The sequence below is a fragment of the Bombina bombina genome, chromosome 10 (genome assembly GCF_027579735.1).
Source record: "Bombina bombina isolate aBomBom1 chromosome 10, aBomBom1.pri, whole genome shotgun sequence".
NCBI classification, from domain to species: domain Eukaryota; kingdom Metazoa; phylum Chordata; class Amphibia; order Anura; family Bombinatoridae; genus Bombina; species Bombina bombina.
This window is the reverse complement of record NC_069508.1, coordinates 96,541,296-96,613,384: the sequence shown is the minus strand read 5'-3', so window position 1 is coordinate 96,613,384 and position 72,089 is coordinate 96,541,296.

Below are 72,089 nucleotides of genomic sequence, written 5' to 3'. Positions count from 1 at the left end.
AGAGAGAAGATCGTTAGTAACCTTGGTAAGGGCAGTCTCAGTTGAGTGTTTGGGGCGGAATCCAGATTTCAGGGGGTCAAGCAAGGAGTTGGTGGACAGGAAGTGGGTTAGGTGATTGTAAACTAGTTTTTCAAGGAGTTTTAATGTTAGTGGAAGCAGTGATAAATAACTTAAGTTATTTATTCGCCATCTGTTGGCCAGATCTTCAATTTTACTATTAATTTCCTTCATCATATTCTTTTGCTGGTTATAGTGATGTGATTGATCCATAATCTCTCTGGTAGATTGTTTTTTTTTATCCAATGATTCAACTTGATTGCCTATACCTGTGATGTCCTTTTTTAATTTAGAGACCTCATCTTTAATTGTTTTAGAGAGTCAATATCCGCCTTGGATGGGAGTTCACTCACTCTATTCAGAATCTGTGTTAGTTGATCTTGCTACTTGGTGGAAATTTTAGCACCAGCGGAGATATTAATAACAGAGGGGTCTGTAATCCTTGAATCACGCCCTGGGCTATTACAATACTGAAGCTGGGAGAGCATTTTGAGATTTAGGTGTTTTGTCATGTTCTGTGTTTTTTCTCTGAGACATCATTTTGATGTTAGTTGTATCAGCTTGCTTAAAGTGTCAGTAAACCTAAAAAATAATGTTACATAATTCTGCACATAGAGCAGAATTATATAACATTATTTTAGTGCTATCGATATAAAACCTGTTTTTCCCTTTTCATTTTTTTAAAATATGCCTGTTTTACAGACCCCCTCTCTGCTGTCTGCTGAGCGGGTCTGTTTTTTTTACACAGCCCATCGGGCCAGCTGTATAGTCACAGCCCGGCCCGACCACCCCATAACATTAAGTGCAGCTCGCTCCTGCTGTCAGACAGAGCAGGAGCGAGCTGCACTTAATGTTATGGCACGGTCGGGCCGAGCTGTGACTATACAGCTGGCCCGATGCGCTGTGCAAAAAAACCAGACCCGCTCAGCAGAGAGCGGGTCTGTAGAACGGGCATATTTTAAAAAAAATTAAAAGGGAAAAACAGGTTTTATATCGATAGCACTAAAATAATGTTATATAATTCTGCACTATGTGCAGAATTATATAACATTATTTTTTAGGTTTACTGTCCCTTTAAGCTATAGAAACTTTATTCACTTGTAAGATATTATATTTGTCCAGTTCTCATCTTTAGCCACAAGATGGAGCTCTTGTGTCAGTTTTGTATTTTTTAGTAAAAGGCATATATTGACAGTATGCATATAGAAGATTTGTACAGACTTGCAGTTTCAGTGACCACAGTTTATCAAAAAGTGAGGAACAATAATCAAAAAGATTGTTTTTATATTTTTATGTAAATATGATTTTCTTTCTCCTTAGATACCTTGTCAAAAATATTTTATTTATAATATAGGTCTTCTTGGGGAGCAGTGTTTAAGCATGAAACTGATTAATATTGAATAGCCATAGAACACTGGTATGTGAACTGTGTCAAAAAAGTATGCTTCTATGCAATGTTTACAATTATCATTTGGACTTTAGTGCTAATAGTACAAAAAATTAATGATAATAAAAACTAATGATAATAAAATCTAACTTTTATTGTATATTTATTAAAAGAGACAGCTTCAATTTTTTGGTGATCTGCTGCCCTCACATAGTTAAAAACACATCTCCTTAGTGTTTATTATATCAGTAATTCATTAGGTGGTATAAAAATAAGATCTATGAGGTTTCGATCTTGTTTTAAATTTAAGGTATTGTTTATTGATACACTTAGCCTTATTTCTGTCTTGTTGGTAAATTCAACCTTTTATTTCTTATTATAGATTTAAACCAAATAAAGCTTACTTCAAAAACAATATTTTGTGTGCTTGTATAATGTTCAATTTATAATCCAGACTTGATTATTATCAATAGATAGAGCAGTTTTATTATTTAATAGAGGTTTTCTTTTGTACTTCTGTGATAGTTATTAGAATTTGCGGTTAAAGACAAAAAAAGTTGAAAAAAAAAATAAAAAAAAAAAAATTTGAAAAGTTACCTGAATACAGGCACACTTCCAATTTAACTAAACAGTAACAAAAGGCATTACAAGAAATACAAACATGGCAAGATACAATTATTAAAACATCTGACAAGGGAGGAAATATAGTCCTTTGGGACAGGGAGATGTATTTGGAAGAAGCCAAGAAACAATTGGAAAATGAACAATGCTACAAGAAATTATTTGGGAATCCTACCCAAATGTATCTAGAAAGATACAATAAAATGATTGATACAACATATAAAGATCAAATCATTAATAAAACAGAAAAACAATGTCTAACACAACCATATCCCACTACGGCTACATTTTATCTTATTCCTAAGATACATAAAGATATTCACAAACCTCCTGGCCGTCCAATCATTTCTGGTAATAATAATCTTACAGAAAAGCCAAGTCAATATATAGATCAAAGACTTAGAGAATATCTGTATACCTTACCCTCCTACGTAAAAGACACTATGGAGGTAATTCAAAAACGTGAAAATCTACAATTATCTTCCAATTCAATTCTTTTTAACCGCAGATGTAGAATCTCTCTACACCAACATCAAACACAATTTGGGAGAACAAGCAATTTCATATTTCCTCACAACAAATTAAACAGACAATCAAGATCATAATCAGTTCATAAAACAACTATTACATTTCATCTTGCATCACAATTATCTTACTTTCAAGGACCACTTCTATTTACAAACCTAAGGTACTGCTATGGGTACTGCGTGTGCACCCACATATGCAAATCTATTTTTGGGATGGTGGGGGAACCATACTGTTTTATCTGACACCAATGATACAGATATGCAACACATCCCATTATGGATTTGCTATATAGATGACATCCTCTTTATCTGGGAAGGCTCTGTTGACAAGCTCCAACAATTTATGGGTACTCTCAACAATATCAACTTAAATCTAAGACTAACTTATGAATACAGCTATCAAAAAGTCAATTTCTTAGACTTGGAGATAAAAATAGACCCACAAGGACAAGTAAGCACAATGCTATATAGGAAAGCTACAGCCACAAATACCTTACTACATCATAGTAGTGCACATGCCCCCAGTACCCTAGGAGCCATTCCAAAAGGTGAATTTATATGGCTCAGAAGAAACTGTTCGGACATATCAGTATATAAACAGGAAGCCAAAAAAGTCAGCAACAGACTTCAAGATAGAGGATATAGTAAGCAATCAATTAAAATGGCTAACACACAGGTGATCAAAATGGACTGCCAAATTCTACTAAGACCATGTGTTAAAAAATTTGACAATAAACCTCGTTTAATTACAACTTTCAATCCACAAGTTAAACAGGTCACTAAAATAATCAATAACAACTGGCATATTCTATTGAATGATCCCCTACTAGCCAGTCAAATTGGAGAAAGGGTATCTGTTGGATACAAAAGACCAAAAAATTTGAAAGACACTTTAGTCAAAAGTCACTACATCCATAGACCGGAAAAGGCAAGCAAATCAACAGGTATGTTCCCATGTGGAACATGCAGTACATGTTCCAAAGTGTGGAAAATAAAAGAAATTCAGGACAAATATGGAAAAAAACATATTTTTTCAGGTCATTTTTCATGTACCTCAATAGGTGTGATTTATGTTTTACAATGTCCATGTAAACTTTTTTATGTCAGAATGACAACACGACAAGTAAGAACAAGAATCATGGAGCATAGTAGGAATATTCGCAATGCAAAGAAAGACCTAGAAAAGGGTAAGACTATAACAAGTATGGCAAAACATTTCTCTCTCAAACATAATAGCAATGACCAACTATTAAAGTTTGCAGTGTTACAACAGACTACCTTGGGTATAAGAGGGGGGAATATAGAACAGACCCTTTTGAAAATGGAATGCAAATGGATACACCTATTACAGAGTGTGAAACCATACAGACTAAATGACAATAACAATTACAATGTATACTTATGAAACAATTTATAACATGTAACAACAATAACCACAATATAGCAGTAACAATTAGGAAACTGAATAATAATAGCAAAGAATATGAGGGAAAACACCCAGCAGAATAAAACATGTCTAATATATATTATTCCTGTAATGATACCCCAGTAAGCTATACAATTTATAATAAAAGAAAAAGCCTCAAGAAAATATTCAGTAGATATCAACAAATAGCATCTTTCTACCAAACAGTCAATAGGAAGTACATGATTATAAAATCCAATGAGATTATCATTTCATAGCTAAACAAGAGTTTGAAAATCCATTCATACTTTGGTTTTTCACAAGCAGCACCCTTTAGATATAGTTGAAAGCACTCACTTTAATAGTTATATACAGTTATAGCACTTTACATCCCATACACAATCACTCAAGCACACCCCTTTAAAAAAATAGTAAGCACAAATATATATCCCTTTCAAGTTATACAAAATTATTAATTTATTATGTCACAAAAATACACAATTAATAAATACACTCAAGGCACTCAGAATGACAGTTAATGTTATTTAAAAATATTAACTGATAATCACCAATTTTTATAAACATATAATAATGAATTAATATTATTTACACATTACACACTTAAAAAGAAACCGTTTAGAACACTCAGAAATTGATATACACATTTATTGTATCTTCCCCTTATTTTTTATTTTCTAAGTTCAAAGAAATATTTTTTATTTTAGTGATAAGTATATGTTTTACATCTAAAATCATATTTAAAATAAAATAAAGAGAATTCCATAATTCAAATTCATAAAATATTTGTTTATTAAAAAATCATCACATTTAAATACTTGGTACCGCAAACTGATACATTCAGCAACAATTAGTAATATTCACACTAACACATATTACATCCACACAGCTATATTTTTTCTTGGGAACCAACATTCCAATATGAACAAAAATACTATTATTGAATAAGGCTAAGGATTAGCCGAGTGATTGACAACCGGTCAAACCAACAAATAACAGACCCTTCTATCCAATAGGGCAAAAAGTAGGCGTGAACTTTGAACCAATAAAGACACAATCTTCTGCCGTCTCATGTAACCCCCTCTGAGGAAGCGTATGGTAAATGCTGCGTCAGGGGTTCTCTATTTTTAACTAGCTCTCCTTAAAGTTGATAATATTAAAAACATTGAACTATTCAATGGCGGTAATAAAAGGTATAAACTAACTACCGGGTGACAGTCTCACCTGATTTGTGTGCTATACTATTAAGAGCATATAAAAGAGCAAACAAAGTTATAGAAATGGTATTCTTTGTACTAACGGTTACTTTAAACATTGAACTATTCAATGGCGGTAATAAAAGGTATAAACTAACTACCGGGTGACAGTCTCACCTGATTTATGTGCTGTATTACTAAGAGCATATAAAAACGAGCAAACAAAGTTATAGAAGTTGTATTCGTTGTATTAACGGTTACTTTAAACATTGAACTATTCAATGGCGGTAATAAAAGGTAAAAAGTAATCACCAGATGACAGTCTCATCCGACTTGTGTGCTATATTACTGATGTTATATAAAAAATGAGCCAACAACCTTATAGAAGTGATATTTTTGCTACTAACTGCTACTTAGCTTAACTATTTTTGTACTAATGGTTATTTAAAATATTGAACTATTCAATGGCGGTAATAAAAGGTAAAAAGTAATCACCGGATGATAGTCTCATCAGACTGATGTGCTATATTACTGATAGTATATAAAAAAAATGAGCAAATAAAGGTTATAGAAGCGATATTTTTGTTACTAATGGATAATTAGCTTAACTATTTAGTGACAATCAGTACAAACCGTACACATGCTCAAAGTTTTTTCATACTAAAATATAATAGCACAAATAACAGGTGATAAGCGAAGACAAAACATAGAATATTACGATACTAAATATCTTAGTCTCTATACATAAGTATTACAACTATAGCAATGTGCATTTTATGATAAAAACAATACATGTTTGCCTATTAGTAACTTTAATTACATCTGCAAAGTGAAGATAACTTATCCCTACTAACAGCAGATTGTGCTGTGATTAACAGTGTTGTGACTTACAAAGTAACAGTAACAAACTGGCAAAGAGCAACATAGTTACAATAAAGTTAGACATCATCACAGTACACTAACGGCATAATAAACAAAAGAGTTTCACTTTTACAACTTGACTTCAGATGCACAGCATCTAAATTTTTAGGCAAACATATCGTGAATGTTTAAAAAGATAACAAAGCCATATACTAGCAGGATTAATTAAAGAGACAGACTGAACATAAATAAAATGATAAGGTTGTTCCAATTTTTTTGTCTTTAACCGCAAATTCTAATAACTATCACAGAAGTACAAAAGAAAACCTCTGTTAAATAATAAAACTGCTCTATCTATTGATAATAATCCAGTCTGGATTATAAATTGAACATTATACGAGCACACAAAAGATTGTTTTTAAAGTAATCTTTATTTGGTTTAAATCTATAATAAGAAATAAAAGGTTGAATTTACCAACAAGCCAGAAATAAGGCTAAGTGTATCAATAAACAATACCTTAAATTTAAAACAAGATTGAAACCTCATAGATCTTATTTTTATATCACCTAATGAATTACCGATATAATAAACACTAAGGAGATGTGTTTTTAACTATGTGAGGGCAGCAGATCACCAAAAAATTGAAGCTGTCTCTTTTAATAAATATACAATAAAAGTTAGATTTTATTATCATTAATTTTGTCTACTATTAGCACTAAAGTCCAAATGATCATTGTAAACAGTGCATAGAAGCATACTTTTTTGACACAGTTCCCATACCAGTGTTCTATGTCTATTCAATATTAATCAGTGACCTCAGTATAACATATTTTTTTAGAAGCATAACTCCAAAATTTTCATATGATAAGGCATGAGATAAATATAGGATTAATTCCTGGAGTGTTCAGTATAGTTGTAGTATGTATCTTAGGCACACTTATATATCTCTAGAAGTGTAGATATAGTAACAGAGGAGTGTTTTCTTTCATAGTACATTTTTAGAGAGTTGCAGCAGGAAATTGAGGTAGCGGGTGGCAAATCCCTGGTATAGTAACATAGGTATTGCAGCTACAGTTGTACAGATTTTCAGAAGGTTGCATCCATGTCCCTCACATCATACATTGCAATGGAGTCATCATATGTTTTAGCGGTTAAAGACTCCATCACCTTTATATGTGTTGCTTGGGAGTAGTTTTAAATACCTTTACTTAATGTTAGGCAAGTAGGGTGTGCTCAGGTTGGAAGCCGTATAGGGCAGACAAAATGGCAACCGCACTTTCAGGAGTGATCTCTATTCCACTAATCATTTTGTGATCAGCACCTTTAAAGTAGCTGTAGATGCGCTCTCGATGGTCAGGGACTTTTCCCCTTCTAAGTTATCCACTATTGGTCCTCTGAAAGCGACGATTAGCGTGATTAGACACTCCAGTCTCAGAGCTGTCTCACCGAGAGGCCATGCCCCAGTGTGGCCAAACTCTGCTCTGCCACAATATATTTTTTACCCAAGATACATAAAAATATTAATCAACCACCGTAAAGACCCATAGTCTCTGGAAATAAGAGCCTAAATGAAAATGCCAGCAGATATGTAGATCAGAGATGAAGAGAATATTTACACACCTTGCCATCCTACATTTGAGACACCACAGAGGTGTTACAAAACTTGCAGAATCTTCATATATCCCAACAAACGTGGATGGCTGTAGCTGATGTGGAATCATTATGCACCAGCATTAGACATACTAATGGGATCAAAGCAATAGAATATTTTTTAATAAACCAACGGCTAGATTACGAGTTTTGTGGTATGAGTGAAAAAGCAGCGTTAAGGCTCATAACGCTGCTTTTTCACTACCGCTGGTATTACGAGCCTTGCAGGTTTAGGGGCACGCACCCTTTTTTGGCCGTACCGCAAATTAATTTACGCAATTTGCGTAAAGTCTTTTTTCAATGGGACTTCCATAGTGCCAGTATTACAAGCTTTTTCTGGGAGGCCAAAAAGTGAGAGGTACAGCCTATACCGCAAGATTCGTAACGCAATCTAAAGTCAGTAGTTTTGAGTTTTAGACTACAAAGCTGTAACATAAAACTCATAACTAAAGTGCTAAAAAGCAAACTAACACCCATAAACTACCTATAAACCCCTAAACCGTGGCCCTCCCGCATGGCAAACACTAAAATAAAATGATTAACCCCTAATCTGCCGCTCCCGACTTCTCCACCACTAAAATAAACACATTAACCCTTAAACCGTCGCACTCCCGCATCGCAAACACTAGATAAATATTATTAACCCCTAATCTTCCGCCCCTAATATCGCCGCCACCTACCTACATTTATTAACCCCTAATCTGCCGCTCCAGACATCGTCGCCACCATAATAAACATATTAACCCCTAAACCTAACCCTAAATCTAACCCTAACACCCCCTAACTTTAATATAATTAAAATAAATCTAAATAAAACCTTCTATTAATAACTAAATAATTCCTATTTAAAACTAAATACTTACCTGTAAAATAAACCCTAAACTAGCTACAATAAAACTAATTGTTACTTTGTATCTAGCTTAGGTTTTATTTTTATTTCACAGGCAATAGGATTGAGCTTGCATTCTATTGGCTGATTGGAACAGCCAATAGAATGCAAGCTCAATCCTATTGGCTGATTGGATCAGCCAATTTTTTGGGTGGGTTTTATTTTTAGCTTAGGGTTTGGGCAACTGAAAAAAAGCTAAATGCCCTTTTAAGGGCAATGCCCATACAAATGCCCTTTTCAGGGCAATGGGTAGCTTAGGTGTTTTAGATAGGTTTTTATTTGGGGGGGGTTGGTTGTGTGGGTGGTGGGTTTTACTGTTAGGGTGTTGTTTGTATTTTTTTTACAGGTAAAAGAGCTGATTTCTTTGGGGCAATGCCCCGCAAAAGGCCCTTTTAAGGGCTATTGGTAGTTTAGTTTAGGCTAGGTTTTTTTTTTTTATTTTGGGGGGGGGGGGCTTTTTTATTTTGATAGGGCTATTAGATTAGGTGTAATTAGTTTAAATATCTGATAATTTCTTTTTTTATTTTGTGTAATTTAGTGTTTTTTTTGTAATTTAGGTAATTGTATTTAATAAATGTAATTTATGTAATTGTAGTGTAAGGTTAGATGTTAGGTGTAACTCAGGTTAGGTTTTATTTTACAGGTAAATTTGTATTTATTTTAGCTAGGTAGTTAATAAATAGTTAATAACTAGTCTACCTAGTTTAAAAAAAAAAACTTGCCTGTAAAATAAAAATAAACCCTAAGCTAGCTACAATGTAACTATTAGTTACATTGTAGCTAGCTTATGGTTTATTTTATAGGTAAGTATTTAGTTTTAAATAGGAATTATTTAGGTAATGATAGTAGGTTTTATTTAGATTTATTTTAATTATATGTAAGTTAGGAGGTGTTAGGGTTAGACTTAGGTTTAGGGGTTAATACATTTCGTATAGTGGCGGCGACGTTGGGGGCGGCAGATTAGGGGTTAATAAATGTAGGTAGGTGGTGGCGATGTTAGGGGTGGCAGATTAGGGGTTAATAATATTTAACTAGTGTTTGTGATGGGGAGTGTGGAGGTTTAGGGGTTAATATGTTTATTATAGTGGCGGCGATGTCCGGAGCGGCAGATTAGGAGTTAATAAGTATAATGTAGGTGTCGGCGATATCGGGGGCAGCAGATTAGGGGTTAATAAGTGTAAGATTAGGGGTGTTTAGACTCTGGGTTCATGTTAGGGTGTTAGGTGTAAACATAAATTTTGTTTCCCCATAGGAATCAATGGGGCTGCGTTACAGAGCTTTACGCTGCTTTTTTGCAGGTGTTAGACTTTTTCTCAGCCGGCTCTCCCCATTGATGTCTATGGGGAAATCGTGCACGAGCATGTAAATCAGCTTTCAGCAGCGCTGGTATTGGAGTGCGGTATGGAGCTGAATTTTGCTCTACACTCACTTTTTGCCTGATAACGCAGGGTTTTTGTAAACCTGTAATACCAGCGCTGTAGGGAAGTGAGCGGTGACAATAACGTGCAAGTTAGCACCACATCGCTCATAATGCAAAACTCGTAATCTAGCCGCAAGATAATAACTCATAATGAATTCATTATTGATTTATTGGATTATATTCTAGCACACAATTACTTAACTTTCAAAGACTAGTTTATTCTTCAAACTCAGGGCACAACAATATTATAATATAATATTATAATATAATTGTATAATGTTTTTAGGTCACTGGGAGCAAAAATCAGTATTCTCCTATGATAATGATGAATATATTGGTCTCATCCCTGTTGGGATGAAATTCATAGATGATATTTTATTCTTCTGGGAAAGAAAATATGAAAAATTTGAAGAATACATGAATACAATTAATAATAACAATCTAAATTTAAAAATGACATTCCAAGCAAGTCAAACTAGAATTCATTTTTTAGATCTTACTATACAAAAGAGAGAAAATGGGACTTTAGATACCAGAATTTATCAAAAAGAAACTGCCACCAACACATTGTTATACAAAACCAGGGCACATGCAAAAGGCACAATTCAATGCCAAAACACAAGGAGAATTCCACAGATTGAGACACAATCGTTCTAATATTCAAATATACCAACATAAAATACAACATTAGTATCTCAACAAAACAATGATATAAAACTTGTAAGAGACAGGACAATACAGGGAATTTACAATCTAGAATTGAAGGAGGTTGAGAAACAGGAGGTGAGTACTGCAAGATTGAGAAAGATATTAATACAGAGTTAGATGAGGGAAATATTAGGTAAGTGAAATTAATTTATTATTGAGCTGGTTGGTAGGTTTCTCTGAACAAAAAAAGTCTTCAGGGAGCATTTAAAGGAAGAAAGATTAGGGCAATGCCTGACAGCACAAGGGAGAGTGTTCCAGAGGGTAGGTGCTGCACGTCAGAAGTCCTGCAGTTTAGCATGAGAAGAGGTGATAGATTGCGGATGCAAGGGGCAGGTCATTGCTGGATCTTAGTGGGTGGGTTGAAGCATACTTGTTTAATAGAGAGGATAAGTAGAGGGGAGCAGCGTTGGTGAGAGCTTTGTATGTAAGGGTGAGAATTTTGAATTTAATTCTGCTGTGAATGGGGAGCCAATGAAGGGACTCACAGAGAGGTGCAGCAGATACAGAGCGACGTAGAAGGTGGATTAGCCTGGCAGAGGCATTTAGGATGGATTGAAGGGGGAGAGGCGGGAAAGAGGAAGGTCAGTAAGCAGGTTATTGCAGTAGCCAAGTCGGGAAATAACAAGGGAGTGGATTATTTGCTTTGTGATGTTAGCGCTCAGAAAAGGGTGAATCTTGGAAATATTGCGTAGATGGCTGCGGCAAGATGTAGAAAGTGGTTGGATGTGGGGAACGAACTATAGATTTGAGTCAATTGTAACTCTGAGGCAGCGGGCTTGGGGAGATGGGGAAATGGTGATGCCATCAACAGGGATAGAGAAGTCAGAAGTCTGCATAAAGCTTGAGGGGGGATAAGAAGGAACTTAGTCTTGGACATGTTAATCTTTAGGTGGTGAGAGGCAATACAGGAATAAATACCAGATAAGCAGTCACTGACATGAGAAAGGACAGAGGAAGAGAGAGCAAGGGTGGAGAGGTAGATCTGAGTGTGCGGCAAGATTTGATTAACCCTGTGCTACACTTGTGTTTGTACATGTAATTTTAGCTAACACAGTGCTTACCTTTGCAATAAAGTTTGTTCATAGTATACTTTAGAATATTTACATACAAAATACCCCCTCTGAGTGTCCTCAAGGTTAGAAAAAACAAGTAGACAAAATAACGTTATAGCACTTGAACATTAGGCTTTATGTTACCATAAAAGTTCCAGACGCTCACTTGGAAATACCGGTATGTTCAATTAGCACAACACCCTTCACAGGTCGAAAAAAACTTTCTTACCAATTGACGTTCAGTCCACATATCCTCTTGGACTCTCTCTGTGGCGTCGGACTGTAATCACCTTAGGGCTGTTGAACCAAGCAGGGAAAATTTTGCCTTTAGCTCTCCTGCTTGGATGTTTACAAACCAGATCACTTCCGTTGGCATGCAAATAAACAAATGCATGCGATGAGCGTGACTCTCGAACTCCGTCTCCGCTTCCGTAGTTCCGTCTAGGCTGCGACTAGTAGAGTCTAGTGGAGTCGCTTGTGATGACGTGCTCTGTGAACACCGATGCCTAGAAGTGCTCTCCGATAAACCAACGACCCTTATCGATGGAAGGCTGAGGTTCAAGCTGGAACTGCAATCGACATCCAGAACTTAAAGAAAAAACCAGCGAGCCTCAGTTTAAGGTATAAAAAAACTTTTTATTCCTCCTTCATGGAAACAACAGTGTTGTGTAGTTAAAAATGCACACAGGCAGTGCTGTCAGCCTTGCATCTGATGCGTTTCGGCTAGTATGCCTTAATCGTAGATGCCCAATCAGTGACCATTCAATACATATATAGTCACTGCAATTAAACAAAAATGCAAAAACACTGTGGCTAATTTATCTACTACAAACAGACCTGAATGATTAACTCTTACATGGGCGGTATAGTGGAGAAACAGAATTGAAAAGATTTAATTTGGGACAAACTTGACAGGAATATAAATCTGTTGTATTAAACTATTTCACTCCTACTCTATTTAACCCACATACTTCAGTTAATATGAAGGAAATAAAAAAATATATATGTATTCAGACAGAACCAATATTTACTTATTTGATAGTCTCAAGCTTATTTGTAAACGCCTAATGAGACAGTAATATTATAACTGTGATGGGTTTTAAATATAAGAGAGTGTGCATTAAACCAACTTCAATGAAGCACAAAGAGTTATATTCTTTTCCAGAAATTGATTATATCCCCACTGATGTTAAAGCCCTGTGGTCTTCTAGTTCTATAAACATTTTAGCTGTTTTATCTCCACCCCTGGGACCAATTTGTATGTGTTCAATTACATACCAATTAAAGGAGGTGACTTTCTTATCATGCATTTGTATGAAATGTCGCACATGGTCTGAACAATCTATTTCTTGCTCTATATTGTTGAGATGTTCCCTGATGCGTGAGCGTACCTCTCTTGAGGTACACCCTACATACTGTAATCTACATTGGGAGCATTCTGCAATATAAATTACATACTTTGTGCGACAATTGGTACATTCACTCAAATCAAAAACGTTTTGAGTTACATATGATTGGAACTGTTTAGTAATAAATTATTCATTTATTATGTCACAAAAATGCACAATTAATAAATATACTCAAGGCACTCAGAATGACAGTTAATTTTATTTAAAAATATTAACTGATAATCGCCAATTTTTATAAACATATAATAATGAATTAATATTATTTACACATTACACAATTAAAAAGAAACCGTTTAGAACACTCAGAAATTGATATACACATGTATTGTATCTTCCCCTTATTATTTTTTATTTTCTAAGTTCAAAGAAATATTTTTTATTTTAGTAATAAGTATATGTTTTACATCTAAAATCATATTTAAAATAAAATAAAGAGAACTCCATAATTCAAATTCATAAAATATTTGTTTATTAAAAATATGGTTACATGCTATACATTGTGAAAAGTGACATTTATAATGTCCTTTGGAGGTGAGCCAACTACTTGTTCTGTTTTTCTTATTTTGTACCATGGATGGAGATAATATATTACCTACTGCAGTGCCCCTTTTGTAAATGAAACTACAACCCCTTGACACAGTCCTTAAGACTGTCCTCTCCTGTTACAATAGATAGGTGCTTTTTAACAATGTTGCAGATTTCATCAAACTGTGGACTAAAGGTTGTAACAAAACAGGGTCTGTCTTCCTGGGATCTAAATTTACCCTTTGTATTAGAACCTTGTAAGAGTATGTCTCTATCTAGTCTTTTTACTTCAAGGTAAGCCCTATTCACTGTCTTACTAGAATACCCTCTTTCTAGTAATTGATTTCTCAATTTTTCTCCCTCATCCAAAAAGTCTGACTCAAAAGTGCATTTGCACTTCAGTCTGATGAACTGGCCTTTGGCTATGCCAAAGCCAGTATGTTTAGGGTGTGAGGACTTCGAGTGGAGGATGGTATTAGAAGAAATGGGCTTCCTGTAAAGACTAGTAGCCACTTTGCCCGTAGAAACTATCCCTTTGAGGATTACGTCCAAGTATGGTATCTCTTCTGTTCCTGACTCAGCGGTAAATTTGAGATTGACCTGGTTATCATTTAAATATTTGATAAAATCTGCCCTTTCATCATCTCCTCCCATCCACACAAACAAGAAATCATCTATAAATCTCTTGTATGTCTTGATTTTGGACCTAAACGGGTTCTGTTCCCCAAAGACGTGGGACCATTCCCACCAACCCATAAAAAGGTTGGCATAGGAGGGGGCAAATTTAGCCCCCTTAAAATAGTTGTGGTCTAGAAGAAACTTGATGACCCTGACCACAAATCCTTTAAGATTTTCGTCAAAAGTCGTGTACATGCCCAGAGAGAACTTTATTGCCTCTAACCCAACTTCATGTCAATGGTCAGCCATACGCACTCTTTATCCCAAGTGATTTTATCAAGGCTACAGAGGAAATGGATGGTATCCTTCAGATAGGAAGGTAGTTGGTAGACTATTGGCTGGAGTACGGATTCAACCCAGCCAGAAAGGTTCTCGAACAGGGAACCAATGCCTGAAACAATCGGTCTTCCCCTCACCTCCTCCAAGGACTTACGAACCATGGGGAGGTGATGGAAGATAGGAATGACTGGTGATTGAACATTTAAAAAATCAAAAGTTTCCTGATCTAGGATCCCTAGCTCCAGCCCATCGTCTAACAAATCTACCAATTCATGCTTGAAATCTGCAGTGGGATCTTTATGTAAGTTTGTGTAAACTTCAGGATCATTAATCTGTCGTTCTGCTTCTAGGGTATAGGATACTTTGTCCATGACAACAATACTCCCACCTTTGTCAGCCTGCCTGATGACTATCATATATCTTGCTTTCAGGCTGTCAAGGGCTTGTAACTGTTCCATGGACAAATTATTATGTTCCCTTTTATAGTATTTGGTTAATTTAATTAAATCCTCTTCCACCCTATGGTGAAAGGCCTCCAAAAAGGGGCCTCTCTCCTTAGTAGGGTAAAAGATGGACTTGGGTTTATACCCTGTGTGCTTAGATTTAGTGGAAAATGTTTGGGAGGTGGCGGATTCCACTAACAGACCCTGCAAGGTAAAGAAGTCACATCCTTCATTAAAATCTATAATGTCATGGATGTTATGCTGATCATAATTCAAATACTCAATGGAGGAACCATCAAGTGCCTGGGTTGAATATTGCAATTCTCTATTTGAAAAAAACTTTTTTAGGGTGAGATCCCTAACCAATTTATTGACATGAATGATAGTTTCAAAAAGATTGAATTTTTTAGTCGGAACAAATCCCAGGCCCATTCCTAATACAGATAGTTCCCCTCTTGTAAGTATTGCTTTAGATAAATTGATAACTTTTATACTTTGTATTTGTTCCTGGTTGGTCTGCTCCTTCCTCCTCTTTGTCCTCTTCCTTCTCTTCTTCCTCTTACTCCTCCTCCCTCCGTGTCCATCTGGACCTTCTGAAAGAAATGCTGCTGACCATAAGATTTCAAACATGACTTGGCAACTGTGCTCAAAGTATCACTGTCTCCATCACTGTAACTTAGGAATTCTATTCTCCTATGATCCAAACTCTGTGCCTGAGTGGTAGCTTTCTTACTAGCATGTCTAGTAACTATAGGTTCATCTCTAGTGTTGACATTGTCAGATTTAAATTTAGTTGTTTTCACTGTCTGTTTGGGCCTAATCTCCACTTCCTCATCCTCAGATTGTCCACTAGTTTCACTGGCTTGTGTAAACTCTGTTAATTCCTCATCTGTATACTCTGAATCTAAAAAAGTTACTTTCTTGTCCTGTTTAGTAGCTAAATAAATAATAATAAAGTTTGTTCATAGTATACTTGTCTGAATAAAAGCTGCTATGTAAATGTTATAGCTAAGACTGTGCTAGTTTGCATATTAAAATTGCTATAAAATGTTTGATTAAAAACTATACCAACAGTAAGAAATACATTCTTTCAGAAAGACACTTATAACTTACTATACATGAAAGATATCTTTAAAATCTTTCATATACATCGCCTATACAAAAACAAGTGTAACCTTACTATATAATAAATAATCCTGTAAATAAAGGATCTGTTAAATCTTTCATATGCTTATCCTGCAATATTCTAATATATGTTTAAATAAAGTTCTTCTACAATATATAAGATTTATAACTATGCTTAGTGGAATTAAAATACTAACAAATGATGTTATATGATTTTCTGTACTGAAACAAAAATGGAGGATTGTTTAACCTTGTATTAGAAAATCCTAAGATGGATTCTCATTGCAATAATTACAAGTGCGTATGTCTAACTCTTGTATAACAGATTTTCAAGGCCACGTTGTTGATGTCCAAAACTGTTGATGCTAGAAAAAGCTAGACAAGTTTTGTTGATGTTATAATGATGCCAAAAATACATATAAAAAGAAAACAATAAATGATGACGTCATCCAAATAAAAAAACACTATAAATACACCTTGTGGTAAACATGAGGCAGGTGACTCTGACAGGATGTTATAGAGCATCTCTAAGGATAAGATTTGGTTGCTGGAAGTCATATCGAGTGGTATGTAAACAATTGCTATTGAAAGCAAGTTTAACTGATACAACAAACAGAAATAGGTGAAACCCAAATCAGCTGCGCTTCTCTATTAAAAGCTAATAGTAATTATAAAAGACTTTGTAAATAGGCTAAATAAAAATTGCCCAGTAGGTGAAGCAATATATGGTACAGTGTTTCAGACAGAATATAGTATATAAGCAGTAGAATACTTGGACAATTGAATATATACATAGAACAATAGTCCTATACAGAGGAATGTATAGTATTGCTTGTACGTGACAGAATGTTCCAATCACTATACATAAAATAAATTAAGACAAAGTAACAATACTTCCCAGAGATGCTGAGAATGGTGGGTGCCGCTCCAAGTATTGACACAGGACTGTGATCCTGGTCTTTAAGAAGTGGCTGAAAAACAAGATAGAATACAGAGCGCAACCCACTCTAAGTGTAAAATCATTTATTATCCGGCAATAAAAAAACGTGTAAATCGCACGTACAGTGTAACAGAGTAAAAATAGCACAATAAACAAATCCCAGATTGTATCACCAAATGTCAGGGGTGTGATGTCCGTCACCTCGTAGCTTGAACTCCATAAAACGGCTTCCGGATCGCCGTGTACGAATTCAGCTTGTGCAGAGGGATACTCCAAATGACATGGGTAACAGGGAAGCTGAGAGGAGTTATTAGTGCCGCCTTGATGCGTTTCCTCAGGCTACGACCTGACTTTTTCAAGAGGATATTTGGAGTGACGTCACTGTAGTCTTTTTAAACAGTCCCGGTAAGGCGCGCCTCTCAAAGGAGTCATCTCATTGGTTGTGACTCGTCAATGACGTTTAGGTAAGTCTGGCGCGTTAAAATAAACAAAGTGTCCTTTCTGAGTAGGCTATAAATACATAAAAGATGAAGTATCAATACAGTGACAATTGGCAATGTAATTATAAAACAGAAATTACTATATTTAAAATCACATATTCATAAATTTAAGAAAAAGTAGTAAGAACAATTAAAATATACCATAACATTTTGAAGAAACGAAGTGACCAATATTTCGCTAATATTTAAAGGAGATACATGCACAGTGTGAGTCTGAAACGGATAGCTTCAGAAGCAGTTACCTATATTTGTGAGGAATTTCTAGTAATTTACTACATAAACGCTTGTAAATCTAGGTCTATATTAAGACCCAGATTACTTACAGTGTTTAAAGTTTGAAGTTCATGGATCCAGTATGTTTCGCGTTGCCTTAGGCTTCTTAATCTGTTTTTACAACTATTGGGGGGGATCCAATCTATGACCATGATACGTAATCCAGAATTATTTGCATTATAATAATTTAAAAAGTGATATGGTACACTGTGATTATCTACTTTATTTTTAATGTTGTTAAGATGTTCGCTGAACCTGTTCTTGATGAGTCTTTTCGTGCGTCCTATGTAGACACATTTGCAATCGCACATAAGAAGATATACCACAAAAGTTGATTTGCAAGTGAATTTGTGTTGTATTTTGAAGGTTTTTGAGCTATTTGCATCCTTAAAAGTATCCCCTTTAATGATGCGATTGCACATATTGCAATTTTTAGCTCCACATGGCCAAGTACCATTGGTTCTACTGAGCCAATGTGGTTCTCTTACAACCGAGGGTTTTGGTAGGCTCTTAAGTTTTGAAGGCGCTAAGAGGTTTTTTAAATCTTTGTTTTTCTTAAAAGTCACAGTTGGTCTATCAGGTAAAACTTTACCCAATATGGGGTCTAGAGTCAAGATAGACCAATGTTTTTTCAGGATATTCTCTATATCCCTGCTCCCTTGACTATATGTAGTGATAAAACGTATGTTATTTGTACCTTCTATGTTGCATTAAGTGTTTCTATTGGGTTGTTCATTATTGTTAAGCATACTGTTTCTATCCATCCTTTTAACCTTATCTTTGATGTTAGACAGGACACTTTGTTTATTTTAACGCGCCAGACTTACCTAAACGTCATTGACGAGTCACAACCAATGAGATGACTCCTTTGAGAGGCGCGCCTTACCAGGACTGTTTAAAAAGACTACAGTGACGTCACTCCAAATATCCTCTTGAAAAAGTCAGGTCGTAGCCTGAGGAAACGCGTCGAGGCGGCACTAATAACTCCTCTCAGCTTCCCTGTTACCCATGTCATTTGGAGTATCCCTCTGCACAAGCTGAATTCGTACACGGCGATCCGGAAGCCGTTTTGGGGAGTTCAAGCTACGAGGTGACGGACATCACACCTCTGACATTTGGTGATACAATCTGGGATTTGTTTATTGTGCTATTTTTACTCTGTTACACTGTACATGCGATTTACACGTTTTTTTATTGCTGGATAATAAATGATTTTACACTTAGAGTGGGCTGCGCTCTGTGTTCTATCTTGTTTTTAAGTTTAACTGATAGTCTTTTAACTCTGTGTGTATTTTGGAATTTAAATTAATTTAATTTTTTATTACTTCTGTAAACTAATTTTTCTGTATAATAAAAATTTATTTTAAAACAATGTTTCTCTCTCAATACCATTTCTTTATAAGAAAATGAGACCTCTTTCACTGATATAATATTTAAAGGTCAGTGCGTGGAAATCATATTTCAATATAACTGTGTGTGATATACCTTTAAGGTATATCCTGCCTTAAACAGGTAACTCCCTATTTATAGCACCTTTAGGCCATTCATTCCTTGCCTGGAAATTGCTCAAGCTAGATTGATTCCTGTTACTCTAATTTGTATTGCTTGACTACTCGTTCTCTAGAACTATTATTACCTTTATGGTCATTTTCTAATTCTTTGGATTCCATTAACCTTTTACCTGAGGTTTTTATGAACATTTCAGCTGACTTTATTTGCCGTATCTGTTCGGACTTTTCAAACTCCTGTCTGGATCAAGAATCCGCCGGAACTACATTCAGCAATCCGGAAGCCGCACTCACACTATAGACGCCGACCGGAGCGGTCAACCAGGTACAAGCTCTCTCTATCAAACGCTGCATAACTATCTACCAGTGTCTTAGGATTATTTGCCATCTGTATCCGAGTATATACTGTCATATCGTATACAACTTTCTAACACCTGATCTTCAATTGTGAGAATGGACTTGTAAATATTTTATGTTCGAATGTGTTAGTGCGTGAAGTGGATACCGAATCATAAGCTGATATATATCGCGGTTCAAGACTAACCATTACCACAAATGATAAAATATCTCTATCTGATTTGTATTACTAGAAACGCTAACTCCGTTGGTAACTCTCTCCTGAACTTTCACATTAACTAATCTGAAAAGTCTATTTTTGATTAAGTATTTGTGCCTTATTTCTATAACAGTAACTCTCACTACTGACTAAGTCAGGTTATTAAGACCATATTGCCTGAATCTTTCAGGAAAAGAGATACAAAACTTAACAATTTCACTGCAACATTATCTGCTGAAGCAGATCATCACATAATTTCCAGGCCACAGTGAATTAAGTTGTATTACTGTTATAGATTTCCATAACAATGGATCCGACTGAAATAAAAAATCAGTTCACTAATATCCAGCAAAAATTAGATTACCTTGCAAGAGGGTTAACAGAGGTTCAAACTGAAAATGCAGCACTAAAAACTATAGTGAAAGAATATGTATCTGCCAAACCTACTGACATACCAGAATCTCACATACAATATCCTCAAACATTTACAGGCAAGAGACATGAATTCAGAGATTTCAAAAATGCTTGCCATCTTCTTTTTTCTTTACGACCACGTACTTATCATACTGACCGTATCAGAGTTTGCACCACAATTTCTTTCTTACAAGGGGAACCTAGAACGTGGGCTAACAGGTATTATGAAAACAATGATCCCATACTGGATTCATTACAAGAATTTTTCCAAGCCATGTCTAACTTATATGTAGACACTGACACACAGATAATAGCTGAATCCAAATTATGCTCCCTTAAACAAGGGAAGCGTACAGTAGAAGAATATACTACTGATTTTCAAATGTGGGCAGTGGACTCGCAATGGAACCAGGTTAGCCTTAAAAATCAATATAGGCTAGGCCTCTCTGAATCACTAAAAGATGAGCTATCACGTCAAGATTTGCCAGACAGCTTACCAGCCTTAATAAAATTGAGCACATCTATTGATAGAAGGCTCAGAGAAAGGCGTGCAGAAAGGGTCTCATATGATTCTTTGTCAAGGCGAGCCATTACTTATACCTCAGCTACAGAAAGACCACATATAAATCCCACACCAATGGAAATTGGAGCGATTAAAGGACCTCTCACTCCTGAAGAAAAGATAAGGAGGAGAGTAGAAAAATTGTGTTTATACTGTGCAAACAGGGAGCACTCCGTGTCCGATTGCCCTATACTTCAGAAACAAAAGAAGGGTAAGCATAATAATCAAAGTTACATTTTCCATATCTCAGATGATAAACAATTGACATTGCTTCTCTCTTTACAGTGGGATCAGGAAAATATTCAAACCAGGTCATTGATTGATTCCGGGGCATCAGGAAATTACATTGATTCTGTATATGTTGAAAAAAATAAAATACCCTTAGTGTGCAAGCAAACACCCGTGTATGTCAAGTCTATAGATGGTACTTTGATAAAAAAGGTCCTATTACACATCACACCGTACCTTTATTAGTCACATCCAACAAGGGTCACACAGAATACATTATTTTTGATGTAATACCAATTGCATCACATAACTTGATTTTAGGGTATACATGGTTACAGTTACATAACCCAGTAATAAACTGGAAACACTCTGAACTCACACTTACCTCTCAATATTGTACTAAAACTTGTTACCCTCATACTGTTATAGCTTCACTTGAAACGGGGATACCGGGGTTATATCAGGATTTGGCAGAGGTTTTAATCTAAAAGAAGCAGAAAATCTGCCCCCTCATAGGAAGTTCGATTGTCCAATTGACCTTGTTCCAGGGTCACAGATACCACATGGAAAGATTTATCCATTATCACAAGAAGAATTAAAATTTTTGAGGACATATTTAGATGATAATTTGAGAAAGGGATTCATTACTCACTCAACTTCCCCAGCGGTGGCAGGCATATTCTTGGTTAAAAATAAGGATAAATCTTTAAGACCTATAATTGATTACAGGGCTCTCAATGCCATAACAATAAAAAACAGATATCCATTACCATTAATTTCAGAATTGATAGAACGATTAAAAGGAGCAAACATTTATACTAAGTTGGATTTGAAAGGTGCGTACAACCTTATTAGGATAAAAAAAGGGGATGAGTGGAAGACTGCATTTAGGACCAGATACGGATTGTACCAGTATAACGTCATGCCATTTGGCTTAAGTAACGCCCCTGCAACCTTTCAGCATTTCATTAACGAAATATTCTATGATTTACTGGATATCTGTGTCATCGTATATTTAGACGATATACTTATTTATTCGAAGACTCCACAAGAACACGAAAAACATGTCTGCTGGGTATTAACAAGATTAAAAGAGCATAAACTATATGCAAAACAAGAAAAATGTCTTTTTCATGTGAATAGAATAAAGTTTCTCGGATACATTATTACACCTAATAGGATCCAAATGGACCCTCAAAAAGTTTCAGCCATAATACAATGTCCAATTCCAAGATCGATACAAGCTTTACAAAGATTTATCGGATTCGCGAATTACTATAGAAAATTCATAGATAATTTTTCTAATATTGTGAAGCCATTGACTGAATTAACCAGCAAGAAACAAAGGTACAAGTGGACAGAACAGGCACAAATAGCTTTTGACTACTTAAAAGAAAAGTTCTCCAAAGCTCCTCTGTTACATATACCAGACAACGATCTTTAATATGTACTTGAAGTAGACGCCTCCAGTTCTGGAATTGGAGCCATTCTTTCACAATATAATAAAGAACAGACAGAGATGTACCCAGTTGGATATTACTCCAGAAGATTTTCACCTGCTGAAACCAATTATAGCATAGGAGATAAGGAGTTACTAGCCATAAAAACATCTCTTGAACAATGGAGACACTTATTAGAAGGAACTGAGAAACCTTTTAAAGTATTCACAGATCATAAGAATTTAGAATACTTAAAGAAAAGTAAAACCTTGTCTGCTCGACAAGTAAGATGGTCTTTATTTATGGACAGATTTAATTTTACAATCACATACAAACCCGGACACTTGAACGTTAAGGCAGACGCTCTTTCGAGAATACAGGAAGAATCACATCACGACGTGATAATTCCTATTATACCAGCTGAAAAATTTATTGGAGTACTTACTACTCTGGAGATGGAAATAAAAAAAGCAACAAAGAAAGAAGACATTCTACCTAAGAATTGTATTGAAAACCCAGAAACAGGTCTTTATTATCATAAAGACAAGTTATACATACCGAAAGTAATAAGAAATCATATATTAAGGAACACACACGACGAACCCTTATCAGGTCATACGGGTATACGAAAGACCATAGAAAAGACAAGAAGAAGAAGACTAACCATTACCACAAATGATAAAATATATCTATCTGATTTGTATTACTAGAAACGCTAACTCCGTTGGTAACTCTCTCCTGAACTTTCACATTAACTAATCTGAAAAGTCTATTTTTGATTAAGTATTTGTGCCTTATTTCTATAAGAGTAACTCTCACTACTGACTAAGTCAGGTTATTAAGACCATATTGCCTGACTCTTTCAGGAAAAGAGATACAAAACTTAACAATTTCACTGCAACATTATCTGCTGAAGCAGATCATCACACTGTGCTTTAAGACCTTATGAGTGAATAAGGTGTGAACCACTATACGTGTCATCAGCATAGAGGTGATATTTGAAGCCATAACTGTTGATAAGTTTACCCAGTAAGAAGTATAAATGGAGAAGAGTAGTGGACCCAGAACAGATCCTTAAGGTACTCCAACAGACAGAGGCATTGGAGAGGAGGAGTCGCCGGTAAAATAACACAGAAAAAGACCTGTGACAAAGATAGGAGTGAATCCAGGAAAGAGCAGTGTCACAGAGGCCAAAAGACCTACGGGTCTGTAGGAGGAGGGGGTGGTCAACTGTGTCGAAGGCAGCTGAGAGGTCAAGTAAGATGAGTATAGAATAGTGGCCAATATTTTTAGCAGAGAGAAGATCGTTAGTAACCTTGGTAAGGGCAGTCTCAGTTGAGTGTTTGGGGCGGAATCCAGATTTCAGGGGGTCAAGCAAGGAGTTGGTGGACAGGAAGTGGGTTTGGTGATTGTAAACTAGTTTTTCAAGGAGTTTTAATGTTAGTGGAAGCAGTGATAAATAACTTAAGTTATTTATTCGCCATCTGTTGGCCAGATCTTCAATTTTACTATTAATTTCCTTCATCATATTCTTTTGCTGGTTATAGTGATGTGATAGATCCATAATCTCTCTGGTAGATTGTTTTTTTTTATCCAATGATTCAACTTGGTTGCCTATACCTGTGATGTCCTTTTTTAATTTAGAGACTTCATCTTTAATTGTTTTAGAGAATCAATATCCGCCTTGGATGGGAGTTCACTCACTCTATTCAGAATCTGTGTTAGTTGATCCGGCTGCTTGGTGGAAATTTTAGCACCAGCGGGGATATTAATAACAGAGGGGTCTGTAATCCTTGAATCATGCCCTGGGCTTTCTTTACCTTGAGTAGGGAAAAAAATTACAATACTGAAGCTGGGAGAGCATTTTGAGATTAAGGTGTTTTGTCAGATTCTGTGTTTTTTCTCTGAGACATCATTTTGATGTTAGTTGTATCAGCTTGCTTAAAGTGTCAGTAAACCTAAAAAATAATGTTATATAATTTTGCACATAGTGCAGAATTATATTACATTATTTTAGTGCTATCAATATAAAACCTGTTTTTCCCTTTTAATTTTTTTAAAATATGCCTGTTTTACAGACCCCCTCTCTGCTGTCTGCTGAGTGGGTCTGTTTTTTTTACACAGCGCATCGGGCCAGCTGTATAGTCACAGCCCGGCCCGACCGCGCCATAACATTAAGTGCAGCTCGCTCCTGCTGTCAGACAGAGCAGGAGCGAGCTGCACTTAATGTTATGGCGTGGTCGTGCCGGGCTGTGACAATACAGCTGGCCCGATGCGCTGTTTAAAAAAAACAGACCCGCTCAGCAGAGAGCAGAGAGCGGGTCTGTAAAACGGGCATATTTTAAAAAAATTAAAAGGGAAAACAGGTTTTATATCGATAGCACTAAAATAATGTTATATAATTCTGCACTATGTGCAGAATTATATAACATTATTTTTTAGGTTTACTGTCCCTTTAAGCTATAGAAACTTTATTCACTTGTAAGATATTATATTTGTCCAGTTCTCATCTTTAGCCACAAGATGGAGCTCTTGTGTCAGTTTTGTATTTTTTAGTAAAAGGCATACAGTATATTGACAGTATGCATATAAAAGATTTGTATAGACTTGCAGTTTCAGTGACCACAGTTTATCAAAAAGTGAGGAACAATAATCAAAAAGATTGTTTTTATATTCTTATGTAAATATGATTTTCTTTCTCCTTAGATACCTTGTCAAAAATATATATTTATTATATAGGTCTTCTTAGGGAGCAGTGCTTAAGCATGAAACTGATTAATATTGAATAGACATAGAACACTGGTATGTGAACTGTGTCAAAAAAGTATGCTTCTATGCACTGTTTACAATGATCATTTGGACTTTAGTGCTAATAGTACAAAAAATTAATGATAATAAAATCTAACTTTTATTGTATATTTATTAAAAGAGACAGCTTCAATTTTTTGGTGATCTGCTGCCCTCACATAGTTAAAAACACATCTCCTTAGTGTTTATTATATCAGTAATTCATTAGGTGGTATAAAAATAAGATCTATGAGGTTTTGATCTTGTTTTAAATTTAAGGTATTGTTTATTGATACACTTAGCCTTATTTCTGGCTTGTTGGTAAATTCAACCTTTTTATTTCTTATTATAGATTTAAACCAAATAAAGCTTACTTCAAAAACAATCTTTTGTGTGCTCGTATAATGTTCAATTTATAATCCAGACTTGATTATTATCAATAGATAGAGCAGTTTTATTATTTAATAGAGGTTTTCTTTTGTACTTCTGTGATAGTTATTAGAATTTGCGGTTAAAGACAAAAAAAGTTGAAAAAAAAATAACAAAATACAAATTTGAAAAGTTACCTGAATACAGGCACACTTCCAATTTAAAGGGACAGTCTACACCAACATTTTTCTTATTTAAAAAGATAGATAATCCCTTTATTACCCATTCCCCAGTTTTGCATAACCAACACAGTTATATTAATATACTTGTTATCTCTGTGATTACCTTGTATCTAAGCCTCTGCAGACAGCCTCCTTATCTAAGTGCCTTTGACAGACATGCAGTGTAGTCAATCAGTGAAGACTCCTAAATAACTTCAAGGGAGTGAGCACAATGTTATCTATATGACACATGTGAACTAGCACAGTCTAACTGTGAAAAACTTTCAAAATGCTCTGAGCTATGAGGCGGTTTTCAACTGTTTAGAAATCAGTTTGAGCCTAGCTAGGTTTAGCTTTTCAAAAATACCACCAAGGGAACAAAGCAAATTTGATAATAAAAGTAAATTGGAAAGTTGTTTAAAATTGCATGCCCTATCTGAATCATGAAAGTTTAGTTTTGACTTTACTGTCCCTTTAACTGAACAGTAACAAAATGCATTACAAGAAATACAAACATGGCAAGATACAATTATTAAAACATCTGACAAGGGAGGAAATATAGTCCTTTGGGACAGGGAGATGTATTTGGAAGAAGCCAAGAAACAATTGGAAAATGAACAATGCTACAAGAAATTATTTGGGAATCCTACCCAAATGTATCTAGAAAGATACAATAAAATGATTGATACAACATATAAAGATCAAATCATTAATAAAACAGAAAAACAATGTCTAACACAACCATATCCCACTATGGCTACATTTTATCTTATTCCTAAGATACATAAAGATATTCACAAACCTCCTGGCCGTCCAATCATTTCTGGTAATAATAGTCTTACAGAAAAACCAAGTCAATATATAGATCAAAGACTTAGAGAATATCTGTATACCTTACCCTCCTACGTAAAATACACTATGGAGGTAATTCAAAAACGTGAAAATCTACAATTATCTTCCAATTCAATTCTTGTAACCGCAGATGTAGAATCTCTCTACACCAACATCAAACACAATTTGGGAGAACAAGCAATTTCATATTTCCTCACAACAAATTAAACAGAGAATCAAGATCATAATCAGTTTATAAAACAACTATTAAATTTCATCTTGCATCACAATTATCTTACTTTCAAGGACCACTTCTATTTACAAACCTAAGGTACTGCTATGGGTACTGCGTGTGCACCCACATATGCAAATCTATTTTTGGGATGGTGGGGGAACCATACTGTTTTCTCTGATACCAATGATACAGATATGCAACACATCCCATTATGGATTCGCTATATAGATGACATCCTCTTTATCTGGGAAGGCTCTGTTGACAAGCTCCAACAATTTATGGGTACTCTCAACAATATCAACTTAAATCTAAGACTAACTTATGAATACAGCTATCAAAAAGTCAATTTCTTAGACTTGGAGATAAAAATAGACCCACAAGGACAAGTAAGCACAATGCTATATAGGAAAGCTACAGCCACAAATACCTTACTACATCATAGTAGTGCACATGCCCCCAGTACCCTAGGAGCCATTCCAAAAGGTGAATTTATATGGCTCAGAAGAAACTGTTCGGATATATCAGTATATAAACAGGAAGCCAAAAAAGTCAGCAACAGACTTCAAGATAGAGGATATAGTAAGCAATCAATTAAAATGGCTAACACACAGGTGATCAAAATGGACTGCCAAATTCTACTAAGACCATGTGTTAAAAAATTTGACAATAAACCTCGTTTAATTACAACTTTCAATCCACAAATTAAACAGGTCACTAAAATAATCAATAACAACTGGCATATTCTATTGAATGATCCCCTACTAGCCAGTCAAATTGGAGAAAGGGTATCTGTTGGGTACAAAAGACCAAAAAATTTGAAAGACACTTTAGTCAAAAGTCACTACATCCATAGACCGAAAAAAGGCAAGCAAATCAACAGGTATGTCCCCATGTGGAACATGCAGTACATGTTCCAAAGTGTGGAAAATAAAAGAAATTCAGGACAAATATGGAAAAAACATATTTTTTCAGGTCATTTTTCATGTACCTCAATAGGTGTGATTTCTGTTTTACAATGTCCATGTAAACTTTTTTATGTCAGAATGACAACACGACAAGTAAGAACAAGAATCATGGAGCATAGTAGGAATATTCGCAATGCAAAGAAAGACATAGAAAAGGGTAAGACTATAACAAGTATGACAAAACATTTCTCTCTCAAACATAATAGCAATGACCAACTATTAAAGTTTGCAGTGTTACAACAGACTACCTTGGGTATAAGAGGGGGGAATATAGAACAGACCCTTTTGAAAATGGAATTCAAATGGATACACCTATTACAGAGTGTGAAACCATACAGACTAAATGACAATAACAATTACAATGTATACTTATGAAACAATTTATAACATGTAACAACAATAACCACAATATAGCAATAACAATTAGGAAACTGAATAATAATAGCAAAGAATATGAGGGAAAAAACCCAGCAGAATAAAACATGTCTAATATATATTATTCCTGTAATGATACCCCAGTAAGCTATACAATTTATAATAAAAGAAAAAGCCTCAAGAAAATATTCAGTAGATATCAACAAATAGCATCTTTCTACCAAACAGTCAATAGGAAGTACATGATTATAAAATCCAATGAGATTATCATTTCATAGCTAAACAAGAGTTTGAAAATCCATTCATACTTTAGTTTTTCACAAGCAGCACCCTTTAGATATAGTTGAAAGCACTCACTTTAATAGTTATATACAGTTATAGCACTTTACATCCCATACACAATCACTCAAGCACACCCCTTTAAAAAAATAGTAAGCACAAATATATATCCCTTTCAAGTTATACAAAATTATTAATTTATTATGTCACAAAAATACACAATTAATAAATACACTCAAGGCACTCAGAATGACAGTTAATGTTATTTAAAAATATTAACTGATAATCACCAATTTTTATAAACATATAATAATGAATTAATATTATTTACACATTACACAATTAAAAAGAAACCGTTTAGAACACTCAGAAATTGATATACACATTTATTGTATCTTCCCCTTATTTTTTATTTTCTAAGTTCAAAGAAATATTTTTTATTTTAGTGATAAGTATATGTTTTACATCTAAAATCATATTTAAAATAAAATAAAGAGAATTCCATAATTCAAATTCATAAAATATTTGTTTATTAAAAAATCATCACATTTAAATACTTGGTACCGCAAACTGATACATTCAGCAACAATTAGTAATATTCACACTAACACATATTACATCCACACAGCTATATTTTTTCTTGGGAACCAACATTCCAATATGAACAAAAATACTATTATTGAATAAGGCTAAGGATTAGCCGAGTGATTGACAACCGGTCAAACCAACAAATAACAGACCCTTCTATCCAATAGGGCAAAAAGTAGGCGTGAACTTTGAACCAATAAAGACACAATCTTCTGCCGTCTCATGTAACCCCCTCTGAGGAAGCGTATGGTAAATGCTGCGTCAGGGGTTCTCTATTTTTAACTAGCTCTCCTTAAAGTTGATAATATTAAAAACATTGAACTATTCAATGGCGGTAATAAAAGGTATAAACTAACTACCGGGTGACAGTCTCACCTGATTTGTGTGCTATACTATTAAGAGCATATAAAAGAGCAAACAAAGTTATAGAAATGGTATTCTTTGTACTAACGGTTACTTTAAACATTGAACTATTCAATGGCGGTAATAAAAGGTATAAACTAACTACCGGGTGACAGTCTCACCTGATTTATGTGCTGTATTACTAAGAGCATATAAAAACGAGCAAACAAAGTTATAGAAGTTGTATTCGTTGTATTAACGGTTACTTTAAACATTGAACTATTCAATGGCGGTAATAAAAGGTAAAAAGTAATCACCAGATGACAGTCTCATCCGACTTGTGTGCTATATTACTGATGTTATATAAAAAATGAGCCAACAACCTTATAGAAGTAATATTTTTGCTACTAACTGCTACTTAGCTTAACTATTTTTGTACTAACGGTTATTTAAAATATTGAACTATTCAATGGCGGTAATAAAAGGTAAAAAGTAATCACCGGATGATAGTCTCATCAGACTGATGTGCTATATTACTGATAGTATATAAAAAAAAATGAGCAAATAAAGGTTATAGAAGCGATATTTTTGTTACTAACGGATACTTAGCTTAACTATTTAGTGACAATCAGTACAAACCGTACACATGCTCAAAGTTTTTTCATACTAAAATATAATAGCACAAATAACAGGTGATAAGCGAAGACAAAACATAGAATATTACGATACTAAATATCTTAGTCTCTATACATAAGTATTACAACTATAGCAATGTGCATTTTATGATAAAAACAATACATGTTTGCCTATTAGTAACTTTAATTACATCTGCAAAGTGAAGATAACTTATCCCTACTAACAGCAGATTGTGCTGTGATTAACAGTGTTGTGACTTACAAAGTAACAGTAACAAACTGGCAAAGAGCAACATAGTTACAATAAAGTTAGACATCATCACAGTACACTAACGGCATAATAAACAAAAGAGTTTCACTTTTACAACTTGACTTCAGATGCACAGCATCTAAATTTTTAGGCAAACATATCGTGAATGTTTAAAAAGATAACAAAGCCATATACTAGCAGGATTAATTAAAGAGACAGACTGAACATAAATAAAATGATAAGGTTGTTCCAATTTTTTTGTCTTTAACCGCAAATTCTAATAACTATCACAGAAGTACAAAAGAAAACCTCTGTTAAATAATAAAACTGCTCTATCTATTGATAATAATCCAGTCTGGATTATAAATTGAACATTATACGAGCACACAAAAGATTGTTTTTGAAGTAATCTTTATTTGGTTTAAATCTATAATAAGAAATAAAAGGTTGAATTTACCAACAAGCCAGAAATAAGGCTAAGTGTATCAATAAACAATACCTTAAATTTAAAACAAAATTGAAACCTCATAGATCTTATTTTTATATCACCTAATGAATTACCGATATAATAAACACTAAGGAGATGTGTTTTTAACTATGTGAGGGCAGCAGATCACCAAAAAAATTGAAGCTGTCTCTTTTAATAAATATACAATAAAAGTTAGATTTTATTATCATTAATTTTGTCTACTATTAGCACTAAAGTCCAAATGATCATTGTAAACAGTGCATAGAAGCATACTTTTTTGACACAGTTCCCATACCAGTGTTCTATGTCTATTCAATATTAATCAGTGACCTCAGTATAACATATTTTTTTAGAAGCATAACTCCAAAATTTTCATATGATAAGGCATGAGATAAATATAGGATTAATTCCTGGAGTGTTCAGTATAGTTGTAGTATGTATCTTAGGCACACTTATATATCTCTAGAAGTGTAGATATAGTAACAGAGGAGTGTTTTCTTTCATAGTACATTTTTAGAGAGTTGCAGCAGGAAATTGAGGTAGCGGGTGGCAAATCCCTGGTATAGTAACATAGGTATTGCAGCTATAGTTGTACAGATTTTCAGAAGGTTGCATCCATGTCCCTCACATCATACATTGCAATGGAGTCATCATATGTTTTAGCGGTTAACCCCTTAATGACCACAGCACTTTTCCATTTTCTGTCCGTTTGGGACCAAGGCTATTTTTACATTTTTGCGGTGTTTGTGTTTAGCTGTAATTTTCCTCTTACTCATTTACTGTACCCACATATATTATATACCGTTTTTCTCGCCATTAAATGGACTTTCCAAAGATACCATTATTTTCATCATATCTTATAATTTACTTTAAAAAAAATTATAAAATATGAGAAAAAAATGGAAAAAAACACACTTTTTCTAACTTTGACCCCCAAAATCTGTTATACATCTGCAACCACCAAAAAACACCCATGCTAAATAGTTTCTAAATTTTGTCCTGAGTTTAGAAATACCCAATGTTTACACGTTCTTTGCTTTTTTTGTAAGTTATAGGGCCATAAATACAAGTAGCACTTTGCTATTTCCAAACCATTTTTTTTTCAAGATTAGCGCTAGTTACATTAGAACACTAATATCTTTCAGGAATCCCTGAATATCTATTGACATGTATATATTTTTTTTTAGTAAACATCCCAAAGTATTGATCTAGGCCAATTTTGGTATATTTCATGCCACCATTTCACCGCCAAATGCGATCAAATACAAAAAATCGTTCACTTTTTCACAAATTTTTTCACAAACTTTTGGTTTCTCACTGAAATTATTTACAAACAGCTTGTGCAATTATGGCATAAATGATTGTAAATTTTTCTTTGGGATCCCCTTTGTTCAGAAATAGCAGACATATATGGCTTTGGTGTTGCTTTTTGGTAATTAGAAGGATGCTAAATGCCACTGTGCACCACACGGGTATTATGCCCAGCAGTAAAGGGGTTAATTAGGGAGCATGTAGGGAGCTTTTTGGGGTAATTTTAGCTTTAGTGTAGTGTAGTAGACAACCCCAAGTAATGATCTAGGCCCATTTTGGTATATTTCATGCCACCATTTCACCGCCAATTGCGATCAAATTAAAAAAAAAGTTAAATTTTTCACAATTTTAGGTTTCTCACTGAAATCATTTACAAACAGCTTGTGCAATTATGGCACAAATTGTTGTAAATGCTTCTCTGGGATCCCCTTTGTTCAGAAATAGCAGACATATATGGCTTTGGCGTTGCTTTTTGGTACTTAGAAGGCCGCTAAATGCCGCTGCGCATCACACGTGTATTATAGCTAGCAGTGAAGGGGTTAATTAGGAAGTTTGTAGGGAGCTTGCAGGGTTAATTTTAGCTTTAGTGTAGAGATCAGCCTCCTACCTGACACATCAGACCCCCTGATCCCTCCCAAACAGCTCCCTTCCCTCCCCCACCCCACAATTGTCCCCGCCATCTTAAGTACTGGCAGCAACTCTGCCAGTACTAAAATAAAATATATATTTAGGCTTTTTGGGTTGTTTTTTAAGCATATTTACATATGCTGCTGTGTAGGAGCCCCCCTTAGCCCCCAACCTGGCTGATCCCCCACCAAACAGCTGTCTAACCCTCCCCCTCTGCCTTAATGGCCGCCATCTTGGGTACTGGCAGCTGTCTGCCAGTACCCAGTTTATAAAAAAAAATAGTTGCTTTATTATTTATTATTATTATTATCCCCCATTTTCTGTAGTGTAGCTCCCCTACCCACCAAAGAACAAACCCCCACCCCCTCCTAGATACCTTTGACTGGGTTTGTTTTAAAAATAAAAAGCTTTACACAAACTTTTACCACAGTCTTTTCTGTAGTGTAGCGGTTCCCACCCACTCCCGCCCCGTGCACGCGCCCGCCCGCCGCCCGACGTGCACGCGCGCGTGCCTGTGCGCGCCCCCATCGCCCCCGCCCCCGATCCCGCCCCCCCTCTACATTACCCGGCCCATCGATGGCCGCCCACCCGCCTCCCAAGTCAGCTCCCACCCACCAACGTTACCGGCCACCGATGTCCGGTGCAGAGAGGGCCACAGAGTGGCTCTCTCTGCACCGGATGGCCATTTAAGGTTATTGCAGGATGCCTCCATATCAAGGCATCACTGCAATAACCGGAAAGCAGCTGGAAGCGAGCAGGATCGCTTCCAGCTGCTTTCCACACCGAGGACGTGCAGGGTACGTTCTCAGGCATTAACTGCCTTTTTTCTGAGGACGTACCCTGCACGTCCTCGGTCGTTAAGGGGTTAAAGTCTCCATCACCTTTATATTTGTTGCTTTTGAGTAGTTTTAAATACATTTACTTAATGTTAGGCAAGTAGGGTGTGCTCAGGTTGGAAGCCGCATGGGGCAGACAAAATGGCAACCGCACTTTCAGGAGTGATCTCTATTCCACTAATTATTGTGTGATCAGCACCTTTAAAGTAGCTGTAGATGCGCTCTCGATGGTCAGGGACTTTTCTCCTTCTTAGTTATCCGCTATTGGTCCTCTGAAAGCGACGATTAGCGTGATCAGACACTCCAGTCTCAGAGCTGTCTCACCCAGAGGCCATGCCCCAGTGTGGCCAAACTCTGCCCTGTCACAATATATTTTTTACCCAAGATACATAAAAATATTAATCAACCACCATAAAGACCCATAGTCTCTGGAAATGAGAGTCTAACTGAAAATGCCATAAGATATGTAGATCAGAGATGAAGAGAATATTTACACACCTTGCCATCCTACATTTGAGACACAACAGAGGTGTTACAAAAATTGCAGAATCTTCATATATCCCAAAAAACGTGGATGGTTGTAGCTGATTGTCAAGGTATATGTAAGGTTAATAAATATATATTTTAGTCAAATTCTTTTTATTAGCATGGAAATCATGAACAACACACATCAAGATCACATTGAATTCAAAAGTATAGAAGTTTCATCGAAGGTATCAGTGCATCAACACAGTCTCCACATTTCACATATAAACAGGAAAAAAACTGGATATGTAGGGAAAAAAAAGAAAGAGGGGAAAAGAGCACATTATATCGAAAAATTTAGTCGTAAGGGGTGTCCAGTCCCGGGGCAGGAAGCCACTCGACCTAAAGCTCTATATAAGAGGAAAAGAGAATCAACCGAAGCTCAGCAGTCAGGCAGAGTATTAGTATGGTTCCTTAAGTCTAGTTGTCCCAAGAGCGTCTTTATGAGTTGTGTTTGGTGTTTTGATAGTCATCCCAGATAGCCCGAAGGGCTATAAAGTTGTCTGAGGACCCTTTCTTATATTCAGCGTATTCCTCTAACTCTAACAGTTCAGATACCTTGAGTCTCCACAATCCTAGAGAGGGAACATCTGGAGCTCTCCAGTTTCTCGCTATCAATATTTTAGCACTATTTGTAAATATCCTAAACAGCGGATAGAAGGATTTAATTGGGAGTTTTAAAGGTCTATTTAATAACCAAATAAGGGGGTCCGGTGGTAGTTGGATATTTAAAATCTTCTCCACCTCCGCTATTACCTCATACCAGAAGTTATTCAATCTTGAGCACCACCACCACATATGACCCATGCCACTGCCATAGTGTCCACATCTCCAGCATTTATTATTAGTACTTGGGTATAGTTTATGAATTTTTCGTGGGGGTTAAATACCAGCAGTGTAGAATTTTGTAATTGGATGCTAGGATGGATGCAGAGGTGGAGGATTTTTTAGTGCTTAAAAATATGGAGGTAGCTGTTTGTGGAAGGATGATCCTACCCAATTCCCTCTCCCACATCTCCATTGAGTGTGGCAGAATGCCTGGTAGCGGTTGAATCATAATTTGATATATGGTAGATAGGGAGTGTCTCATAGGGGAACTCGACAAGAGCAGCTTCTCTAGATTGGTAGGGGGGCGAACTATGTTACTCATACAGGTGTGCGAAGATATATAATGGTGTAGTCTTCTATAGGAAAACCAGTTTTGTGCCCAGCCATAACCCTTTTCAATCAATTGTTCCTGGTTAAGTATACGTTCATTATGAGTGACATTAAATATTTGTACATTGTCGTCTGTGCATGGGGGAAGGGGCGAATGTCCTAGAGACCCTAATGAAAAAACTGAATTATGTGTGAGGGATGTCAACGGGCTCAGGTTAGAGGATAAGCAAGGGTTTTGCTGTTGTGCTCGGTCCCACACGCCCACCGTCTCTCTGGTGATCGGGAAGGAGAGCAACTTAACTGTGTCGCGGCTAGTGGGGCTCCATAGCATTGTGGCCAGTGAGGGATTTAGATTTATATGTTCCTCCAGACGGACCCATCTCCTCTGATTCCCGGCCACCCTCCACTCAAGGATCCTTTGTATATGTAATGAGGTCCAATATTTATTTAGGTCGGGGACACTCAGGCCCCCGTGCTCTCTCAAGAGGGACATGGAAGTTCTGTTAATCCTTGGTGGTTTCTTTTTCCAGATGAAGGCACTGAATAGGCTCTGCACCTGGGAAAGGTATTTGGGGGGCAAGGGAATCGGGATCGCCCCCATTATGTACAGTAGTCTGGGGAAGATATTCATCTTTATCGTGTTGATCCGTCCCCACCATGAGAGCTTCTTTGAGCTCCATGAAGATAGGTCGTGCATAATTGCAGTCTTGATAGGGATAAAGTTCTCTTGGAACAATTTATCAAAAGCATTGGGAAGAAAAATACCCAGGTATTTGAGCGAACCCTTGCACCATTTTACGGGGTAAGTCTGTTTAATGGAAGCTATAGAGCTCTCCGGGAGGCAGAGGGTAAGAATCTCCGATTTCGAGTGGTTCACAAGAAAATCTGTGAGAAACTGGAAAGTTTTGAGTTCAGACATCAGTTGAGGTATCGAGGTTGGGTGAGGGAAAATAGGATGTCGTCAGCGAAGAGCGACAGCTTGTATTCGTCGCCCCCCACCACGATCCCCCGGGCCTCAGGGATACTTCTCATTCTGGAAGCAAAAGTCTCGATAAAAAGGGCAAACAGTAGGGGGGATAGGGGGCAACCTTGCCGTGTTCCATTATTAATATCAATTGGGGGGGAGAGGGATCCGTTAACCGAGATTCAGGCGCTAGGCGAGTTGTAAAGTGCGAATATATGATTCATAGTGGTATCGCCTATTCCAAAAGCCCCCAGAGAAGCCCTGAGATAAGACCAATTAACCCGATCGAACGCCTTCTCGGCATCCGTTGAGATAAAGGCGGTAGGAATGTTATGGTTAGAGGCGTGCCATAGGAGCATAGTATTGCGAACAGTGTTATCCCTGGCCTCACGACCAGGGACAAAGCCCACCTGGTCGTTATGAATGAGAGCAGGGAGAACACGGTTTAGGCGGGTTGCGATAATCTTTGAATATATTTTCAGGTCAGTATTGATCAGGGATATTGGACGGTAGTTAGTAATTAGTTCTGGGGATTTGTGGGGTTTGGGGATAACAGTGATGTGTGCCCGTAATAATAACGGCGAGAATCCCTCTCCGTCATCAATGTAGTTGTAGTATCTGAGAAGGTAAGGAGAGAGGATTTCTTTAAATTGTTTGTAATACGAGTTACTAAACCCGTCTGGGCCTGGGGCTTTTCCATTGGGAAGGGACGACACAATTAATAGCAGTTCCTCCTCTGAGAAGGGCAAATCTAGTTCATCCCTCTGCTCGGGAGTTAAGCTAGGTAAATTGATATCTTTAAGGTAAGTGGCTATTTCTTCCGGGTGGGGGTCTGTTAGCCCCCTTCTAATGTTATATAGGTTGTCATAAAAATCCCTAAAAGCCTGTTGAATATCTGTGGTGGTAGAGCTCAAGTTACCCTTGGGGTCTCTAACTCTCATAATATAGTGTTTGTTCGTTCTGGACTTGAGTTGTCTAGCCAGTAGTCTACCCTGTTTGTTCGCTCCCTCGTAATAAATTTTCTTGAGGAATAGGGCTTTGTTTTTAGCTTCAGAACCAAGGAGCAACCTAAGCTGATCTCTTTTGTGTAGGTGCTTGGTGTACTTTAATATAACTTTGTTTTGTAGGTTTGAAGTTTTATGCTTCCATTAATAAAAATATTAGTAATTCACTGGTTATGGGCTCCAGTGATTTGTACTTAGTGGCAATCGATGTCAGGCTTTCTTTCACCAAAGTAATATCTTAGATCTTTTGATGGGTGGTTTAATCAGGAATCTGATACCCAGGGGATTGTGGCTGTTCTCTCATCGAATATAGTAATGGAGATATTGTTATTAAGACGGTCTATATGAGATAGGTTTATTAGTAATCAGCCACCATCAGTAAACAGCCACAATCTAAAGCACTTTATTAATACCTTTAACTTGTGGACCAATACAAGTACAATAACAGTATTAAACCACCCATCAGAAGATCTAAGATATTACTTTGGTGAAAGAAAGCCTGACATCGATTGCCACTAAGTACAAATCACTGGAGCCCATAACCAGTGAATTACTAATATTTTTATTAATGGAAGCATAAAACTTCAAACCTACAAAACAAAGTTATATTAAAGTACACCAAGCACCTACATGAGCCATATAACAATCTAAACCTTCTATAACGGATTTTGTAATTGTTCCTTTGAATATGGAATTGGAACTGTGACTAAATAAATATTACTATTATATACATCAACCAATAATAAAACAAGAAGAGTTAGAAATAACCATTTCAGTCAATTACACATAATTTGTCTATGACTGTGCTACGCTATATGGGAACAACTGTATGAGGGAACACTAAACCATACAGTAGTGTACTATATTAATAGATACAAGTATATTATCCAATTGAAAGATTTATATTACTTCATACAAGCATACCTAAACAATATTTTAGGTCAGTGGCAATTTATTTACCTAATATTCTGAGCCACTTCCATTACTAGTAGAGTTGCTATGTGTTTTTAAAGCACCCACACACCACACATTCTTTATCTATTAGAGAATTAATAAAAGTTATGTTTTAATTTCTCCATCAACCCCTTGGCTTCCAGTGGTTGTTTAAGTCCTATTTCAACCTTAACCTCACTTTTAGGAATAGAAGTGCTACCCAAGTGCATTCTTTTAGTATTCACCTTCTCTAGGTACAGACTATATTTGTAACTAGTATAGTTTTATGCACAAGCACTCGAGCTCAGTAGGGATATATTTACATATTGATAAAAATACAGAAAGTATACAAACTCATAGAGGTATATAGATATACTCACTGAAAATGATACCCTAAATGTCAATAATCTACATATTTTCTGGAAATATCCAAACACTAAATTGAGCATTCCTTGTCTATCAGTGTAGTGCTTTTGCTAATTTTTGCTAAAATCAATTATTACACACTCCTATATTTTATATAGGATTCCAGCAACTATAGCACACACTATTATTACCTTGAAGCTATGGCCAGTAAATTCGAGACTGACAGACAAACAAGGGAGCAAAAAAGACTTGCTGATATGAATGAAGTCTTTAATAATTCAACAACTACCAGTACGGACACTACTCCAAACAATTTAGATACTTTACTCAGAGAATTACACAAAAACCTTTTTAAACAAGATAAACTTTAGTGGGACAAACAATTTTGTGAGCAGTATATTCAGAGGAATCTGATACCCAGGGGATTAAGGATACAACTTTTCCCAGCATTCGAATTCAAACAGAAAAATCTAAGTGCAGAATGGGAAGAAGCCCTAAGCGAATGCTCTGCTAAATTAATGAAAATTCTCATTAAACATGACTCCTCTGAATATGAGAGATTAGAAGAGATAATCCAAAATCAAAATGAGCAATTGAAGCAATTTGAGCAAATGCAAGAATTTGAAAATGCATACAAAAAATATCAAAAAGAATTAGATAAGTATGAAAATGAAATTAAGACAACTAAAAAAGGCAAATTACAAAGAGACATACAGGACTTCAATAATAACAAAGTGTATAAATGGCGAAACAAAACCAATACAAGCAACTTTAGATCACAGAGAAGAGTAAATATTGTGGAAACTGATATATCAGATACAGATAATGAAGACACCGACCACAATGATCCAGAAATAGCACCCCAAACATCTACTTCCAGCAACAGATCCATAGTGGAAAACAGAAAAAGAAAATCTTTTTTAGAAGAGGACACAAGTACCGATTCCGAACCACCAGAAGAGGCGGGTGGAAAAAACAAAAGACAAACGAGAAACAAAAAGAACCAGAAAGACAAACAACAGACCAACAAACCACCCAAAAGGAATCCAAGTCCATTCTCCCTAATAAGGATGAAAAACTAAGAATTATAAATCTGTCTAATCGGACTCTAACCTCTCTTCACATCAATGTGTTATCTAAAGGCTTGTCCTTCTGTCCACATAACAATCTGGACAAATTTGATGTAATTAAAGATATGCAACTGTTTTTACGTAAACTTCTTCTAAAAAGACATTTCACTAACAAAGAACCAGATATTCCAGCGGTTGACTGGACGGAAGATGAACTGGAATCTCTACAAATATTAAATTATCTCAATTCAGAACAAGAGGAATATGAAAGACCAAACTGGCGAAGAACGTTGAAAACCAAATCGAAATACGTCCCCCCCAATAATACATGCCCTAATATTGAAGTCTTCAATCAAATAGTTTGTCAAAGTATCAACAAGTTGGAGATCACTTCTAAACAACAAAATCTATCCAAAAAGGAGAGAGATACTCTATCCGAAATGGAATCCTGGAATGATGTCATAATCCGCAACGCCGATAAGGGCGGCAATATTGTAATTTGGCCCATAGAAATGTATTTGGAAGAGGCCAACCTTCAATTGAAGAATAAAATCTGCTATAAAGAACTATGGAGTAATCCCACTGAGGATTTCCACGCGCAATACAACAAATTGATTGACTCAGCCTCCAAAAATGGCTTAATTAACATCAAGGAAAAGAAGTTTTTGACTATTTTACATCCTAAAGTCGCAACATTCTATCTAATCCCCAAAGTTCACAAAAACAGCCAAAAACCACCTGGTAGACCAATTGTCTCCGGTAATGAAAACCTAACGAAAAAGGCGAGTCAATATGTAGATTTAAGGCTAAGACCATTTCTTACACAACTATCATCCTATGTGATAGACACTATGGAAGTGTTACAAATAATACAGGACATTAACATCTCCAAAAACACATGGCTATTCTCCTGCGACGTGGAATCCCTGTATACTAGCATTGATCACAAACTAGGACTACAAGCCGTCCAATACTTTCTCAATATGTCATCTGACGAAAGTCCAGATCATAATCAATTCACACTGAATCTACTCAAATTCGTGCTAACCAAGAATTATTTTCTCTTCAACAATAAGTTCTACCTCCAAACTCAGGGCACTGCCATGGGCACAGCCTGTGCTCCCACCTACGCAAACCTATTCTTAGGGTGGTGGGAGCAAACCATAGTATTCTGTGATACAAACGATGAATATTCAGATAATATTCCAGTATGGATACGATACATAGACAACATTCTGTTTCTTTGGGAAGGTACAGAGGAAGACCTGGACACCTTTCTGTTTAAGCTAAACCAAAACAATCTGAACATTCGGTTAACGCATCATAAAAGCCAAACAAACATCTCCTTTTTGGATCTATTAATCCGTAAGGAAGAAGATGGCTCTCTGAGCACTGACTTGTATCGAAAAGAAACAGCTACCAACAATGTCTTATTTGCTACCAGTGCCCATGCACCCAATACTACAAAGTCCCTACCAATTGGAGAATTCCTGAGACTAAGGAGGAACTGCTCACAAGAAACCACCTTCAAGATGAGAGCCGCAGAATTGGAAAATCGTTTACTCCTGAGGGGATACAGTAAGAGATCTATTCACAAGGCTAAAGTGAGAGCACTTAAAACTGCCAGATCTGAACTATTAAAAACAAAAACTAAAAAAGGTGACAATAAAACTAGACTAGTACTGACGTACAATCAACAAACACAGCAAATTGTGAATATAATTAATAACAACTGGCATATACTACAAGCGGACCCCTACTTAAAAGATATAATAGGAGAGAGGGTCCAACTCAGTTATCGGAGAAACAGAAATTTAAAGGAAAGGCTGAGCCCTAGTCATTTTGTACAAAAACCCACCAAAGCCAGATCACCTGAAATAGGCTCTTTTCTATGTGGAAACTGCTCCTCTTGCGGCAACATGGTTAAAAAGAAATCCATTACTAAACACCATCAAATCAAGAGCTATATCAATTGTAATTCCAGTGGAGTAATATATGTCCTCCAGTGCAAATGTCCTAGAGTATATATTGGTATGACCACCAGAACAGTGCATACCCGATTAATGGAACATTTGCAAAACATCCGAAATGCCCCCAAAGATCTATTAAAAAACAAAAAAATTACGTCCGTAGCTTCTCATTTCTTTAAACACCACCAATCCAAAACCTCTGAATTAAAATGCGTTGGAATCCAGAAGATATCCTTAGGATTAAGAGGAGTCAATCTTGAAACAGCACTGCTTAAGGCAGAAGCTAAATGGATATACTTAATGGACAGCGTATATCCTAAAGGCATGAACGAACAGAACAACTATTCTATGTTCATATAAATGAATAATATATCACAGGCATGTAAATCATAATGAATAGAAGCAAACATACATAATAACACATATAATAAAATCTCAAAAAATGGAACCCGGTCCACAAGTCAGGAATAATTCATTTAATAATGAACAAATAGCCAGCTATTATAAAATTTAAAAGACTAAAACAAACGCTTCAATGCCTAAATTAATCACACAAATTTGATTATAGTTATTTTATAAAATATTTCACCAATTAATATCTTAGGAGAGACACCCCCACTAAATCTTTGCACGTATGTTATTCACATCTACAGTTATTTTGTCACGTATTAGGATTGATATCACAAGCATTTTCCTTTCCCCTTCTTCTTCTTCTTTTTCCCCTCTTATTTTTTCCCCCCTTTATTATTTTCCTCCCTAATTTTTTGACCACTTTGTCTTCACCTGTCCCCACAGAATACAACTGTACACATCACCACTATATCCCAATTCACCAATACATACTGTACCAGGTTGAGACCCACTACATAATCATAACTTTAATTAGTTAACTACACTTTGATACACATATCCTTAATATTCCCTTCACTGTTTGTATATAATTCACTAATTTCTGATAGTATCTGACAACTAGATATAATAAGTAAATAAATGCACACAAGTTGATATTTATATAAGCACACCACTATTTTTACCTTGGAAAATTTGTACCCAAGGATTATGAATCACTTACACAAACAAACCCTCTCCTTTTTTTAGGTTTGTATATACATCAACACATACTCTTCTCACTTATCTACTGTAAACACCAGACCTCTCCATCTCTGTTCTTAAAATGACACTTTTCACTCATCAAATATGAAGAGTTATGTTCCATAATATGAGAGAACATAAGCTATAATATTATTATGAACACATTTTTTCTTCAACTTCCAATTATAGATGTCTTATTACAATTATTTGAATTGTTTTCTTTTTTGATCACATCAAGCACCATGTATAAGCACAGCTTATACTCACAACAATACCAAAATAAACTTTAATGTTTAATAAAACGAAGAATTTGATAATTTACAGGGAAGGTATTTTCGTTGTAAGAAACAAAATAACATATTATACCAAGCAAAATTACAAGAAAAAATATATGTACATGCAATTCTGACAATAGTATCTAAAGTGTTGTATATACTGGGAAGAATAATATGCGTCCATAGAGAGGGAAAATAAACATGTTTGTGACATCTGATATGCATATAAACCTGTGATATAAATTAATATAAACTGTCCATCGCTGTATTATTCCAGCAAGAATAAAAACTAAAATATATGTTAATAATATACTCCATATTGCTTTAATTCCATCTGACCTATGTCATTCACTGAACTAACAACCAATTGCCAGCACGGCAAAATGTTTCAAGACAGACCTGTCCATTATATTCAAACTACGCCTCCTCTAACGTTCAGAGCTCCGTGATTGGTTCACAGAGAGCCAATGGGCAGATGCCCACGAATTTAAATACCCTGAGACGCCAGCGCGCGTCACCTTTGAAAAAGCCGAAACGCTATCGGCGAAACATGTTAGGGAAGGGTATTCGTTAATACCCCATTTAGTTTCTTTTTAATGGCATAGCTAACTCTAAAACAAATAACAGATACAGTGGCAACCCGGACCTTATATTAAATATTTCTATAGCTGTTAGTGGCAAACTACCAAGAGCAAACTACCTCTTTATATTTTAATAGCCATAACTGCTAGTTGTGTGAATCGATAGTCCTGGCATACAACTTGAAAATCCTCTGTCAATACTATAAGGGCAAACTACTGTCTTATATATAATATCATAAGGGCAAACTACGGTCTTATATCTTAAAGTTATAACCGCTATCCGTGTGAAGTGATAATCTGGGCATATACCTTAATAGACATTTGTTAACATCATAAGGGTATAACGGATAGGTGTTTATACTGGCTATTTGAGCCTTCTTCTTTTTGATAATACAATATTAAGTACCGTGAACATTACAGTTGCCCAATATTATAACGGCTAACCGTGTATAAAGGGCGCTTTAGATAAAAAACTGAGATAAATTACTGACTGAAATCCGAGACTACAATAGCTAACTGATAACCTCAGCTACTTTAGCTTTTATTTTTACAGTGCAATTATATATGCTTAGTTGGTGATCAATTGTGAACACACATATATATGAGGTGATACTGGAGATATAATATTGCAAAGATACTAATAAAGTATATCTCATAGTTATACAAAAATCCCTCTATATAACAGTAAATATATCCTCAGATTTAATATTTGAAAACGGTGCTTCTTACATAGTGAACACCGCATAGTACAAAGGAGAGTTATTGAAATAAAACGAATCTGATTATTGGCAAACCTATCTCACACAGACCATCTTAATAATAACTTCTCCAATACCACATTAGATGAGAGAACAGCCACAATCTAAAACACTTTATTAATACCTTTAATTTGTGGACTAATATACCTTAATAAACATTTGTTAATATCATAAGGGTATAACGGATAGGTGTTTAAACTGGCTTTTTGAGCCTTCATTTTGATAACACAATCACAAGTACTGTGAACATTACAGCCGCCCAATATTATAACGGCTAACTGTGTATAAAGGGTGCTTTAGATAAAAAACTGAGATATACTACTGACTGATAACATCAGCTATTTCAGCTTTTACTTATACAGTACAATCGCATATGCTTAGTTGGTGATTAATTGTGGACACTTATATAGGTGGTGATACCAGAGATATAGTAATATAAAGATACTAATAAAGTATATTTCGTAGCTATACAAAAATCCCTCTATATAATATTAAATATATCCTCAGATTTAATATTTGAAAACAATGTTTCTTATATAGTGAACACCGCATAGTACCAAGGAGAGCTATTGAAATAAAACGAATCTGATTACTGATAAACCTATCTCATATAGACCGTCTTAATAACAATATCTCCATTACTATATTCGATGAGAGAACAGCCACAATCTAAAGCACTTTATTAATACCTTTAACTTGTGGACCAATACAAGTACAATAACAGTATTAAACCACCCATCAGAAGATCTAAGATATTACTTTGGTGAAAGAAAGCCTGACATCGATTGCCACTAAGTACAAATCACTGGAGCCCATAACCAGTGAATTACTAATATTTTTATTAATGGAAGCATAAAACTTCAAACCTACAAAACAAAGTTATATTAAAGTACACCAAGCACCTACATGAGCCATATAACAATCTAAACCTTCTATAACAGATGTTGTAATTGTTCCTTTGAATATGGAATTGGAACTGTGACTAAATAAATATTACTATTATATACATCAACCAATAATAAAACAAGAAGAGTTAGAAATAACCATTTCAGTCAATTACACATAATTTGTCTATGACTGTGCTACGCTATATGGGAACAACTGTATGAGGGAACACTAAACCATACAGTAGTGTACTATATTAATAGATACAAGTATATTATCCAATTGAAAGATTTATATTACTTCATACAAGCATACCTAAACAATATTTTAGGTCCGTGGCAATTTATTTACCTAATATTCTGAGCCACTTCCATTACTAGTAGAGTTGCTATGTGTTTTTAAAGCACCCACACACCACACATTCTTTATCTATTAGAGAATTAATAAAAGTTATGTTTTAATTTCTCCATCAACCCCTTGGCTTTCAGTGGTTGTTTAAGTCCTATTTCAACCTTAACCTCACTTTTAGGAATAGAAGTGCTACCCAAGTGCATTCTTTTAGTCTTCACCTTCTCTTGGTACAGACTATATTTGTAACTAGTATAGTTTTATGCACAAGCACTCGAGCTCATTAGGGATATATTTACATATTGATAAAAATACGGAAAGTATACAAACTCATAGAGGTATATAGATATACTCACTGAAAATGATACCCTAAATGTCAATAATCTACATATTTTCTGGAAATATCCAAACACTAAATTGAGCATTCCTTGTCTATCAGTGTAGTGCTTTTGCTAATTTTTGCTAAAATCTACTGTCAAGGTTGTTTAATCTGTCCGCAGTTCCAACCCACTGCGCCAACGCATAGAGCGCAGAGAAGGGGGATGGTAATGCCATGGTCAGATATACAAATTGATTTTATTGGTCCGGTAACAAGGTCATCAAGAGGTAACAAATACATGTTTACTGTGACATGCCTGTTCACTAAATGGGTAGAGTGCATCAGTGCACCTAACAATAGTGCTGAAACATGTGCAGCATTGCTCATCAACCACGTATTTTCCAGATTTGGTTTGCCCCAAAGAATTGAGTCAGATCAGGGGACCCACTTCACTAGCGAAGTGATGACCAAAATGTGGAAAATACTAGGGGTTAAAAGAAAGCTCCATATTGCTTATAGAGCTGCCTCAAGTGGTGGTGTAGAGCGTTACAACCAGTCCATTGTTAAAATCCTCAAAAAGTTTGTGAGTGAAACGGGTAAAGACTGGGATGTAAAACTACCTCTAGTCCTAATGGCATTAAGAGCAACTCCAAGTAGTGCTACCAAGATGTCACCTTTTGAACTGATGACTGGTAGAAGAATGGTTATACCTCAGCATCTGCTGTACCGTACATCAGACCAAAACTTGATAAACGCTGCCAATACACATCAATATGTGGAGAACCTAAGAAAGAACCTGCAATATGCCTTGCATTTTCTCAAAGGAATTTAGAAAGAGCCGCAACCGCCACTAAAACCTATTATGATCTCAAAACGTCCAAAAAGGAATATGAAATAAATGATAAAGTTTATCTTTATAACTTTGGAAGAGATCAGGTTAGGGAGAAGAAATTTCTTCCCTCATGGAAAGGTCCTTTTGTCATTACTGACAAAATATCTCCAGTGGCCTATAAAATAAGGATCCACAAAAATGAAAGTTTCATAGATAAATGGGTCCATATCAATCAATTATGGACATGTCATCCTATTTCCCAACTACAAGTCATAGAGGGAGAATGAAGTGTCATATCCCCAAATGCACTAAAGACATACTGTAGTTTGAAGATGACTGGCTCAAAAATAACGGACTTTCTACTTAGAAGACTGTCTATGATGTGTACGGTCAACCAAATACCATTGACTTTAAGCCAATTTAAATACATGTGTCCTACATCTATTTAAAATTGGAAGGGGGATTTATGTCAAGGTATATGTAAGGTTAATAAATATATATTTTAATCATATGTTTTAAGATTAATAAATGTATATACATATTTTGATCATGTGTTTGACTGATCAGTGGAGGATGATTCAATTCATTCTTAACTTGGGACTCCTGTCCCATCCTCCCACATTCAGTGTGCAAAAAGTGAAGAGGGCATCCAAGTGAGAACAATAGAGCATTTGGTTTAATTAAAATTTAACAACAATTTCAGGAAACCATATGTGTGATTGCCTGGGAATGTGATATAAAATCTATTACCCCTCACATTGTGCCGTAGAGTCTGACATTATCTTGTGAGAAAGTAACTCTGTGCATTTCAAATGCAAATAAACCATGCTATGTGGGTGGGGCAGTGAATACCTTAGGAAATAAAGATAAATGATATGGTGTGAACTTAAAATTACTGAAAGCAGTGTGGGTTGAAGAATTAACATTTACAACCCCTGTATAACACAGATAAAAATAAATACATTTTTGCAAATGGAACAATACTAGTTTCATATGTGCTTGGAATAATTCAAATAACCCATATATGTATATATATGGGACTGAGACATTTTATATTAAATGAATGATTGCTATGTTGAGTAATAACTACATCAAATACATATGAATGCTTGGATCATTTCTAATAATTATTTCTATTTTTATTGCAGACAACCATTGGTCATGGGCATCAATCTATGCACTTAGAAAGAGGTGCACTGAATACCTCAGCATCTGTGTTTTTAAGAATATGAATAGATATTTGTGGACCTAAAAAGGAATAATTAATGACACTTATTATTTTATTCCAGGTGAACCATGGGCAAAGTTCCTGCGTGCAAGAATTGTGGGAGACATAGAGCATACTATACTATATGAAAACATATTAGATGTATAAATGCCATTAATTTCAGAAACAGGATACATTATTTTAATATAATATACTGTGTTTCATATCAAAATGATCAGAAAATTCATAAGATATTACTTATCCAAAACAAATATTGTGAGTAGTTGTTGCAGTAAATTATGATAAAATGAATAACCATTTCATAGAAATACTGAATTAAGTTGTTAAAATGTTTAGAAATGGTATTGCATGTATTGCTGTGTTGTGCTGTCTGCTGCCACCTAAGGGCCAATACCGGTATAGCAGTTAAAGGATTTAGCTGTTCAAAAAAAAAAAAAAGGATATGTTTCCGTGGTGACCGAGGGCCAATCCAAATAGACATCCCACCTAACCAATGGGATGGTCAGATCTCATAGGGCCACTCCCATGGTTTCATAAATGAGTGAAAAACTTATTTAAGTAAATGCAGGAGGAAGAAAAAGGGACAGAGATTTTGCTGACTTGAATGATCTACTGCTGGGCGTCCAAAATACATTCATTCTGAGCAAGCTGATCTACCCTTTTCTCAGTGATTGCAAAAATTTACTCATATATTTTCTGAGATAAAACCAGGAATCCTTGGTAACTGAACTATCAATTTCGGTCATTGCGGTAACGTATATATATATATAAAAAGAAAGAGGGTTGCAATTAATATTTTAACACAGATATATGCATAATAGCTGTAGTTTAAAGTATAGTGGAAAGACTTAAAGGGAGCAATTTCATATTGTAGTTTATATTCAGTCTGTATATTGTTAAATACATATCCTTGATGCTAAATTGTTTTATCTATACAACTATAGAGTGATAACTCAGAATTGGGTTTTTACATAAATAATATATACAATTTCTGATGTTTTAATAGAAGTATAGATTGTCCTATTGTTTAAATTAGCGCTGTTAGAATTGTGTTGCTTGGGTATTGAGCTGTTAAAGATTTTGGAACCTCATTGTATTAACAGGGTAAAATTAAACTGTAAGTCATATTGCTGAATGTTTGTAGCTGCTATTTTAGGTCTCATTGTAATATTTTAAATGCAGCTCTGAATGAAAGGCTGGTTTTAAAGGTAAATTTGCATAAGCTTTGCATAGCATATTTTAAATAGTTTTTGTTTTAACACATATAATATTGACTCATATTCTAATTATTACAAATATTTATTTATCAACATGTTCATAGTTATTTACTAATAATAAAGAATTCAGATATTTATATTAATTTTGTTGTCTTAGTAGAAGTATATTGATTGTGGGTTCAGTCTAAAGAAAGATTGTTAAATATATTCCCTGCCATATACTCACACATTGTTTGGAGAATACTGCTAAGATTTTTATAAATATACTGACATGATGTAGAATCATTATGCACCAGCATTAGACATACTAATGGGATTAAAGCAATAGAATATTTTTTAAAAACAAACCAACGGCTAGATTACGAGTTTTGCGGTATGAGTGAAAAAGCAGCGTTAAGGCTCATAATGCTGCTTTTTCACTACCGCTGGTATTACGAGCCTTTCAGGTTTAGGGGCACCACACACTTTTTTGGCCTTAACGCAAATTAACTTACACAATTTGCGTGAAGTCTTTTTTCAATGGGACTTCCATAGCGCCGATATTACAAGCTTTTTCTGGGAGGCCAAAAAGTGAGCGGTACAGCCTATCCCGCAAGATTCGTAACGCATTCTAAAGTCAGTAGTTATGAGTTTTACACTACAAAGCTGTAGCCTAAAACTCATAACTAAAGTGCTAAAAAGTAAACTAACACCCATAAACTACCTATTAACTCCTAAACCGAGGCCCTCCCACATCACAAACACTAAAATAAAATTATTAACCCCTAATCTGCTGCTCCTGACATTGTAGCCACTAGAATAAACATATTAACCCCTAAACCGCCGCACTCCTGCATCGCAAACACTAGTTAAATATTATTAACCCCTAATCTTCCGCCCCTAACATCGCCGCCACCTACCTTCATTTATTGACCTCTAATCTGCCGCTCCGGACATCGCCGCCACTAGAATAAACATATTAACCCCTAAACTGCCGCACTCCCGCATCGCAAACACTAGTTAAATATTATTAACCCCTAATCTGCTGTCCCTAACATCGCTGCAACCTACATTACAGTTATTAACCCCTAATCTGCCACCCCCAACGTTGCGGTTACTATACTAAATTTATTAACCCCTAAACCTAAGTCTAACCCTAACCCTAACACCCCCTAACTTAAATATAATTAAAATAAATCTAAATAAAACCTACTATCATTACCTAATCATTACCTAAATTATTCCTATTCCTTCATCAGAGACTCAATTGTTGTGTACAACATCAATCATTAAATAGAGCACCAATTACCATTACACTTGCCCATACATAACAAATATAAAGATACATACCGACAACTGATAAAAACAGAAAATTATACACATCAACAACAGTGTTATCTTACCAGATATCTACATTCTATAAATGCTGTGAAACAGATTGTTAGAACTATCTCACTAAGTGCATAACTTTAGTCTAAAAAGATTATGACCAAGAGTCACTGTTAGCAATGCAAAATAGCGTTCTATGACATTAGTTCCCCATAGTGGCAATACAGTGTATATACATATACATGTACATAACACTGTTCCACACCTGGTGATCATATCCTATGCATTTGTTAGCTGCACTAAATAACCTATACAAATTGCATATCATAACTGGAATAACATCCAATCCAAATAGAACCTATGTATCCAATTTCTGAGCAAAAAAGGGGGGATAACAATGTATTCAATTATACTATTCAGAAAAAAGTTAGTGTGAAAACACATGCTCCTTAGAAACCCTGTATTATGAATCAAAATTGGTACCCCTAAATATTGATCTATCTTAAATGAAGCATACTTACATATGTTTCCCAGATGAGACAATCTTATACTTCCTCAATTTAAACAAAATAACTGATATCCCACTCATTGTTCAAACCTAATGGAACCCTTGTTTTTAATTTAAAAATCCAATAAAGTTCCTTTTTATCAAGTATCTTGTATTTATTGCCCCCTCTGGTCGGCGTATGAGCTATATTTATCGCTTTGATCAGAAAATTGCCTACATGTGTTAGATGCACACCATTGAAATGTTGAGCAACACCCGAGTCCTTATTAAAGTTTTTTACATCATTGAAGTGTTCACGTGCTCTCGTGCCCAATTGTCGCGTTGTTTTGCCAACATACTGACTGTGGCAAATTGAACACTCCAAGAGGTACATTAGATAGATTTACAATTGCCATAAAAATCAATACTATATGTGCAATTGTCTACTGATGATCTAAATTCTCTACTCACATCTATCATACTGCAAGTAAGATAACCTCTACCCCCACATTTATGGTTACTTAGTGTGTTTAACCAGGTCTTCTTCCTTCTTGATCTCAGTACCATGCTCGGTGCTAGTATTGTAGCTAGAGTTACTGTTTTTTGGAAACAAACTTACAGGATCCTAATGTTTCTTTCAATACGTCATCAGTAGAAAATAATGGTAAATTATTCTTAAGTATTTGAACTATTTGTGGAAATTGTTTAGTATATTCTGTTGTGAACAATGGCCTCCATTACATATAGAGCGTCGCCCCCACAAAAGCCGGCGATGCCAGATTTTACACGATTTTGGTATTACATACACGGCGTAGCATACAATTTATGCCCGTATATACCGTCGCTCGCAATTTTTACTCCCATAGGCTAACATGGGACCACGTCGTAAATCGGTATCCAACATCCAGCGCAAGGCCTTACGTGGCGAAAATGGAGAAATCTTACTCCATGTTTAGCTCACCATAAAAGGCAGCTGTAGCAGACCTTGCGCTGAGTATGGGAGCACCGTAACTCCCGAAAATGCCTGCAAAAATAAACACCTAACGCATGCGCAATGTCTATCTACCTGTCAACCGCAATCCCCCACCGCAATAACTAATAAAGTCTATTAACCCCTAAACTGGCATAGCCCACATAGCCTATTAAATGTATTAACCCCTAATCTGCCACCGCCAACGTCGCCGCCACTATAATAAAGTTATTAACCCCTAAACCTAAGTCTAACCCTATCCCTAACACCCCCTAACAAATATTATTTAAAAAAATCTAAATAATAGTACTATTATTAACTAAATTATTCCTATTTAAAACTAAATACTTACCTATAAAATAAACCCTAATATAGCTACAATATAATTAATAATTACATTGTAGCTATTTTAGGATTTATTTTTATTTTACAGGCAAGTAAAAAAAAAATACAACCCCCCAACATTAAAACCCACCACCCACACACCCAACCTTACTCTAAAACCCACCCAATCCCCCCTTAAAAAAACCTAACATTAACCCCTTGAAGACCACCCTACCTTGAGCTGTCTTCACCCAGCCGGGCAGAAGTCTTCATCTGATCCGGGCAGAAAAGGTCCTCCAGCCGGGCAGAAGTCTTCATCCAAGCGGCATCTTCTATCTTCTTCCATCCGACGAGGAGCGGCTCCATCTTGAAGACATCCGACGCGGAGCATCCTTCCTGGCCGACGACTAACCGACGAATGAAGATTCCTTTAAATGACATCATCCAAGATGGCGTCCCTTCAATTCCGATTGGCTGATAGAATTCTATCAGCCAATCAGAATTAAGGTAGGAAAAATATTATTGGCTGATGCAATCAGCCAATAGGATTGAGCTTGCATTCTATTGGCTGATTGGAACAGCCAATAGAATGCAAGGTCAATCCTATTGGCTGATTGGATCAGCCAATCAGATTGAACTTCAATCCGATTGGCTGATTGCATCTTGGATGACGTCATTTAAAGGAACCTTCATTCGTCGGTTAGTTGTCAGCCAGGAAGGATGCTCCGCGTCAGATGTCTTCAAGATGGAGCCGCTTCTCGTCGGATGGAAGAAGATAGAAGATGCCGCTTGGATGAAGACTTCTGCCCCGCTGGAGGACCTCTTCAGCCCGGATCGGATGAAGACTTCTGCCCGGCTGGGTGAAGACGGTTCAAGGTAGGGTGGTCTTCAAGGGGTTAGTGTTAGGTTTTTTTAAGGGGGGATTGGGTGGGTTTTAGAGTAAGGTTGGGTGTGTGGGTGGTGATTTTTAATGTTGGGGGGTTGTATTTCTTTTTTTACAGGTAAAAGAGCTGATTACTTTGGGGCAATGCCCCGCAAAAAGCCCTTTTAAGGGCTATTTGTAATTTAGTATAGGGTAGGGAATTTTATTATTTTGGGGGGCTTTTTTATTTTATTAGGGGGCTTAGATTAGGTGTAATTAGTTTAAACTTCTTGTAATTTTTTTTTATTTTCTGTAATTTAGTTTTTTTTTTTATACTATAGTTTATTTTGTAGTTAATTAAATTAATTGTAGTTAATTAATTTAATTTATCTAATGATAGTGTAGTGTTAGGTGTAATTGTAACTTAGGTTAGTATTTATTTTACAGGTAAAGTTGTAGTTATTTTAACTAGGTAGCTATTTAATAGTTATTAACTATTTAATAGCTATTGTACCTAGTTAAAATAAATACAAACTTGCCTGTAAAATAAATATAAATCCTAAAATAGCTACAATGTAATTATTAATTATATTGTAGCTATCTTAGGGTTTATTTTATAGGTAAGTATTTAGTTTTAAATAGGAATAATTTAGTTAATAATAGTACTATTATTTAGATTTATTTAAATAATATTTAAGTTAGGGGGGTGTTAGGGTTAGACTTAGGTTTAGGGGTTAATAACTTTATTATAGTGGCGGCGACGTTTGCGGCGGCAGATTAGGGGTTATTACATTTAATAGGCTATGTGGGCTATGGCAGTTTAGGGGTTAATACTTGAATAGGTTAATTGCGTTGTGGGCTATGGCGGTTTAGGGTTTAATAATTTAGTTATTACTTGCGGTGTGGGTTTGATGGCGGATATAGGGGTTAATAGTTTAAAAAGGCATATTGCATTGTGGGGGGTTGTCGGTCTAGGGGTTAATACATTTAATATTAGTAATGAGAGGGGGGATTGCGGATATAGGGGTTTTACGTGTCAGGCTTATTTTTGGGAGGCGTGTTAGACTTCTACGTGAGATTTGTTATTTTCTTAACTTTTCTTAGGCGCCGGCAGTTTTTAAGTCACTAGCGACTCCAGAAATTTGTAATTACGCTCATTTCTGGACATCGCTAGTTTATCCGACTTACGCCACTTAGGAAATGCCGGCGCCATATATGTAATACCCCGATGTGCGAGGTGAAATTACGGGTGGCGCAGGTTTCCACGCTTGCACCAAAACCTGCACCGTATATTTGATTGCGCCCAATATATCACCTTGTTTAATGCCTTTATTTTTATTTTTAAATTTTGCATGACTTGTAAATTCTTGTGACTGTCCTATCTCTATTCTTGCTGCATTAAGTGACTTTTGGTCATAACCCCTATTTTCCAGCCTTTTACACAATTCCAGAGATTGTTCCAAATACACGTCCAGATCTTGAGTATTCCTCCTCAACCTTATTAGTTGACCCCTGGGTATGGCACGGATAAGGTGACGTGGATGACAAGATTTTGCATGTAAAATAGTGTTACCTGCACTGGATTTTCTGAATGTCCGTGATACAATCACCTTATTCTCCACATCACCCCTCAGCACGACATCCAAAAAGTCAACACCCAGGTTACTGTATATCCCTACAAATTTAAGACTCATGTCATTTGAATTTAAGAATGTTATTAAATCCGCAAAACCCTCCTCCCCGAGGGGTTCATCGAGAATAATAATGACATCATCGATGAACCTCTTGTATAGCAGCATGTCAGCCATAAAGGGGTTGTGTGTATCATATATGTAGTTGAGTTCCCAAACACCAACATAAAGATTTGCAAAAGAGGGGGCATACTTAGCCCCCATTGCCGTTCCGCAACACTGTATGTAAAATAAATCATCAAATAAAAAGAAATTATGTGTAAGAAGAAACTCTAATGCTGAACATATAAAAGAAAAGATATCATCACTGAAACTAGTGAATTTAGTAAGAAAGGACTTAACCGCTAGGATGCCATTTGCATGAGGAATAACTGTGTATAGTGACACAATGTCCGCCACCACCCAAGTGTACCCCTCACTCCATGTTACCTTATCCAGGCATTCCAATAGGTGATGGGAGTCTCTCAAATAGGAGTGTAAGCCCTTAACCATGGACTGTAATATATCATATATCCATTCGAACATTGGCTCCAAAAGGGAGCCAATGCCCAAAACTATTGGCCTCCCTGGAGGACTCACAGGGTCCTTATGACGTATTGAAAGAAACATTAGGATTCTGTAAGTTTGTTGCCAAAAAAACAGTAACTCTAGCTACAACACTACCACCGAGCATGGTACTGAGATCAAGAAGGAAGAGGACCTGGTTAAACACACTAGGTAACCATAAATGTGGGGGTAGAGATTGTCTTACTTGCAGTATGATAGATGTGAGTAGAGAATTTAGATCATCAGTAGACAATTGCACATATAGTATTGATTTTTATGCCAATTGTAAATCTACATTCGTGGTGTACCTCTTGGAGTGTTCAATTTGCCACAGTCAGTATGTTGGCAAAACGACGCGACAATTGGGCACGAGAGCACGTGAACACTTCAATGATGTAAAAAACTTTAATAAGGACTCGGGTGTTGCTCAACATTTCAATGGTGTGCATCTAACAAATGTAGGCAATTTTCTGATCAAAGCGATAAATATAGCTCATACGCTGACCAGAGGGGGCAATAAATACAAGATACTTGATAAAAAGGAACTTTATTGGATTTTTAAATTAAAAACAAGGGTTCCATTAGGTTTGAACAATGAGTGGGATATCAGTTATTTTGTTTAAATTGAGGAAGTATAAGATTGCCTCATCTGGGAAACATATGTAAGTATGCTTCATCTAAGATAGATCTATATTTAGGGGTACACATTTTGATTCATAATACAGGGTTTCTAAGGAGTATGTGTTTTCACACTAACTTTTTTCTGAATAGTATAATTGAATACATTGTTATCCCCCCTTTTTTGCTCAGAAATTGGATACATAGGTTCTATTTGGATTAGATGTTATTCCAGTTATGATATGCAATTTGTATAGGTTATTTAGTGCAGCTAACAAATGCATAGGATATGATCATCAGGTGTGGGACAGTGTTATGTACATGTATATGTATATACACTGTATTGCCACTATGGGGAACTAATGTCATAGAACGCTATTTTGCATTGCTAACAGTGACTCTTGGTCATAATCTTTTTAGACTAAAGTTATGCACTTACTGAGATAGTTCTAACAATCTGTTTCACAGCATTTATAGAATGTAGATATCTGGTAAGATAACACTGTTGTTGATGTGTATACTTTTCTGTTTTTATCAGTTGTCGGTATGTATCTTTATATTTGTTATGTATGGGCAAGTGTAAGGGCAATTGGTGCCCTATTTAATGATGGATGTTGTACACAACAAATGAGTCTCTGATGAAGCGTCACTAGGGGTATGAAACGCATCAGACTACCTACCTGTCTATGTCTGTCTAGGTTTAAACTTACCAATAAACCTGAGTTATACATTTGAACCCATTGTGCAGCCTTACCTTTGTATATATTGCCTTGTGCGGATGGTTCCCGCACCCCTTGGCTTTGTACCTTGCTTGGATGAAGCTCTTAATGCTGGGGCGCACTGCGCTTGGTGGCGGATGACATCATCGACCTGCGACACTGCATCTTCTGGGAGACCGTGAGCTGTAGCGGCTGCAACTTCACTTTACTCTGTATTTATTTTAACTAGGTAGAATAGTTACTAAATAGTTATTAACTATTTACTAACTACCTAGCTAAAATAAATTCAAATTTACCTGTAAAATAAAACCTAACCTGAGTTACACTAACACCTAACCAACACCTAACCTTCCACTACAAATACATAAATTACCTAAATAAAAAAAAAATTACCTTAATTACAAAAAACAAACACTAAATTACACAAAATAAAAAAGACATCAGATATTTCAACTAATTACACCTAATCTAATAGCCCTATCAAAATAAAAAAAACGCCCCCCCCAAAAAAAACAAAAAACCTAGCCTGAACTAAACTACCAATAGCCCTTAAAAGGGCCTTTTGCGGGGCATTGCCCCAAAGAAATCAGCTCTTTTACCTGTAAAAAAAAATACAAACACCCCCAACAGTAAAACCCACCACCCACACAACGAACCCCCCAAATAAAATCCTAACTTTAAAAACCTAAGCTCCCCATTGACCTGAAAAGGGCATTTGGATGGGCATTGCCCTTAAAAGCATATTTAGCTATTTTTCAGTGCTCAAACCCTAACCTAAAAATAAAACCCACCCAATAAACCCTTAAAAAAACCTAACACTAACCCCCGAAGATCCACTTACAGTTTTGAAGATCAGACATCCATCCTGAACGAAGCCGAGAGAAGTCTTCATCCAATCCGGCAGAAGTGGTCCTCCAGACGGGCAGAAGTCTTCATCCAGGCGGCATCTTCTATCTTCATCCTTCTGACGCGGAGCAGCTCCATCTTCAAGACATCCGGCGCAAAGCATCCTCTTCTTTCCACGACGAATGAAGGTTCCTTTTAATGACGTCATCCAAGATGGCGTCCCTTGAATTCCGATTGGCTGATAGAATTCGATCAGCCAATCGGAATTAAAGGAGAAAAAATCCTATTGACTGATGCAATCAGCCAATAGGATTGAGTTTCAATTGATTGGATCAACCAATAGGATTGAAGCTCAATCCTATTGGCTGATTGCATCAGCCAATAGGATTTTTCACCTTTAATTCCAATTGAATTCTATCAGCCAATCGGATTTCAAGAGATGCCATCTTGGATGATGTCACTTAAAGGAACATTCATTTGGGAAGAAGACTTTGTTTGAAGAGGATGCTCTGTGCCGGATGTCTTGAAGATGGACCCACCCAGCGCCGGATGGATGAAGATAGAAGATTCCATCTGGATGAAGACTTCTGCCCATCTGGAGGACCACTTCTGCTGGCTCGGATGAAGACTTCTCCCGGCTTCGTTGAGGATTTCTTGCCGCTTCGCTGAGGACTTCTCCTGGCTTCGTTGAGGATGGATGTCCGGTCTTCAAAACTGTAAGTGGATCTACGGGGGTTAGTGTAAGGTTTTTTAAAGGGTTTATTGGGTGGGTTTTAGTTTTAGATTAGGGTTTGGGCAATAGAAAAAGATCAGCCAATAGATCAGCCAATAGAATGCGAGCTCAATCTGATTGGCTGATTGGATCAGCCAATCGGATTGAACTATATTCTGATTGGCTGATTCCATCAGCCAATCAGAAAATTCCTACCTTAATTCCGATTGGCTGATAGAATCCTATCAGCCAATCGGAATTCGAGGGACGCCATCTTGGATGACGTCCCTTAAAGGAACCGTCATTCGTCGTCTAGTCGTCGGAAGAAGAGGATGGATCCGCGCTGGAGGTCTTCAAGATGGAGCCGGTCGTCATCGGATGGAAGAAGATAGAAGATGCCGCTTGGAGAAGATGTTTGCCGGTCCGGATGTCCTCTTCTTGCCGGATAGGAGGAAGACTTTGGAGCACCGGATTATGGATCGCCAACCCCCGCTTGGGTTGGATGAAGATCTTGGAGCCAGGACGGATCGGTGAACCTGGTATGGTGAAGACAAGGTAGGAAGATCTTCAGGGGATTAGTGTTAGGTTTATTTAAGGGGGGTTTGGGTTAGATTAGGGGTATGTGGGTGGTGGGTTGTAATGTTGGGGGGGGGGTATTGTATGTTTTTTTTTACAGGCAAAAGAGCTGAAATTCTTGGGGCATGCCCCGCAAAGGGCCCTGTTCAGGGCTGGTAAGGTAAAAGAGCTTGTAATATTTGTATTTTAGAATAGGGTAGGGAATTTTTTATTTTGGGGGGCTTTGTTATTTTATTAGGGGGCTTAGAGTAGGTGTAATTAGTTTAAAATTGTTGTAATATTTTTCTTATGTTTGTAAATATTTTATTATTTTCTGTAACTTAGTTCTTTTTTATTTTTTGTACTTTAGATAGTTTATTTAATTGTATTTATTTGTAGCAATTGTGTTTAATTAATTTATTGATAGTGTAGTGTTAGGTTAATTGTAGGTAATTGTAGGTAGTTTATTTAATTATTTTATTGATAGGGTAGTGTTAGGTTTAATTATATCTTAGGTTAGGATTTATTTTACAGGTAAATTTGTTATTATTTTAACTAGGTAACTATTAAATAGTTCTTAACTATTTAATAGCTATTGTACCTGGTTAAAATAATTACAAAGTTGCCTGTAAAATAAATATTAATCCTAAAATAGCTATAATATAAATGTAATTTATATTGTAGCTATATTAGGATTTATTTTACAGGTAAGTATTTAGCTTTAAATAGGAATCATTTATTTAATAAGAGTTAATTTATTTCGTTAGATAAAAATTATATTTAACTTAGGGGGGTGTTAGTGTTAGGGTTAGACTTAGCTTTAGGGGTTAATACATTTATTAGAATAGCGGTGAGCTCCGGTCGGCAGATTAGGGGTTAATAATTGAAGGTAGGTGTCGGCGATGTTAGGGAGGGCAGATTAGGGGTTAATACTATTTATGATAGGGTTAGTGAGGCGGATTAGGGGTTAATAACTTTATTATAGTAGCGCTCAGGTTCGCTCGGCAGATTAGGGGTTAATAAGTGTAGGTAGGTGTCGGCGACGTTGTGGGGGGCAGATTAGGGGTTAATAAATATAATATAGGGGTCGGCGATGTTAGGGCAGCAGATTAGGGGTACATAGGGATAACGTAGGTGGCGGCGGTTTACGGAGCGGCAGATTAGGGGTTAAAAGTGTAATGCAGGGGTCAGCGATAGCGGGGGCGGCAGATTAGGGGTTAATAAGTGTAAGGTTAGGGGTGTTTAGACTCGGGGTACATGTTAGAGTGTTAGGTGCAGACGTAGGAAGTGTTTCCCCATAGGAAACAATGGGGCTGCGTTAAGAGCTGAACGCTGCTTTTTTGCAGGTGTTAGGTTTTTTTTCAGCTCAAACTGCCCCATTGTTTTTTGATGCCGGCCGCGTCCGTGAGCAACTCTGGTATCGAGAGTTGCATTTGCGGTAAATATGCTCTACGCTCCTTTTTTGGAGCCTAACGCAGCATTTGTTTTAACTCTCGATACCAGAGTTAAATTTATGGTGCGGCCAGAAAAAAACCCGCGGAGCGTTAACAGCCCTTTTACCGCCGAATTCCAAATCTAGGCCCTATTGAAGATCAACTGTTTACCCCTGAATTGACTTTCAAAGACCATGCATTATCCAGGTTGGTGTACCAATGCATGCTAGTTAAGAATCACAGGAAGAATGTCGAATAGTAGTAGCTTACATACATTAGTCATATTTAGTTCATAATTAGATATTTAGGTATCACAATCAGACACTTAGATGATTTTACTTTTTTATATGGTATTTCAGTCCTCTATTTTATGAACTGATGAATAAGACACCTATTAAAGATCAACTGTTTACCCCTGAATTGACTTTCAAAGACCATGCATTATCCAGGTTGGTGTACCAATGCATGCTAGTTAAGAATCACAGGAAGAATGTCGAATAGTAGTAGCTTACATACATTAGTCATATTTAGTTCATAATTAGATATTTAGGTATCACAATCAGAAAAAGGAATACATATTATAGTTGATATAGAGGTATTTGAATGGACATGAAATATTACATCCTATTTATTATTGAAATGTGATATACATTATTATGTATAATTAGAAATTCTGATATTTAAATTTATTTTTTATTACACAATATAATGGTGTATGTTTATTTTATTTATTTTTAAATTTAAATCATAAATATCTTGATTAAATGTTGCACAAAGTTAGAGCATAGACACAAGATGATTGTAATTGTATTTTATGAATATTTTACAACGTGTGTATTAACTTTGTAAAATTTTGTTTTTTAATTTCAGACTTCCAGGAATATTTTTTTGTTTTTGTTTTTGTTTCAAAAACTTTTTATTTTTTAAATGGTAATAATCAACATTTTATTATTAAATACACTCTTTTGAACAGATTATAATAAATATCCATATAATCTGTCAATAAAAAACTATTTGACTCCCATGACTGGTAGTTGTCTATTTGACAAGCACATGCATAAGATCAAATTATGCATTAATTTTAGAAAATCCACTGATTCAGAGAATATTAAATTAAACTATCTTTTTTAAATTAATTGGGGAGTGAGATCCATCGATGCTTTTCTTTTGAAATTATTAGATGTTAAAATAATTTCGGATATGTAGTCAAAATTTGACATAAATTATTTCGTTTCACTTTTAAGAAGGGGAAGTGGTTCACTAACATTAAAGTGACAGTGTTGTTGAATGTAAAATTAATTTTATAAGATCTTGTATCTTCCTTAGGTATCTCAAAACATTATTTTATAAAATTTATAAATTTTTACATTTATAAATGGTAGGTCATTTAACTTCATATTTTTCACAAGCTAGTTATTGGATGCCATGTTAATAGATTTTATTTTCTAGTGGAGTCATTTAAAGGGACATTTAACTATAGTTATTAATATTATGTAGTTTTTAAAATCTTACCTCTTGGGTTAGACATCACATACCTATATATAATTTTCATTCCCCTTTAGTTTCTTTTGACAATGTTAAATCAACATTCCGAATGTTTTTGTCCTTAAATGGACATTCACAAAGTATATTGTGTATTGATTTTTAAAAAATCATAAAAGAATTTAAACATATTTAGAAAGTACTATAGAATTACATTCAGTCTTTAACCTTTTAAAGCCGTTATGCCGTTCCATTCCGTCATAATTAGACTGGGCTTTAAAGCCGTTATGACGGAATGGAACGTCATAACTAACGGCTGTCCTGAAGCCTTCTGTGCTTCAGGGATTTAATCGCGGTCTGGAGGGCGTTCCTAGGATTGTAGGGACGCCCCCCAGATGCGATCCAATAATTGAAATCTCGCGATCGTATGCACGATCGCGTAGTTTCAATTTGTCTACATCGGAACAGTTGTTCCGATGTAGGCACTTTAACCCTGTCACGAAAGGGTTAAATATACTTTGAAAAATATACATCAATGCACATATCTTAGTCAATTACATAAGGCATCTATGTGCAACCAACAATCAGCATCAAAATAGCCTATGTAGATATGTATTTAATCCAAGAATATATATATAATTACAATCTAATGATTGAATACCAAAACATATTAAGTTGTTCAAATATTATAATCTTCTCCAAAATGCATAAATAACATATAGCTTAATGTCCCTCTAAGCTGAAGACTGCGAAATACATCCATTACAATATATATTTCAGTCAGTGTGTAAAACAATCCAGAAGTTAATCTAAATATGCTTTACTCATATGTTATACTAATTTAGCAAAAGGAAGGTGCCTAGGTTTATGATTTTTAAAGCATTATTGTGAAATGTCTCTTTAAAGGGACATGAACTCAAAATATACTTAAAGGAAGAGAGTTAAAAAATTAATGATTTATACATTCTGAATGAGTATTCTATTTTAAGCAACTTTAAAAATTGTCTCATATTATCAATGTTCCTCGTGATGTTGCTATCATTACTTTAAAAATAAGGCATTAAATTGATAATTTATTTGCTTCAGTACTCTGGACAGAACTTGTTTTTTGTTGGTTGGATTAATTTATCCAACAATCATCAAGGACAACCCAGTTTTTTTGCAAAAATTGTCCGTAATCTAAAATATCATTATTGATTTGCAAAGAAAGATAACAAGATAATTCTTAACATTTGAGAATCGGATTAAATTATAAAGTTGCTTAACATTTCATGCCCAATCTGAATCACGAACGCTAAATTTGTTTGGACAGTGTCCCTTTAAGAGATTTAAAGAGTGTATTTACTTCTCTTCTTATCTTGACATACTTTGCTTGAAAAGCATATCGAGATAGGCTCAGTAGATGAAGATTGGTGGATGCACAGAGATGCCTTATGTGATTGGCTCAACCATGTGCATTTAAATTTCTTCTGTTGAGGATATCTAAATACTAAGATAAATTGAGTTACATTTTAAAGTCTAAAAAATGTTCTATCTCTACAGATCATTTGATACAATTGTTTGGTTGTAATGTCTATTTAAAAATAAAGACGCCATTGCACAATAACATATATGAGCAGTTCAGACAAATACAAGCTCGAGGTTTATTTACTAATAACAAACAAACCTGTAGTTTAACATTTATAAACAGATTATCCAAGTTACTGACATTATAACCTGAATTTGAACATTCACAAATGTTGCGTGGGAAACGGATCTTGAAACACCAGATTTGCATCTTTAAACATTAGAGTCTAATGTCACGCAATAGCACACAATCAATGTGCATTATGAAATACATTTAATAGAGCAATGTCAATACTTCACAATAAGTCAACAAATTGATTTTATGAACAATAAAGACATACAATATTAAATGTGTATTTGTATTAAAGAAACAGACCGTTATTAAACCGAAAAATGTATACAACATTTAATAATGTGACAGTATTAGATTTTAAAGAGAATTTAAACATTAATATTTAACGGATCACAGATATTAAATCTGCGTCACACATATCCGCATGACAGGCCCATGAGTTACTTCATTTTTCATGTAGACTTATTTGTAACAGCACCACCAGGAGGTATGTGTAAGGAAGTTACTAAGATATGAAACATTAAGGAACGGCCAATCAGAGTTCATCACACAAACACAACTTGAGTCAGGATGGTCTCACAGACATTCTAACAATATTTCAAACTTTTATCCAATCAGATGTACAGATAACTTGTCCCATGGTGAATCTCATGTTTACTTCACCATATAAAAGTCCATTACACGTTGCCATCTTTGTCAGTTCTCTAATGCCTGCAGGCAGTATATATTATATCCCAAAATATATTCTACAACCCAGCAGGCATGTCACCTTCCAGGTTCACCAAGCAGGAGAGCGCTGCACTGGTCCACGCCGTCAAGGACTTTTATCCCCAGCTGTTTGGGAACAAGAGGAGGTCGACAGATGCGCCTGTTAAGAAGGCCCTCTGGGAGTCTATCACCGGTTAAATTGGTGTGTGGCGTCCAGAGGAGCCAGGATCAAATCATGAGGAGATTCGGAGATATGAGGTTGCGCTTGACAAAAAAAGTCAACCTCATAAGGGACTGGGTACAAGCCCGTAAAAGAGGGGGCCAAAGAAAGGCCCCGCGGAAACTATACCTACTCCCTTATGAGGTGACTTTAAGCGAGCTCCTCAATCTCCGGGTCCCCAAAAGATTTAGATCCTCGCCATCCTCGGCCTCCTCTTCTTCCCTCCCAGCTGCGGGATCTGAAAGTCCTGACGCGGGGGCCAGGGCAGCTGCTTCTCCGTCCGGTGGCCTGGGAGGAGATGAAAGAGAATCTGAACCAGGTAACTATCCAACTTCATATAATAAATTAATATTTGATTAGAATTTTAGAAAATGTGTATATAGTCAGATACTAAACCTATACAGATCTCACAACATACACTACATATGATGTTTAGATATCTGATTTTAGATTAGTGACACATGAAATAGGAATGATGTTTCTTGCGCTCTACAGAATATGCGTCACAGAGCGAAAATTGAATTGCGCATACACGTTAACATGGGTTTGCTGTAAGTGGCATTGCTTTATACATGTTGGTCAAATGACGGATGCGTAATTCCGCTTGGAATCATTGCGCAATGATCGCGAAAATTAGAATTGCGCATCCACGTTAACATGGGTTTGCTGTAAGTGGCATTGCTTTATACATGTTGGTCAAATGACGGATGCGTAATTCCGCTTGGAATCATTGCGCAATGATCGCGAAAATTAGAATTGCGCATACACGTTAACATGGGTTTGCTGTAAGTGGCATTGCTTTATACATGTTGGTCAAAATGAAATGTGAATTATTATATATGTGAAGAATACAGTATTCTTATTTTCAATATTATACATAATAAAAAAAAAGCAGAATCCAAAACAAAAATTACATATGCCCATCAATTGATGAGAATGAAATAACCCCAAAAAATAATTAAAGCTACAGTAAACAACACAACTGATTGAAAATAAGAGTACAGGATATATTTATCATGAATTTAATTGAGGAAACAATTAACTCATGGGACTACCAAAAGATTAATAGTTTTTAATTGATTTGCTAATAATGTAAAGATTTTAACATGGCATGATTTGTATTAATGATATCCAATCCTCATTTAATATATTACAGATCTGGATGTTGGTGCTGGATCCTCAAGCCAGGGCTTGTCACAGTATGGTATGTCTCATTTTAATTGACATTTGTCTTAGAAACATGGACAGAACATTACATACTAAATCCACATTGTTCAATATTTATATGTATCTGCAAAATGGATTAGTAAAATATTTACAAATAAGAATAAAAAACAAACAAACATAGGATTACATTGTAAGACTACTCTGAATTTTTATCAAATTTAAAATATCCCATCTATTCTGGATATCTTAATTTTAATGTAAGATTCTTTGAATGTCCAATTTATATTCTTCCCTTGTGTATTGCTTAATCTTATTTGTATACATTTTTAAAAAATTCACACACTTTTGCATATGATTTGTTTTTCAAAATATAGATTCCATTTTTGAAATTGATCACGTCATTTAAGGGACATGCCAACGAAATTTTACATTGAATGATTTGTAAACGTGATTTTATTGTTTTGTTTAAACATTTTATGAGCTACATTGGTTCAGTCTATTGTTTTATTTCTTCGAAAAACATATTGATTTTGGTTTAGGTTAAACAATGCATTACTGGTATTATCCGGCTGTTTTTTTATGCATAAATTGGCATTGGGTCAAAAGTTAAAATCATGTGTTGAGATAACAGTAGTACATAGTTTCAAAAATTATACAATTACACATTTAAAGCTTCATGTCCCTTTAATAGATGAAAATTAAATAATTCTTAGGATATCCTTAAATAACATATTAGATTCGAATTGCATGCTCAATCCAATTCATTACATCAACATATGGAGTAGAGAATTCATTAACACTAACCTTGTCAAATCAATATATTTTTATATTAAAGGGACACTGAGCTAAAATTATTAATGTTGTCATTCAGATAGAGCATGCAATATTAAGCAACATTTAAATATAATACTATCATATGTGAAATATTCTATTGCTAAATGTATTTTAAAATCAAGAATGTACGTTTATCTGCAGCTCAATTTTGGTTGACCAAACTGGGTTTTTATTGATGATTGGTGGATACCTTCAACAAACAATATTTATTGAATCCAATATTGCTTATCTGCCTTTAAGATTAAAATGTAGCAGCATTAAAATTATAATAGGAGTCAATGTTAAATCATTTGGAACAGTTTGAACAGTGAAATCAATGATTGAAATAAATCATGTCAGTGTCCCTTTAATAAACAATTGATTCATTAATCCTTCCATTCTTTGGATTAGACAATATTGATATATAATTCACATATTCACTGTTGGAGTTACTTTATAGATATAAGCATACTCTAACAGCACCATGATTACATATTTGTACTAATCAATTTGGTTTGGTATTGTGATCAATATGTGTTGTGTCCTAAACAAGATTACTGTACATTGCACAAATGGCTCGATGTGCCACATGTCTTTGTTTATATTTGTCAACAGCTGTTATTCAAAATGTGGTTTGTGTGTATTCTTTTAAGAACATTGATCAATGGGTATATTTAGATATGCAATAGCATCGTATGAGATGAGTTTGATGTCTAATATAGTCAGAAATGAAACATATGTTCAATACATCATTTTTCACATAATCCCCTTGATTCAATAAAGCTCTATTCTTCACATTTTAAAGTTGATTATTCTTATAAATCGATACAGATGTGATTTAGTGCTATCCCAAATGTGTTCACTAATATATATCTATATCATTCATAGAGAGAGTTGGTGTGGGGAGCCCAGAGGAATCCAGCACTGACACAGAGCCACCTTTGCGGTCTTCTGGTAAGTCCATTGACTCATTTATATGTCATTGAAGGTGTATTGGTAATCAATATTATGAGCATGATTCTGATGAAGCATAATATTTGAAACAAACATATAATTGACTCCTATGATTATATATTAATTTTATTTGAATATTGAAAGATTAAGAATTAAAACTTTCTTAGTCTACACCTTTGTTATTCAGAAGATGTATAGCATATGTTTGTTTCCAGGTTCATTTTTGACAACAATCATCAAGTGATACACACATGAGAAATCTTAAATGTTCAATGTACTATGCTTTTATGATTTTAAAATTAATACAAACAATAAATCGAAAATCTGAATCATTGATAATAACAAATCTAATGTCATTTGTATGCTCCATCAAAATGATGTAAATCATAACTTTGGGTGTGTATATCTTTAATGCAACATTGATGTGTGTCTTTGAGCAACAGTAACATATGTTATAATATCTGATCTTAACGTGTACACAACATGTTATGTTTTACAGAGATTGATTTAACATGTGGGACGGAGGAGGAAGAGGCTCCCTTGAAGTCTGATGGTATGTGAAATATATCTAACATATTTCCAACATGTTGCTTTATTGGAAATCATTTTATTGAAGACATTCAAAGTCTACAGCTTTTGCACTTTAAAAAGGAATATTATTTGTCTGTTCAAATACACTACTGCCCCCTTTATATATCAGGCAGCATGAAGATATGCTTGGATTTGTTTAAATATTTGGATTTGAAATTCATGCCATCATGATGTCACATGCATATTCTAGGCCAAACCACAATAATAATTTTAGAATTGTACAGACAGTCATTGATATTCATCTGAGTGCCTATATGCATACCATATCCTCATGTCATCATTGTTTAGAAATTAAAACACACTTCTAAGTATATTGCAAACATAATCAAGTTGAAATGCGTTGATTTGATTTCATGATGTATGAGATGTTAATATATTTATTATATTTATTTCAGATGGATCCTCTGCTTCTGGTCATCATTGTTCCTCCCCTGCCCAGTCCCCTGCCCAGCCCCCTGCCCAGTCCCCTGCCCAGCCCCCTGCCCAGCCCCCTGCCCAGTCCCCTTCCCCTCCCGGCCCTTCCCATTTGTCCTGTCGTATCCCTCCCAAAAAAACGCCCCTTCGTCCCCCTTCGCCGCTCTCCCCGTCTTTTGGCCCGTACAGCTACCCCAGCTGCCCAGCCCCCAACTCACCACTCCCCAGCTGTACGGGCTACCCCAGAGCAGCAGCCCATCCCTCCCCAACCCAATCCCATCCCTCCCCCCTGTCTCAACCTTCATTGTCCTGGGTGTCGGATTGTCCTTCCCAGGCACAGCTGTAAGTATCATTCAAAATCAACATTATAAGATACTTAAAGGTACACTGAATGAAAATTTTTCAATTGTAATTCAAATAGAGCATGCAATGTTAATCAAATTTATAATTTACTACTCTTATCAATTATTCTTCATTCTCTTGCTATCTTTATTGAAACAAAGAAATGCCTATATTTTTTTTTTATTAAAAAAAAATATGGACATCATTTCTTTATTGTTGGATGAATGTATCCATCAATCAGCAGGGACAACCAAAGTTGATAAACAAAAATGGCCTGCCCTATAAACTTACATTCTTGCATTTAAAATATAGCTCGAGAATTCAAACATTTAAAGAATACAAGTAAATTAATAATTCTTTTTAATGTCATGCTCTATCTGAATCAGTAACTAAAATATTTAGGTTTACTGTGCCTTTAATTTGATGTCACTACATATACCAATCACCACTATTTGGATCCAAATATTTATGTCCAAATGTTCATACATTATCTCTTGTATAACCCAGTGGGAATGTAATTTCTTCTGGTTGCTATGTTTACACAGCTTGTCCTCAACGCCAAAATGTTTAAGGATAGGTGTGCCTACCACAGTATAACTAAAATTTTAAAATTGCTAATGTAAGTACAATGTAAATCCTTTAACAAGATTTTAGACACTCAAGCTGTAAAAGTGGATCATCAAAAACCAATTAAAGGGGACAACATGTTGGATTAAAATGTCCATTTAATGGTTTAGGCCTGTCTGAATAACATATTTCATGTGTAAATAATCAATGTCAACAAATTAATTTAAAGAATTATTTGTCTTTATGATGACAATGTATCTTTGCTTTTTATTTTGTCTGTTGTGTAATTATCATTAAGATTTTATTTATTCTTTATTTTAGGCTGTGACTCAACATGGCTCACGCTCGAAGCTCTAGCACGCATAGAGCAGGCCGTGTTGAGGAACGCAGCTGTCCTGAGAGGGATGGCCGACACCATGCAGGCCCAGCTACAGGTTCAGCATATGAATCTACGTCAGATGAGGCGGTGGAACTCAATGCTTGAATCTGTAGCTGGACATGCACAGGACGATGAAGGGGATGACCAGTAAGTGGAGGGTCTGGAGATGCTCCAAGGGCGCAAAGAAGAATCCTCCGTCCACATGTTGATGTTTTTGTTATGGTTGCCATTTGGCCATTTTTTTGGATTATTGTTGTGCCTGTTTCACTCTTTTTCCTTGTTATATGGCTCAAATGGGGCTATGCTGGCCCTTGGCAACTCTCTTCATGGACTGTGATGCACTCTGTTACCTTGTCATATGGCTCAAATGGGGCTATGCTGGCCCTTGGCAACTGTCTTCATGGACTGTGATGCACTCTGTTACCTTGTCATATGGCTCAAATGGGGCTATGCTGGCCCTTGGAAACTCTCTTCATGGACTGTGATGCACTCTTTTACCTTGTCATATGGCTCAAATGGGGCTATGCTGGCCCTTGGCAACTCTCTTCATGGACTGTGATGCACTCTTTTACCTTGTCATATGGCTCAAATGGGGCTATGCTGGCCCTTGGCAACTCTCTTCATGGACTGTGATGCACTCTTTTACCTTGTCATATGGCTCAAATGGGGCTATGCTGGCCCTTGGCAACTCTCTTCATGGACTGTGATGCACTCTTTGACCTTGTCATATGGCTCAAATGGAGCTATGCTGGCCCTTGGCAACTCTCTTCATGGACTGTGATGCACTCTGTTACCTTGTCATATGGCTCAAATGGGGCTATGCTGGCCCTTGGCAACTCTCTTCATGGACTGTGATGCACTCTGTTACCTTGTCATATGGCTCAAATGGGGCTATGCTGGCCCTTGGCAACTCTCTTCATGGACTGTGATGCACTCTGTTACCTTGTCATATGGCTCAAATGGGGCTATGCTGGCCCTTGGCAACTCTCTTCATGGACTGTGATGCACTCTGTTACCTTGTCATATGGCTCAAATAGGGCTATGCTGGCCCTTGGCAACTCTCTTCATGGACTGTGATGCACTCTGTTACCATGTCATATGGCTCAAATGGGGCAATGCTGGCCCTTGGAAACTCTCTTCATGGACTGTGATGCACTCTTTTACCTTGTCATATGGCTCAAATGGGGCTATGCTGGCCCTTGGCAACTCTCTTCATGGACTGTGATGCACTCTTTTACCTTGTCATATGGCTCAAATTGGGCTATGCTGGCCCTTGGCAACTCTCTTCATGGACTGTGATGCACTCTTTTACCTTGTCATATGGCTCAAATGGGGCTATGCTGGCCCTTGGCAACTCTCTTCATGGACTGTGATGCACTCTTTGACCTTGTCATATGGCTCAAATGGGGCTATGCTGGCCCTTGGCAACTCTCTTCATGGACTGTGATGCACTCTGTTACCTTGTCATATGGCTCAAATGGGGCTATGCTGGCCCTTGGCAACTCTCTTCATGGACTGTGATGCACTCTGTTACCTTGTCATATGGCTCAAATGGGGCTATGCTGGCCCTTGGCAACTCTCTTCATGGACTGCGATGCACTCTGTTACCTTGTCATATGGCTCAAATGGGGCTATGCTGGCCCTTGGCAACTCTCTTCATGGACTGTGATGCACTCTTTTACCTTGTCATATGGCTCAAATGGGGCTATGCTGGCCCTTGGCAACTCTCTTCATGGACTGCGATGCACTCTTTTACCTTGTCATATGGCTCAAATGGGGCTATGCTGGCCCTTGGCAACTCTCTTCATGGACTGTGATGCACTCTGTTACCTTGTCATATGGCTCAAATGGGGCTATGCTGGCCCTTGGCAACTCTCTTCATGGACTGTGATGCACTCTGTTACCTTGTCATATGGCTCAAATGGGGCTATGCTGGCCCTTGGCAACTCTCTTCATGGACTGTGATGCACTCTTTTACCTTGTCATATGGCTCAAATGGGGCTATGCTGGCCCTTGGCAACTCTCTTCATGGACTGTGATGCACTCTTTTACCTTGTCATATGGCTCAAATGGGGCTATGCTGGCCCTTGGCAACTCTCTTCATGGACTGTGATGCACTCTGTTACCTTGTCATATGGCTCCAATTTTCATGATCTTTACAAGATTATTTATAAACGTTGTTGATGTTTTCTGACATACTAATAAAAGACATGTCATTGCACGATTCTTTGTCCTCCTTATTCATGTGATTGATTGAAATCTCTAGTTTATCTGGTTGATCCTTAAAGGGACCTTACCAAAAATAATGGTGTTTCCTGAATCATATATTTAATACAATTGTAAATGACTTTAAGATTAACATCTCCAATGTAATTTTAATATTTGTCTTTATATATTTTTCGAAAAGCTTTATCATTGCATGATTA